At 37.8% G+C, this 72089-nt stretch overlaps 1 protein-coding gene across 1 annotated transcript; it reads left to right on the top strand.

Annotated features, from left to right (window-relative positions):
• Window positions 1–18358: 18358 nt before the first annotated feature.
• Window positions 18359–70684, top strand: STX7 (syntaxin 7; the record flags this gene model as incomplete). Its single annotated transcript, NM_001134118.1, is given in 10 exon segments — window positions 18359–18445; window positions 27788–27930; window positions 52833–52902; window positions 56110–56203; window positions 56885–57022; window positions 57873–57925; window positions 58476–58572; window positions 60045–60117; window positions 64438–64520; window positions 67723–70684. Coding segments are annotated over 9 exon segments (786 nt in total). The 3' UTR covers window positions 67816–70684.
• Window positions 70685–72089: the final 1405 nt, after the last annotated feature.

Genomic DNA, 72089 nt, shown 5'->3' with positions numbered 1-72089 from the left:
CTTCTGTGTGTCAGGTATCTACCAAATATCATTGTAAAGTAATGAAATTGCTCTTCTTATGTCACATGAAAGTCAAATAATTACAATCCTGCACTATGGCCTGAACAAAATTGTTCAAGATGCTGTATTTTACTTTATGACTTATGGAGCAAGTTAGGTATAATGCATTAGTCTGTTCTCATGCTGCTAATAAAGACATACCCAAGACTCGTTAATTTATAAAAGAAAAAAGTTTAATGGACTTACAGTTCCACATGGCTGGGGAGGCCTCAAAATCATGGTGGAAGATGAAGGAAGAGCAAAGGGATGTGTTACATGGCAGCAGGCAAGAGAGACCGTGTGCAGAGGAACTTCTCTTTATAAAACCATCAGATTTCATGACACTTATTGACTGTCATGAGAACAGCACAGGAAAGTCCTGCCCCCCATGATTCGATTACATCCCACCAGGTACCTCCCATGACACATAGGGATTATGGGAGCTACTACAATTCGAGATGAGATTTGGGTAGGGTTACAGCCAAACCATATCATATAGTAAAGGTTCTGAAATTTCTATTATTTGATTCTTTCTAGACCAAAATCTAATTAATATTCTTACAGAGTTCAATTGATATAATGGTTTTTTCAACAATTTTAAAAAAATTTCCACTTCTTGATCAGTATCGGAAGAAATATTAAGTCATGATTGTTTTCTTAATTTTTTTTAAAAAGTGTCTTCAAATACTAATTTTTGAGGAAAGTTTATTCATAATTTAGAAATAACTTACTTAACAATATTATAAATTATGATGATTGAAAATAAGATATTTAAAGTTGTAGGTAAAAATATAAAGGGGATTGTGATATATTACTCATTATTTCTGGGCATTTCTTTATTGCTGAACTATTTTTAAGGTAACAGCTTCAGTCTAGTTTATGGCCCTCTTATTTTCCCATACTCTGCTGCCCCTTAGCGGTCAATCTGAAGAATACTAGGTTGATCAAACGAGGGGACGCCAAAGCTAAACAGGTAAATGCCCCAAACGGAAACATCTGTTTTAAAATTAGCCCCACGCCAAATACTTTAACGTATGGCTACTCTCTACTCTACTCTTTCCCTTCCCTGCAGAACCCAGGAGGTGGAGGTTGCAGTGAGCTGAGATCATGCCACTGCGCTCGAGCCTGGGCAACAGAGCGATTCTCAGTCTCGAAAAAAAAAAAAAAGAAAGAAAAGAAACCTGCTTTCAAAGGTGCTTTTGAGGGTCCTTTCCATCATTTCCTGAACCTCCTAAAAGACACCGTATTCTCGGATTTTTTTCCATGCTTGTGAAGTTTCCAGAAACTGCATCAGCATCAAACAATTAACTGTGGAAATGACTAAATAGTGATAAAGACACAATTGACAAAGAAATTTGGTTATTTCTGTGGTCTGCAATAACTTAACCATAATTATGATTGATAGCATATACTTGGACATATTAGAATTTTAGATATTCCATTCAACTTGGAACACATATTAATAACATTCACTAAAATATAACCTAAAGAGGGTTAAACATTATTTTTTATTTTGACAATGCTTCCCATGTAACTTAACATGTCAAATAATCCTGTTTACCTCTCTTTTGGGATGCTTCAGGGGCTCTCTGCTGCATCCCAAAGTTAGAGGTCAGAAAAGACCATTTTGAAGCTGAAATTTGATTATAGGAAGACTGTCAAATATGTTAAAAGTTTAAAACACTTGCTATTACAAAATAGAATTCCAGGTCACCACGGGTCACTCATTTAGCCAAAATTATTACCTGAAATCTTTAAAAAGGCAAAAACCTGGCCAGGTGCCGTGGCTCGCGCCTGTAATCCCAGCACTTTGGAAGGTCAAGACGGACGGATCACGAGGTCAGGAGATCGATACCATCCTGGCTAACAAGGTGAAACCCTGTCTCTACTAAAAAAAATACAAAAAAATTAGCCGGGCATGGTGGCAGGCACCTGTATAGTCCCAGCTACTCGGGAGGCTGAGGCAGGAGAATGGTGTGAACCCAGGAGGCGGAGTTTGCAGTGAGCCGAGATCGCCCACCGCACTCCAGCCTGGACGCCATCTCAAAAAAAAAAAAAAAAAAAGGGGGCAAAAACCTTTACTCATTGATAGAGGGAAGACTTAGCTTTCCAAACAATCTGTCTCTTTTCTTTTCCTTCTTTTTCCTGTGGTTTATTCAAAAGGCAAACAAAAATCTTTCATTTGTCTTTAATATTCTATGAAAGTCTTATTCAAGAGAGAAAGCCAAATTTCACCCTTGCATTAGTGTACTATTAATGTCAACCCCAATTTTTAATAACATCTTATAGACAAATCTATCCTATTTTAATCAGTTTGACCATAAGGTGAGATTTTCATAAACCTTTAATAACTCTTTACAAACTTTTGTTAAAGAGATCAGTGCTCTTAAGAGAACCTTGCTGTGCTTTTATTCCAATGTTCAGTTTATGGAAAAACCGTATAATACCCCTTTAAATTTAGCCAGTACGTTCACACACAGAATTTCTTTTACAAGATTAATTTTTCACAAACCGTCCACAACATGCTCGAACCTTCAGCTTTATCCTTTCTAACTTAAAACAGTCCATTAGCCCTTTAATCTTGGCAAACAGAAAACGAACAACAAAAAGAAAACACACACATTCCCATGTTTTCTTATAATCTGTTATCAAAAGCACATTTCACCTTCCTCACACAGCTTGCATGTAAAACTGTTTTTTCAGTAGTCTTATTTGCATGTTACAATGTTAACTCTTAGTGCTTTTTATTTTTGGTGAAAAACCTACTAAGTGGATTTTAATTATGTACTAAGTGTGAAGCCTAGGGCCCCAGACAGATAAAGTCTGACTTTTTTTTTTAACATAGCCAGGGGCTTGACTAACTCCACATGTCTCCAGACCTTACCTGGAATCTAATGGCTCCAAAGCAGGTACGTTGAACAATTTTCAAAAGTTAAAGAAGCAGTTTATTACCTTAAAGAATTTAGCAAACCTAATGTCTGACCTGCCTAATTTAGACCAACCATCTTTATTTTACCAATAGTATTTAAAACTCTTTATTTCCCAAAGCTTACTACAGTCACGTAAAGTAAAAGGCATTACAGTTTTTATTTTTCTGAAAAAAATATTGATTTAAGTGCTTATTATTGTTGAGCTAATTAATCAGAGCTCTTTTATTTATAAATGTCACACACACAACACATAAATACACAGAAAAACAGGAGGATCCAGTATTGGTAAGATTTTTCATTTTCCAGTTTTCAAATTTCTTAATTGGATTACTGGCTTCAGAGTGGAGTCCTTGGAAAAACAGGGCTAGGAAGACATCAGTTTCTAGGGCCTAATTAGCAGGCACATCCTGAGGGCAAAAGAGATTCCCAAAATTAAGGGTCTTATTTTTATACCAGATCCTGGATCCTTCCCCCCACCGAAAAAAGAGGGAATCAACTGATCTCCCATGGGAGTCATAAAAAGAGGGAATCAACTGATCTCCCATGGGAGTCATCTCTCAGTGCGGGCAGGGGGATGGGGACATTTCCATACCTTCTAGGTGGACAAGAGCACGCTTCTCTGATCCAAATGTGCAAAGACCCATGTATTCCCCCATAACTGACATTAGCTATCCCCAAAAGTATATTTAGCCTTAATTCTTGGGGTTTCATGAGGAAAACAGGTTTTTCCCAAAACAGGGTCTGTGGCACCTCCTGTTTTTCCCAAGGAGTCCCAGGCTTTCCAAAGGTCCTCTCATGTGTGCATCAAGAGTGGCAAGGAGACAAATGAAGAAAAACAATTCAAATGGCTGAAAAGAAAAAAAAAATGTTTTCCTGAAAAAAACAAGATCCAAGAATAGAAAAAACCATGAGGGCCTCTCAAATATACCTATAGCTTGAATATCTACTTTTAATTAGGCTGACTTTTAACCAAATATCTTATTGCCAGACTCTAGCCAGAACAAACAAAAAATATTTCTGGCTTTTGAACTTACCAAAGGTAACCTCCCATGTGCTCAGAGAAAGGAAAATTCAAGATGGGAAGTCAGAAGTTGTTCATAAAGGGGAAGAGACTCAATAAATGGCAAAAGTCACAGAGATATCGAACAAGAAAGGACTCATCCCCTAAGCCAGGAATTGAGCCCTGGCCATCACTGTGAAAAGATAAAGCCTTAGCCACCAAGCTAAGCATTGGGCAGTTTCCATTGCTCTTCCCAGAAGGAGCTGAAAGCAGTCACTTTTGAGCTTGCAATAGCTTTTAACTGATTAAAATAATTTTTAGAGCTAACTATGATATGAACCCCAAAATTCCTGTTTCCTGGATGGCAGAGACCAAGAGAAACTACCACCATGTGGTTATAGGGTGAAGCTCCCAAGGACATAAAACAAGATAGGAGGGAAATCTCAACTAGTTTTTTTGTTTCAGGCCACTGCAGCAAAGCGTGTACCTGACCAGTTTGCCAGGCTGGCTTGAACAGTGAGTTTATGGGGGTCCTAGGCCCACATTCTATCCTAAGGACCTCTTTTTATGACAGAACAACACTGAAAGAAAAATTCTTAGCACAAAGTAAACCAGATTCACTACAGTTTAAGATTACCCTCATGAATCTTTTTTCTTATTAATTAAAATTTTGCAGAGGAGACAGTGATTTTTACCGTTCCTACAACTGGTTTGCAAAGAGACAGAGAGGCCAGAAGTCTAACTGGTAAGAAATCCTTACCATTTTTGCTGGCATGCCACGTTTCTGGGTTCCCTTTCCCTGAGCCGCCCTAGTGACCCTGCTGGCTGCACCATAGACCTCGAGGCCAAGCTGCAACACAAAGGAAAATCATCTTTTTTGGTTTCATGGACTCACAGGCAGAAGCCTCTCAATTTTGTAAGATACCACCTGAGGGATTGCATGGGGGAATTGAATTAATATTTTCCATTCTGGCCAGAGTAAAATACACGTGGCAAAACATAGACATTAGCCACTCTGCCTAGCACTGAATATCAAACTGGCAAGGTTCAAACTTGCCCCCGGTTGGGCCCTGTCTGTCATCTTTGATCCACTCAGAGTCAGGTGGAATGATTTTCTGACCAGGAGTTTCAACATGTGGTCTCTGGAAATGATGAAAGAGCAGACAGTTGCCCCAAGTAACAAAAAAGATAAAAAGAGAAAGGAGAGAAAGGGAGAAAAGCACGGCCTGCGGCAAGGTGGGGAAGGCAAGGAGCTGAGAGAAGCCAGAGAAAGACCCACCCATTGCAGCGTCGCTGAATCAAAAGTTCAGTCAGCCACTCATCAGTCACAAAGGGATCTTTTCTGCCAGTCCCATGAGCTCTCAAGTTTCCCCCTTTGGGGAGGGAAAAGTTCCCATATCCCATGGTCCTGTCCTTGCCTAATCCGGTCACCCATTGTCATTAACAAAAAGGGCAAGGCAGATTAATCCAGAGAGAATAGCCGTTAACACCCTATAGTGCCAAATCTACTTTTAACAAAGAAGGACTTTACTGAGGGGAGAGCCTCTAACCCCTTACATCTTACCAGGGACTCTGACTTTCCTAAGTTGGGCCTTGAACCCAAACCCATCCAGGTTTCCAGGCAAAATGTACCCCACAACTTACCCAAAGTCAGCCAATTGGTGCTGCAGTCTATATCCTTTGGATTGACATAGTAACTAAGCCGAAAGGTTAGTAGATTTGAGTTTTTAAAAAATCAGTTGCTTAACCTTTTTATTTGGCTTTTGTAAAGTCTTTAAATAAAAAATTGAGATTTTATTAGAAGCTTCTGCATATCAATAGGCATCCATAGATGAGACTAATTTGGGAGCCCACATTTTCAAATGCACTTCAGTGTAGTGTTATTTGGAATGTTCTACTGTAAGTTATCTTTAGTAAGATTTTGCCATTTCTGTAAGACTCTGCTGTTTCCGGGGCCTAATGTGTAAGCTGGAAGGAATTCAGCTCTTCAGAAATTAAAGATTCCATTTTTACCTGAAATATTGGGCTTTCTCAGGTTCCCTTGACCAACTTAGCCACTGATTTCTTTTCCTATCTAAGCACATAAGAAAATGAAACAAACGGGTAGAACACAAAAATCCCTGCAAATTTCCAAAAGCCAAATTTTACACCCCCTGCAATTATGCCATTTACTATCAGTTTCTTTCTGACCAAGTCAGATGTGACAGACCTCTAACTGGATCCAAGCCAGTTAATTACAGGATCCATTCTGATCTTGGACCCAGTCCAGTGTCTGTCGCGACTTCCAAATCCAGCTTGGATCAGAAATTTGCTCAAAGAAACTCAGAGCGTTCAAAACACAAATCTGTGGAGCTTCAGAATCTGAGCGAGAACTTAACCATATTCTCTAGCTGCTCTGAGAGAGCAACAGACACAATGGGTCCAGCGGGTACCTCCCTTGGTCACGCAGTGCTCATGGGGGTCGTTAGAAGCTCTACTTTAGATCCAATTTCTGATGCCATCTGATAAAAGAAAAACTTCAGCCAAATTAAATTTAAAGGAATTTGATTGAGCCAAGAAGATTCGTGAACTGGGCAGCCTCCCAAACCAGAGTAAATTCTGAGACTCCAGTGCAGCCACGTAGAGGAAGAAGATTTATGGACAGAAAAAAGGAAAGTGACATACAGAAAATAGGAGTAAGCACAAAAACAGCTGGATTGGTGACAGCCCCGCATTTGCCTTAACTGAACACGGTTCAAACAGTTAGCTACATTTGGCCAAAACTCAGTGATTGGTACAAGTGTAGGCTATGATCTGTACCTCCACTTGTTTGTAGTTCACGATGTACAGAGAAACCTTTAGGCTGAACTTAAAATACGTAAGGAGGCAGCTTTAGGCTAAACTTGTTGTAACACTTTGCTCTTGCTGCTGTAGGATTACTGTAAAACCTTAGTAGGTAAAGTTTTGCCTTAGGGTCTATTTTTCAAGACACTTGGACTAAGACTTCTGTGAATTGTCTATTATGAGCTTTTGCTAAGTTTTCTAGTGTGGTGTCTTGGTTTGGTTTCTCTAGAAGCAGAAACTTAGGCTCAGAATGGAGAATTTGGAAAGAATTCTCACAGGAGAAGGGCAGTAAAAAAAGTTGGTTCCACAGCATGTTCTGAGAAAGACTGTGGTCTTGGCTGGAGACTTTTGGTTGGATCCCACAGGGAAGCTCTGGAGCACAAGTTGCACCACAGAATTAATTCCAACGTAAGTCCAGGGACTGATGTCAATTTGTCACTGGTTGAGGTTGGGGAGAGTCAGTGCATATTGACTCTCGGTGGGGCAGCTCCCTTGGGCCAAGGGCAATTTTCTAGAGAAGAAGGTAGCTGTGATTGGTGCTTAGCTGATTACTCACAGCAACTATGGATTGGTTACTGAGGTAGTCAAAGGGAACCTGGCTGAAGTGTCAATAACACCTACCACAGGAAGTTTGTCTATCTTATACTTTATAACAGGATGTAAAACATTTGTATTAGAGCTTGCAAGCATTTTCTCTTCATTTGTCATTCTCTTTCACTTTGTTTATGATTTTAATAAGACTTTGTAAATGTTTGTGCCATAAATACAAATCATCTTCTTTAAGGTTCTTGCTTTTCTTGCCCTTTTCACTCAAAGTAGAAAAACAATTATTTGGATAGAAGGAATATGATACAGGTCATAGACCTGGCTCTACACAAAGAACTGAAGAGATTTAGAAATGGAATATGTAAAGGTAAAATAAAATTTTTTTCTCTTAAGTTACTCTAAAAGATGAATGACTATAACAATTTTTTAAAAAAATATTGTGTTATAGTATATGTAAAAGTGATATACAATAGCACAAGGAATGAGAACAAGGATTTGGGAATATACTGTTATAATGTCCTTGCAAATACCTCACTTGAAAGTAGATTTAGGTTAATTTTTTAAAGAGGTAAAAATAATTTTTAGGAGGAATACACATAATAAGTCAATAGAGAAGATAAAATAGAATCATTTAAAAATTCCTAATAAAACCCAGGAAAGAAAGAAAAAGAGGAAAAATAAAAATAGAACAGACAACAGCTAGAGAGATGGTAGATTTTAATTCAAATTGTCAATAACCTTAAATTTAAATGATCTATACATACTAGTTGAAAGACAAAGAATTTAAAACAGAATAAAAAAGCAAGACACAACTCTACTGTCTACAAAATACTCACTTGTAATGTAAAGGCATGGATAGGACAAACATAAAAAGATAAAGATAGATCATATCAAACGTAATCAAATGAAATCTGAAGTAGCTACAATAACTTCAAACAAAATAGATGTCAAGATAAGGATTATTATTAGAGATAAAGAGGGGTACTATATAATAATAAAGGGGTCAATTCATCAGGAAGACATAACAATCCTAAACATGTATACATATAACAACAGAACTTCAAAACACATAGGGAAAATCCTGAAAGATATGAAAGAAAAAGTAGACAAATTTACAGTTCTAGCTGGAGACTTCAACCCTCCTCTCTTAGTAATTGATGAAATAAGTAGGGAGAATATCAGCAAAATCCCCCAAACACTACCAACTAACTTGAACTAATTTACACTTATAAAATATTCCACCCAACAGCAATATTACTCTTTCTTTTGTAGTGTACATGAAATACTGATTGATCATATTCTGGGCCAGCAGACAAAACTTAAAAAATTTTACAGAATAGAAATCATACAAAGTATGTTTTCTGACCATAAAATACACTAAATATTAATAAAATAAAATTATTTTAAACACCTCAAATATTTGGAAAATTAAACAATACATTTCTAAAAATCACCATGGGTCAAAGAGTGTGTCTTAAGGGTTATTTAAAAAATAGTTTGAACTAAATGAAAGTAAAAATTCCAACATATCAAAATGTGTGTGATGCAGCTAAAGCAGTACTTAAATGAAAATATATAGCAGTAAATGCTTATATAAGAAAAGAAGAAAGATCTCAAGTCAGTAAGTTAAGCTTCCAGCTTAAGAAACAAGAGAAAAAAGGAGCAAATTAAACTTAAAGCAAGTAGAAGGAAGGAAATAAATATTAGGACATAAATAAGTAAAATTGAAAACCCAAAAAAAAATAGAAAAAAAATCAATGAAACCAAAAGATTAAAAAAATCAATAGCATTAATAAACCTGTTTCCCCCCTAATTCTGTGCTAAGTAAAATAGTTTGCATCTTAAAAAAAATAAAAATAAAAAAAATAAACCTGTTTCCAGGCTAAGAGATAAAAAGAGAGAAGATGCAAATTACAGTATCAGAAATAGAAGAAAGAATATTACTACTGATCCTGACACATCAAAGAGAGAATGGGGAATGCTACAAACAACCCTGTACTTAGATGAAATGGACAAACCTCTTAAAAGAAACAAACTACCAAAACTCACTCAAGAAGAGATAGATCAACTGAATGGTCCTATATGTAATGAATGTGCTGTATAGTTAAAAGTCTTTAAAAACACAAAGTAAGGCCCATATGGTTTCACTGGTGAATCCTCCTGATATTTAAGGACAAAATAATACCAATCCTACAAAATCTTTTTCAGAAAATAGAAAAGGAGGGGACACATTCCACTTATATGAGATCAGCATTGTCATGATGCTGAAACCAGGCAAAAACATTATAAGAACAAAACAAGCAAAAACTCCAGACAATAGCCCTCAAAAATACAAACACAAGCATTTTCAACAATATATTAGCAAATGAAATCCAGCAGTATATAATGAGAATAATATATCACCACCAAGTGGGATTAATCCTAGGAATGCAAGGCTGGCTCAGTATTTGAAAATCACTTACTTTCTATTCACCATATTAACAGACTAAAAAGTAAAAGTATGTCATCAATAGGTGGAGAAAAAGCATTTGACAAAACAGAATTAATTAATGATTAAAATTCTCAGCAAACTAGAAGTAGGAGAAAACATCCTTAACCTAGGAAAGGAAATCTTAAAAAACCTACAGCAAACTTCATGCTGTTCATCCTGCTTAGTGGTGAGAAACTGAATGCTTTCCTCCTAAGCAGAAACCCAGCACAGATGTCCTCTCTCATTAGTACTATTCAGTGTCATAATGGAACTTCTAATTAGTTTGACAGAGCAAGAAAAAGAAATAAAATGCATACAGAATAAGAAAAAAATAAAACTATATTCACAGATTAGATTTTTTGTGGGGAAAATAGTGACTTTATTTTAAATGCTAATCTGCCATGTAACTTCTGACTAACCCCCAGTCCAGGAATGCTGCCAAAATGTCTTGCTGATGTATTACTTTTTATTTAGAAATACATATTTATTGTAAGTTTTCCTCCAAAACCTCCCTTGATGCTGTTACAGAAATCTTAGGCCCTGATGCTCATAGCCACCTGCACATTCCTTCCAGAGTACACATACTTTTCCCTCAAGATATATGCCCGGGGTCTCAGGGTTTGCAGTGCAGAGAACTATGTGTCTTGTGGCCACCCAAGACCATGCTGCTGTCTGTAAGTTCCCTCTAATAAGTCACCCAATACCAATGAACTAGATTTGTCTGCCTCCTTCTTTGGTTTCTTGGCTTCTTTGGCATTTGGGGGTCATTTTTTATATATACCCTTTCACAGAACAACCATCTATGTAGAAAATTCCAAATAATACACAAGCTCATAAAACTAATACATTCGTTTAGTAAGGTCACAGAATACATGGATGATACACAAAAACCAATAATATTTCCGTATTTCAGCAATGAAGAAATAAAAATAAAAATTTAAAAATACATTATAATAGTACCCAAACAAATGAATAAATTATGTATGACTCACAAAATATGTGCAGAATCTGTATATTGTAAGTTACAAAACACTGATGAAAAACAATATAAGAAAATCTAAATAGATGTGGAGATATACTATGTTTATGAATTGAAAATCTCAATATTAAGATGTTAATTCTTCCCAATGTGTTCTGTAAAGTCAAAACAATCCCAATCAAATTCCAGCATGATTTTGTAGATATTGACTAGCTGCTTCTAAAATTTCTATAGAAAAGCCAAGAAACTGAAATAATCAAACAATTCTGGAGAACAAAAAAGTTAGAGTACTCATATTATCCAATTTCAAAACTTACTCTAGAGCTTCAGTAATCAAGACAGCATGATGTCGGAGAAAATATATGCATAGATTAATACAACAGAATATGAAAAATAGAGAGAGGTTCACAGAAACATAGTCAACTGAGTTTTGGCAAAAATGCAAAGGGAATTCAATGGAGAAAAGATAGACTTTTCAACACAGGTACTGAAATAATTGGACATTCATATGCAAAAAAAAACAAGTGAAATGTAGAATGTACCTGATACATTCTACAAAAATTAACTCAAAATGAATTGTAAACCTATATGTAAAATGTAAAACCATAAACCTTTGAGAATAAAATATAGGAAAAATTTGTATAACTTTGGGTTTCGTGATGAGCTTTTAAATTAATCACTAAAGGCATAATTTATAAAACAAAAATATGGCAACCTGAAATTTATGAAAATTAAAGACTTATTTCTCCATGAAAGACACCATTAAGAGAATGAGCTGGGTGTGGTGGCATGTGCCTATAGTTCTAGCTACTCGGGAGGCTGAGAAGAAAGGATTGCTTGAGCCCAGAAGTTTAAAAAGTTGTATGTCCAATGATCAGGCCTATGTATAGCCCCTGCATTCTAGCCTGGGCAACATAGCCAGATCCCAGGTCTTTTCTGAAAGAAAATTTTAAAAATTTTAAAAGAAGAGAATGAAAAGATAAGCTGCAGAGCTACAGACTAGGAGAAAATGCATGTAAATGATATATTTGATAAAGTACCAGAATACGAAAATAATTCTTAAAACTCAACAGTGGGAAAACAACCCAATAAAAAACAGGCAAAAGATTTGAATTAATATTTCACTAAAGAAGACAGATGGATTTCAAATAAGCATACATAAAATCACAATGACATGCCACTGCACACCGATGAGAATGAAAAAAAAATTTTTTTCAATTCAACAATATCAAAAAGTGACAAAGAAGTAGAGTAACAGAAATCCTCAATCATTGCTGATGGGAATGCAAAACAATACAGCCACCTTGGAAAACAATTTGGAAGTATTTTGTAAAATTAAATGTAGAGCCAGAATTGCCATCTTCCAGTAATTTGCCAAAATGATGAGCACAAAGGGAAAGAGGAGAGGCACCTGATACATGTTCTCTAGGCCTTCTAGAAAACATGGAGTTGTTCCTTTGATCACATACATGTGAATCTACAAGAAAGGTTATACTGTAGTCATCAAGAGGATGGGTGCTGTTCAAGAATGAATGCCCCACAAGTATCACCACGGAAAAACTGGAAGAGTCTACAATGTTACCCAGCATACTGTTGGCACTGTTGTAAACAAACAAGTTAAGGGCATGATTCTTGCCAAGATAATTAATGTGCATATTGTGCATATTAAGTACTCTAAGTGCCGAGACAGCTTCCTCAAACACGTGAAGGAAAATGATCAGAAAAAGAAGGATCTCAAGGAGAAAGTCACCTGAGTTCAATTAAAGCAGCAGCCTGCTCCATCCAGAGAAGCACACTTTGTGAGAACCAATAAGAAGGAGCCTGCTAGAACTTATTTCCTATGAATTCATGCCATAATAGGTGTAAAAAAAATACCTCTAGATTGTAAAAACATTTCTCTTCATTGAGTAGAAGTGTGGTGGCCCCTCCCCCAGAGCAATATTTAAAGCAAAAATAAATGAATAAATATACACTTATACAGCCCAACAAACGTACTTCTAGATATTCACTCAAATGATTGAAAACTTCTATTTTTACCAAAATCTGTATTTAAGTGTTTATAGAAGTTTTATTCATAATTGTCAAAAATTGGAAACAACCAACAGGTGAATAGATAAATAAGCTGTGTTATATCCAAACAATGGAATATTATTCAGCCACAAATAAAACCAAATTATAGATTTATACAACAGTTATAGATTTATACAACAATATAGATGTATCTTAAATGCATTCTGCTAAGTGAAAGAAATCAGACCCAAAAGATTATATATTGTATGACTGAATTTATAGGACATTCTGGAAAAGGCAAAACTCTGGTGATAGAAAACATAAGTGGTTGCCAAGGGTGGGAGGAGGGGGATGGGTTGAATAAAGGTTGTTGTGAAAGGGAATTTTCAGTATGGTAGAACTGTTCTCTATGGTATTGGAGTTATGGATACATTACTCTATGTATCTGTCAAAAATCCACAGAACTATATACCACAAACAATGAGCTTTATACAAATTAAAAAAATCAATCAGTATATTTGTAGATCATAGGACAGAATGCAGATCTATAACAACTGAATTTAACTGCAAAGTAAACATAACCTAATTTCACTGAAGGGGATGGGTAAAGAGCCGACCTTGGTGATTTTTAGAAAGCATTGTTTTGACTCAATATTATAAGGCTAAAGACAAAAAGAATTGTACATAACACTGTACTAAAGATTTTTTTCTCACACAGAGTAGGAGTTAGCAATTCTGAAGCTATTAGGTTGGTGCAAAGATAATTGCGGTTTAACGGCAAAAACCACAATTACCTTTGCACCAACTTAATTTTTTACATTATACAAATAAGAACATAAATGGTAGATAATGGGAGCTAGGTTTCTCACTTCTAGCAAAAGAAGCTAAAAATTAGGACAAGGGAAGGCTAGAATGACCCCTATAATGTTGGATTAGAATTGGGAATGCCTAGATGAACTCATGTTTATATATAGATAAAATCTGATATAGTTACGGATATGTAAAACAATTGGAAAACAATTTGGCAGTTTCTTGTAAAATTAAATATATCGACATATTTTATATAAGGCTTATACTGCATATAATGTATATACTATATACATTTCTCTATGGATCAGTTCCCTGATTCCTTACCCCAACTCACACAAACCCCACCTCTGCCCAGTCCAAGCACTTTTATTTTTACCAAATATATTTTGGGGCATGCAGCCAACATGGGGATGGCATGAAGCCTGGAGTAAATATGCTACATACATGAATTAGTATATATAAATTTATTTCCTAGCTCTGTCCATTGAGGGGAGCGTAGAAGCACTGACACTCTAGTAACAATGAGAAGGCTAGTGCCTTGATCTTAATTTCTTTTCTTTTTTTTGGTAGGGTGGGGGACAGGGTTTCACTCTGTTGCCCACGCTGCAGTGCAGTGGCATGATCTTGGCTCACTGCAGCCTTGACCTCTTGGGCTCAGGCAATCCTCCCACCTCAGCCTCCTGAGTAGCTGGGACTACAGCTACTGTGCACATCACCACACCCAACTAATTTTTGTAGAGATGGGTGTAATAGCTAAGGTTCTCTAGTGGAACAGAATTAATGGAATATATATATATATATATATATATATGAGTTTATTAAGTATTAACTCACATGATCACAAGGTCCCATAGGCTGTCTGCAGGCTAAGGAGCAAGGAGAGCCAGTCCAAGTTCCAAAACTGCAGAACTTGGATGTTCAGGGGCAGGAAGCGTTCAGCACGGGAGAAAGATGTAGGCTGGGAGGCTAGGCTAGTCTAGCCTTTTCACTTTTTTCTGCCTACTTTATATTTGCTGGCAGCTGATTAGATGGTGCCCACCAGATTAAGGGTGGGTCTGTGTTCTCCAGCCCACTGACTCAATTGTTAATCTCTGATGGCCACACCTTCACAGACACACCCAAGATCAATACTTTGCATCCTTCAATCCAATCAAGTTGACACTCAGTATTAACCATCACAACAGGGTTTTGCCCCATTGCCTAGGCTGGCCTTGAACTCCTGGGCTCAAATGATCTGCCTGCCTTCACCTTCCAAAGTGCTGGGTTTACAGGTGTGAGCCATGCTACTGTGCCTGGTGGTCCTGGCCTTTGATTTCTAAATAACGTTTTCCAATAAAAAGAAGTGCTCAATAGTAAAATGACTGATTCTAGAGCTGGAGCAGGGAAAATACAAGCTAATTTAGTTGGTACTGCTATACCAATGCTGATTTCTTAGTTTTGACAAGTGGACCATGGTTATGTAAGATGTCAACATTAAGGAAACATTGGGGGAACCTGGGTGAGGTATATATAGGAGTGCCGTACTATCTTTGCAGCTCTTCTATAAATCTAAAATTATTTCAAAATAAAGAATCGTTTAAAACATGGGGGAGATGAAAAAATGTATTCTAGCTAATGGGAACTACGTGAGTGAAGCACAGAAATAAGAAAACCCCTGGTTTGTGACTGAGGAGCTAGCTGCTGGGAGGGAGGGGAGAGCAGACAGAGATAGAGAAGTTACTTAAGCCAACATATTCCAAGCATAAATTTTGATGCTTGGAAAGGCAGGATCAGACCATGTGGTCCTTATATGTATAGGGACCATATGATGCATCATCTGAACTGAAGCACGTTTGAGAATGAAAGGGCATGCTCAGAAGACAGGTGGCAAGGACAACAAGCATAAACTAGGACTGTCCTAGCAAACTAAATGTATGGTCCTCCTGTGTATATGCAGGGGGCTTGGACTTGATTTTGAGAGCAGTGTTTTCCATTATGCATATTTAAAAGTTTTACAGACAAGTTCCACCATCAAATACACTCATAAAATACTGGGTAAAAGAAATTTATACTTGTTTCTTTCCTGAACCACTTCTCAGTGTCTTTAATTTACAAATATGCTCTGTGAATCTTCAAGAATGTAATATAATATGTTTCCCAAACATTTCTTTGTAGACCAATTCCCTGATTCCTTACTTCAACCCACACAATTCCCCAGCTCTCCCCAATCTAATCATTTTGGTTTTTTTTCTTAAGAAATACAGTTCAGGGAATGCTGCAATCATGGAAGTGGCATGAAGCCTGGAGCAAAGTTCTCAGATTGGAGCTTCAAATATTCAGTGGTGGCTTTGACAATAATAAAGTTGAGAAGACCCGGAGATAGAAGATCCAACAAGGAGGCTATTGCAGTGGATCAGGATGTCAACCGTGAGGGACAGAGAGAAGAGGGCACATATGAACAACACTTAGGAGGTAAAATTAGAAACGAAAATACCAGTCATCAGGAGATAAAGTTAGAAACAATATACCAGTCATCATGCTATAATGGCCCATGTAAGATTTCCATGGGATATCTGTTTATTACCTCCATGTTCAAAAGCTAGGGCAAAATCGATTCTGTGCTTGATATACGACTAGGCACTTGTGTGATCTTAAACAGAAAACAAGTAGACTGTAGAGAGACATGGAAGGTGCTTAAAAATAAGGCACAACTGAACCAACTCTTGTTTATTAAGTATTAATTTAAGCTTCCTTTTAATCTAGCACAGATTTTTTAAACCAGTTGTGGTTTTCCCATTGTATTATAAATAAAAACAAACTTTCATAAGTCAACTTGTCCTTCTCACTTACCAGTAAGTCCCTGTTTGCTCTATTTACCTTTTTGCGTCTTTTACTTCTTTGGCTTTCCCAGAAGATCATATAGTGGTCACGTAAAAAATACTTTTAGTTCAGTAACTATTACATGAACCAGCAATTATCTCCTTCTATTCCCTGGAATTGCTATCCCAGACACTGGAGATACAGCAGTGGACAGTTCTCCATCCTACATGAGAGATGTTACATAGGAGATATTTATGGTATTTATATTAATAAAGACACAACAAGTGTGCAGATAACATTCCCCACTCAAGAACTTCTGGTTTCCTTCAAAATCTCTCCAAGAAGGCCCAAATCTCACAAATACTATTTCTGAAAATCCAAATTACAAGCCTTCAGTCATAGGTAACTTCTGCACATGGAAATGATTTATTTTGGGAGATGTGACATTATCACTCATCAAATTAGGAGACTTTTAAAGCCCTACCAGGTTCAAGACACCTGGCTGAATTTAACTTGGTGGCAGCCAGATTCGCAGATGAAATATTATAAGTGTCAGGAACTCTTAGTAATTCATTCATCCTAATACTTCTAAATTTTGCAAGCTTGTCTAGACTATACTTCTTTTTTTTCCATTTGAATACCAAAGGATGAAATCTTATTCTAAGTTTTCAAAAGACGTGGAAGGAATCCACTTATAACATATTTTAAAACAAGAAATTGGAATGAGCCCAGGATGAGGGCTCAGACAGCTAAGTTTTGGTCCCAGCATAATCAGTAACTATCAGGGCAACTTGAAGAGGCCACTTAATCTCAGGTTCTTCTGTAGTGCATTGTACCTTCCCCCCCAGAGCCCAGGGTTCTATCAATGGTAATATGAATGGGTATTTGGAAAGCGCACTAAACCTCACACGGATGTAAGATCCTTTCATGAGTTCTTTCAATGATTGAAATGTTTCTTTCTAAGTTCACCAGCCACTTCCTAATTCTCAAGTACAATGCACTACTTTCAGTTATTTATTTATTTGAACTTTCAGTGACAGGTGACATCATGGACCGTTCCCTCTTTTTTTCCTTCATTCTCTAGTTTACCTTTTCCTGGTTTATTTCCTATCTTGTGGGTTACTCGTTTTCGGGGTTATTCTTTCTCTGTCCATCTCTCTTAAACAGATAACATTCCACACTTAGTGTTGGTGAGTTCCAATCAGAATTCTATCCTGGGTTTTGTTTTTTTCCACCTAACTGCATCTGGACTTTTGATATCACATATCCAGGTAATCATTTTAGAAAATAGTGTTGCCTTAATATAGGCAAAGACTAAGCCAATCTATCTTCTAATTAATTTGGAGAGGGCTTTCTTTCATTTGTAGCAATTGATGCTTTTCATCTAACAATTACATTATATTTGCATATTTATCATTGGAACAGTCTCTGCTTGTTTTAAACCCTGTGAAAACTACGCCCTGCTTTTCAGGAATGCTTAGAATGACTTGTATGTACTAGGAAAACTTGTTTACTAAGTGAGCACCCAGAGATGACTCTCACTTATTCCTTCATTGTTCCTGCTAGGATTGTGTATTCGCCTTTGCATTTTTTGATAGAGCTGTGAACGCGATCTACTGCAGTTAAAGGTTAGCAAACAAGATAGGCAAGAGCTAATGGGGCGGGGTGAAGACCCGCGTGCAAGAAGGCTGGCTTCACCAGATAAAGAAGACAACTGTCCTCCATTCTGTCCTTTTTTGCACGCAGGCTAAGAGGCGTTCACCATATCTACGTCAGGCTTCAAAGAACAGCTCCCTTGCAATTTTGCTGATACCCCCATTCCTTAGCTTGGAACCGGAGGGGCGGTGAGGGCCGCTGTCACTCAGCCCTGCGGGCCAATAGAAAAGGGGTGAGCCCCGCCTTCTTCCTTGAGTTGTGCTGCGGGCATGCGCACTGGGCGTCCCCACGCCACCGCCCATCAGCTGAGAATTGCCGCTGAAGGCTCCGGGGTCGGTGGGTGACGGCGGTCGGAGGTGTAGGAGGGAGCCGCGGGGGTCAAGGTAAGAGGACCCTGGGGAGGGGGGCTCCCTGGCCGGGCGACAGGGAGGCGCGGTACCCCTACGGCTGCTGCGCCTCCTTGTTTGTGCGCGTGGTCAGGTGGCCGCCGCCCTGCGCTCTGCAGCAGGCACTCGGGAGGCGAGGAAGGGAGGGACTGCCCCGGCTCCCGGAGCGCCTGCGGCTCCTCACGCCCCCAGGCCGGGTGCAAGGGCGCGGCGCGTTCGGCATTCCGGGTGCGCGCGGCTGTAGTCAGGTGGGCCTGGCCAGCCACGCACCCGCCGCGGTCCCCAGGGCAGCGCTCCGGAGGCGCACGGCTGGCGGAGCGCACCCCGGGGAGGGCGCCAGAGCCGGCTGGGGCCCAGCTCAGGAATCCAGACACGACCAAATGACCTCTTCCTCTTTTCAACTCACGGATTGAAAAACACACTAAACTTCCCGAATATAGAGGAACTGAAAAATGTAGGGCTGTAGCAGACGAACCGTGTATATTTGTTTATTCAGAGGCTTGTAGTATTGTTTTTTTAATTTGGCTTGATGACTTTAACATACTTAGACGTTCTTAGTATACACCTTTAATTAATTTACATAAAAACCTTTAAACATACATAAAATATTTCTAGTATTTCCTCCACGTTGTTTTCTAGTTACTTTCTTTAAATTCAGACAAAGAAAAAATGTTGCATTTCTGATCAAATGCTGTGTGTTTTTTCCCACAAATTTCTTACATTTGTTTGGCTCTTATCTGTATACGTTAATTTTTGTTTACCTCAGATCGTTGTATTCTGACTATAATTATATATAATATATAAAACTTGCCTAGAATCTGGAAGAAGAGAAAGTGATTATGAAATGCTGTGCTATTTAATAACGTTGGAGGTGGACATTTCTTTTGCAGGTTCTCTGAGCGCACCTGGGCAGAGGCTGATATCGGTGTTAAACTGTGTTTTGTGATGTGGACAGGCCTTATAAGCCACTTTGAGAAGTTGGCCTCAGACTTGTGACTAGTTAAGAATAATGCTCTTAACTTCACAGTTTCTGTAGAGGTTAATATGATACCATATTAACTCATTAACATCATAATTTTTCCTCAGATACGTTACTTATGTTGCTCTTGATAACAAAATCAATCCTCATTTTGATTATGACCCCAAACTTTAAGTGCTGATGATTGAAAAGTAAATTATAGAAAATATTCACAGTAAGTCTGAGTAAAGTTTGCTGTGATTCCATTTAATTTGCAAGTTTCATGTGTGAAAGTGTGAAAAAAACAATCCTCGATATTGTGAACTAAAACCAAGTAGTACAAAAGTTCAGTGATGGAAGAGCTAAGGCCAAAGAATGCAGTTAATGTAGTTTGTGCAGAGGATACTTATGTAGACAGAGCACCCTCATATTGAGGGTTTGAGCATTTACTATGCACCAGGCATTGTAGATTACACAGGCTGGCAAGGTCATCTCTCTCCTGTTTATATTCCAGAAGTAGCTCCTGTTTGTATTCCAGAGGTGTAGGGATAAATAATAAACAGTGATTAATTCGACTTTCGAGTATTGTGAAGCAGTAAGTTAGATTGACAAAGAGTGGCCAGTGGTGAGTTCTCACTTTCAGATCAGAGTGGTCACAAAGGTTTCTCTAGCATGTGATGAGGCCTTGCTGGGGAGAAGGAGCCAGTCACGTGGAGATCATGGGAAGAGCCTTCTAGAAATAGGAAATGGCACCCAGCAAAGGCCCAAGGCAGCAAGAAGCCTGGGACCTTCGGGATCTGAAAGAAGGCACTGGAATTTTATGTTTTAGAAATGGTAATATTTACCCTCACGCTGGGTGTGTGTTCTTAGGAGGTGGGTACATGCATTCATTCTACAAATGTTTGTTAAGCACTTATGATGTAGCCAGGCACTGAGAATAGTGCAGTCCACAAAACAGACAAAAAAATGCTCACACCCCACCCCTCAGAACTTATTTGGGATAGAGGGTATAGAGAAGTCCAGTTGTTTATGCTGATGTTAATGATTAAGAAAGTGAAATTGACTACTTCTTTGCCCAGGGTAGATTTATAGAGCATGAGATACATGCTAAATGGAAATCTTAAGGATTCTACAGTATATCTGATTTTAACTGGGAGTAGTGTTTGACACTTCAAGATTAAATTTTAACATTCCTTTTGTTCATTCCTTTGTGTTCTTTAGAAGCCGTCTTGAGAAGACTCTCATCTGAGTGTTGCACTTTGATTCTCCCTTCCTGTTTTTCTCTTTATGATGTTTGTATATCTTCATAGAAAGATGATTATTGCAATGTGGAGGTTAGCACTGTGCAATAGATCTTTCTTTGAAGATGGAAGTGGTCTGTGAATGAGCTGTCCAAGCTGCTGGCCACTAGCCACACAAAATTTTTGAACGTTTGAAAGGTGTCTAATGTGACTGAGGAACTGAATTTTTCATTTAACTTGATTTTAATTAATTTTATTTTTTTTAAAAACGAGAGCTACAATGTAATTTAAGTGATACACAATATAAAACGGTGTAAATAGTCACATCAAAAATGAAATGTAGAGTAAAAGTGTAGTTTCTTACTGCAATCAGTTACCCTGTTAGCAGCTTAAAATAACCTGTAATAAGATTTTTTTGCTTTTATTATTTTAATCGACAGATAATGATTTACATATTTGTGGATACATGTGATACATCAGTAGATGTGTACAATGTGTAATGATCAAATCAGGGTAATTAGCATATCCATTACCTCAAACATTTAACATTTCTTTGTGTTAAGAGCATTCACAATTCATTCTTCTAGCTATTTGAAAATATGCAATAAATTGTAATTAATTATATTCACCTTTTAGGGGTATAGAACACTAGACTTCATTCCTCCTACCTAGCTGTATTTTGGTGTTAGTTAACCAACCTTTGGCTGTCCCCCTCCCGCCATCCTTCTCTGCTTCTAGTAACCACTATAATTTTAACAGCCCATTTAGTTAGTGGCTAGTCTATTAGTGCAGGTCTAGGTAATGAATTATATAATTATTATTCTGAGCAATTAAATAGGAATTCTGAGTGGGCTTTCAAAAGTATTCAACAAGAGTACTTTAGTGCGTAGCAGCTCTGGGCTAGGTAATGGAGACTGATGTGGAAAGCAGACATCTGAATAACTCAGCATCCATTTAGCCTATATGCAGAGATCATAAGCTTTTAATCAATTTGTAGTTACCTATCCTATCTGTCTATGCTAGTATTTGTATATATATTTTTTAAAGACAACCATTTGGTTCCTTTCTTTTGTGTGTCTCATGATCAAAAGAGCCAACTGTTGTTGCCTTTTAGATACCACTTATTAGCAGAATAATAGAGAAAAGGAGTAAGCTGTTCCTCTGTGTTACCTTGATCAACTCATATAGTTATCCCAAGCATGTTCCTTCATCTTAGGAGTGGGAATAGCAAAACTTCATATGGGGCTTGCAGAAAAGTGGTAAATTTGGTTTTTCTTTTGTCTTATTTTATTTTATTTTGAGACGAGTCTCGCTCTGTCACCGGGCTGGAGTGCAGTGGCGTGATCTTGGCTCACTGCAACCTCTGCCTCCTGGGTTCAAGCGATTCTCCTGCCTCAGCCTCCTGAGTAGCTGGCACTACAGGTGCATGCCACCACACCCGGTTAATTTTTTTAGTAGAGATGAGATTTCACCATGTTGGCCAGGATGGTCTCAATCTCTTGACCTTGTCATCTGCCCGCCTTGGCCTTCCAAAGTTCTGGGATTACAGGCGTGAGCCACCGCGCCCAGCCCAAATTTGGTTTTTCTAAGTGAGTGAGTTCACCTGCCCTCAATTTTGTTATACAAGGAAGCAGTATGGCTTAGTGTTTAAAAAATGTCGGCTCTGTGGTTATTTTCAAATTTTTGCTCCTTTGCTTAAGCAAATTATTTATTCTCATTATGCCTCAGTTTCTTCATGTAAAAAAATCACATTAGCAATTATACCCACATCATAGGCTTATAAGAATTAACTGAGAAAATAAATTTAAAAGTCATAAGCACAATGCTTAGGAAATGTAAGTCCTGAATGAGTGTTGGCCATTGTTAACTTTGTTTTATTTTACACATCTTACTTTATCTTTTGCAAATTGCTTTTCATTCTTCACACACGTGATTCCTGGCTAGATACAGTGGCTCAAACCTGTAATCCCAGCACTTTGGGAGGCTGAGACTGGAGGATCGCATGAGCCCAGGAGTTCAAGACCAGTCTGGGCAACAAAGTGAGACACCCATCTCTATAAAAAAATCAAAAAATTAGTGGGATGTGGTGGCAGGTGCCTGTGGACCCAGCTACTCGGGATGCTGAGATGAGAGGATTGCTTGAGCCTAGAAGTCAGGGCTGCAGTGAGTCGTAATCACACCACTGCACTCCAGCCTGGGTGCTCCTGTCTCAACAACAACAACAACGCCAAACAAAGAAAAAGTAAAACAAAACTCCTGATTCCAGTCAATCTAAGTAGCACCTCTTTGGGTGAATGAAGCCACTTGCCAATTGTCTCACCAGCAGGAACTTTCTCACATTTAGTAGCTTAAGGAAAGGGATGAAGAAAATTGATTGTGTTTGTGACTAAGTGATTGATTTTCCAGAGAGGAAAAAAGGTGGCCTTGAAAGAAAACAGTGAGAAGACTTGGCCTACACTGGTGTGAGTTTTAAGGGTAAAGAAAATGCTATAGAATACTGTCCTTGACTTGATAGAACTCTTTATGGAAGAGAGAGTAGGCCTCAGGTGTGCTTGCATGGTTTTGAGACAGGTGATGAGTTTCTCTTGGTCTTGTGCTGATGCTGGTCCTGCAGCTGCAAGAACAGATCATAGCTTTCCTCTGTGTAGGGTGGAAAAGCATTTGTTCTCTGGATGTGCATTATCTCATTTTGATCCTGGCAATGGGCCCAAATGCTAAGTGTCTTGCCCAAAGTAGAGATTTCCAGTTGCTACTTCCATGGTGTGCTGCACAGGCAATGGCTGAGTTCTTGTAGCTTCACAGACATGTAGACACGAGAGAAAGCCAAGGGTATGAGCTGGAGACATGGATGTGCAACTCATTCAGGTATAGGTTAAAATGGAACCATGTGTATGGAGGAACATCCCCAGAGAGTACATGAGTAACAGACTGAACATTTTTTCATTCAAAGTGTTTGTTTTGGCTTGTAAGCCAGTTTTTCCAGAGATCTACTTGATAGAGGGAAAGGAGAAAGGAAGATGTCATTGAACCAAGAGAAAATTGTCTTTATATATACCTTGGAATATTATTTGGCAATAACAAGGAATGAAGTACTGATATATGATACAGCACAGATGGACTTTGGAAGCATACTAAGAGAAAGAAGCTAGTCTCAAAGAACACATTGTATGATTCCATTCCTATGAAATGTCCAGAATAGGCAAAGCTATAAAGATACAAAGTAGATTAGTAGTTGCCTTTGGCCAGTGAGGTTGGGGAGAAATGGAGAGTGATTGCTAATGATTACAAACTTTCCTTTTAGAGTAATAGAAATGTTCTAAAAGTGATGATGGTACAATGTTGTGAATATATTAAAAACCATTGGATTGTGTACTTCAAGTAGATGTATTGTATTGCCATATCTCAATAAATTATATCTCAATAAAGCCATTTTATTTATATAAATTTAAGGGGTGCACATGCAGTTTTGTTACATGGTTATATTGCATAGCGTGAAGTCTGGGCTTTTAGTGTAATCATCACCTGAATAATGTACATTGTACCCATTAAGTAATTTCTCATCCCGCACCCTCCCATCCTTAAGTCTCCAATGTCTTATTATTCCACCCTCTGTCCGTGTGTACAAATTATTTAGCTTCCACTTACAAGTGAGAACATGCAGCATTTGACTTTTTTCTGAGTCATTTCACTTAAGATAATGGCCTCCAGTTCCATCTGTGTTGCTGTGAAATATATAACTTCAGTCTTTTTTAAGGTTGAATAGTATTCCATTGCATTTATATACACTACATTTTCTTTATCCATTCAGGAATGTTAATGGACACATGATGGGCACTTAGGTTAATTCCAAATCTTTGCTCTTGTGAATATTGCTACAATAGACATACGAGTGCAGATATCTTTTTGGTGTAATTTTTTTTTTCTTTTGGGTAGATACCCAGTAACGAGGTTACTGGATCAAATATTAATTCTATTTTTAGTTCTTTGATGACTTGCCATGCTGTTTTCTGTAGAGGTTGTACTACTTTACACTCTCACCAACAGTGTGTGTGTTCCTTTTTCTCTGCATTCTTGCCAACATCTGTACTTGTTTGACTTTTTTTCTTTTTTTTTTCTGTTCAAGATGTGTTTGTGGATGACTTTTTAATAGCCGTTCTGACTGTTTTGAGATGATGTCTCATTGTGGTTTTAATTTGTATTTATCTGATGCTTATTGATGTTAAACATTTTCCATATGCTTCTTGGCCATTTGTATGTCTTCTTTTGAAAAATGTCTATTCATGTGCTTTGCCCCCTTTTTAATGGGGTTATTTGTGGGGTTTTTTGTTGAGTTGTTTGAGTTTCTTGTAAATTCTGGATATTAATCTCGTTGGATGTGTAGTTTGCAGATATTTTTCTCCCATTCTGCAGGTTGTGTGTTCATTCTGTTTATTATTTCTTTTGCTGTGCAAAAGCTTTTTAGTTTAATTAAATCTCATTTGTCTATTTTTTGTTCTGTTGCCTGTGCTTTTGAAATCTTAGTCATAAATTCTTTGCCTAAACCAATGTCCAGAAGAGTTTTGCCTATATTTTCTTTTAGTATTTTAATCGTTTTAGGTATTACTTTTAAGTCTTTAATCCATCTTGAGTTGATTTTTTTTTATATATGGTGACAGATAAGGGTCCAGTTTCACTCTTCCGCATGTGGCGATCCAATTTTCCCAGCACCATGGATCGAAAAGGGCGTCCTTTCCTCAGTGTATGTTTTTGTCAACTTTGTCAAAAAGATCAATTGACTGTAGATATGTGACTTTACTTCTGACTTCTCTATTCCATTCCATTGTTCTATGTGTCTGTTTTTATATGAATATCATGCTGTTTTAGTTACTATACCCTTTTAGTATAATTTGAGGTCAGGCAATGGGATGCCTCCAGCTTTGTTCTTTTTGCTTAAAATTGCTTTGGCTATTCAAAACCTGTTTTTTTTTTTGTTTTTTTTTTAAGTGACTTGGAGATGCATTTAAAATTGCATGGTTTCAAGGATGTTCCAGATGGTGTTGGTGTCATTGAATCCCCATGTCTACTCTTGTTCTGTCTGGGCCCAAGTCCAAGGCTACCTGGAAGGAAGTTTATTCCTGTCTCCCCACTGTAGTGGTCCAGCTGTCTGACTTTAGGTGTGAATTTACCCTTTAATGAAATTGCTTTTGGATCTATCTCTAGGATTTGATGAGACCCAAAGAGCCCAGAATAGATCAGCTGTACCTGAGAGGGAAATTGGAGAATATCTAAAAGCAGCCAGGACTTTCAGGGTGGCCAGGCACATTCAAAGTGCACCAGAGTTCCAGGCATAGAACCAGTACTGTTCTAACGGTCTCAACAGTTCAGCTGTTGTACTTCCTGCCAACACCGTCCCTTAGAGCAAAGACACGTATTTCACTGTGGCTTTTTCTCTACCAGAAATCTTCTGTGGCATTAGTTCTATGTGGTAGCAAGCATGGATGGCCTTGGCATCAGAACCCTGGGACTGAATCCCACCTCCACCTGTGGGTGGGTTGGGTTACCATTACTTAATCATAATAAGCCCGCTATTTGCTCATCATTAAAACAAGAATAGTGCCACTTAATTGAAGGAGGAGGTTGTGAAAATTAAACTAGTCTGTGTGAAATAATTTTCGTGTCGCAGATGTGCGAGAAATGTTAGGCCATTCCTCTCTTTCCCTTTCTGTTGTTTTCCCCTTGTCCCAGCTGTGAATCATCTGATCCAGGGTTGGCCAGGAACCTTCCCTTCCTTTAGTAAATACCATACTGTGTGTGGCCTTTCCACGTGCTCTGGGTCTCTCCACCCCAGCCTTCGTGTCCTTGCCTTTGTTGTTCTGCATACTGGTCATAACCAAGCATCCAGATCTTAATGTTTCTATTTCATAAAGTCTTTCTAGACAAGGGTGATGGTCATTTTTTCTTTTTGTAGCCCTTCTCATTTTAGCCTAGCATGTGATCTTTTATGGATTTGTGGGGTTTTTTTGTTGGTTTGCATTGTTAACTTTATCCTTCCTCCTAAATGACAAACTTGATTTGAGCAGATACTGTGTCAGTGTGTTTTGTTTTGTTTGCATCTCCCAGGTGCTTAGTTTAATGCTGGGCATGTAGCAGGCTCTTAGTAGAGAGCTAGCTTACAAATTGACCACCAACAACTTCGCAGTATTGCAGTGCATATTCATGGAAAAGATGGGATGGCGGTAGTTGAAATTCTTTGCTGTGCGCAGTTCTGTACGCAGGGACATTCCTTTTCAACCTTCTTTCCAAACCCTGATTGGAGTGGTGCGGATTGAAGAGGTAGAGAATGTCATCTCACCTGCCTCCTGTGGCAGTATCTCAGTGTCTCTTCTATTCTGAGATGCTGGCTGCTGAAAGGGGAGAGTCATTCGTTCTCCTTCCTCTGTCAGGAAGATTTGATAAACATTTTATATGACATTTGCTTCTCAGTAGTTGGCTCTGCTATTTCAAATTTAACCTTTTCCATTAAAATTAGAGCCCTGTTAATCATACATTCCTGAGCAGGTCCTGTGTGTGTGTTAAATTATATATTAAGGTTGGTGCAAAAGTAATCGCCATTTTTACCATTACTTTTAATGGCAAAAACCATGATTAAAAGTAATGGTAAAAACTGCGATTACTTTTGCACAACCTAATACAATGAAATTTCTGGGGATAGCCTGAAGTCTGTGTTCCATTTAACAAATATTTAAATGCCTGTTTGTGCTAAGAGTTGTTTTAAATATTGGGGAAAGATAAATAGCATGTGGGCCCTGCCTTATAATTGTTTGGAGTTTAGTTAAGGAAAAAATATGTAAACAACTAAAATTATATACAGAAAAGGGATTTAATAATTTTTCTTGAAGAGATCAAAGACGTTTTCAAAGGGAATATGCAATTTGAACCTTATTTTAATTGTTTGATGTGTTTAACATGACACTGTCCTTTGAAATCCAGTTGTTGTTTTTTTAACAGACATGAGAGTTTTGCTATTTGATGTGTCACTTTGCCAGATTTCAACTCTATTAGATTAATCAAGTTTATCCTTGTAACTTCACAGATTGTTAATTTGGAAAATGTAAGCCAGTAACTTAAAAAATATAACTGTGTGACTTTTATATTATTTAGGTGACTGCTTAGAAAACTGCACAGCAGCTGATGAAATTAGCGAATAAGCACATCAGCCATGTCTTACACTCCAGGAGTTGGTGGTGACCCCGCCCAGTTGGCCCAGAGGATCTCTTCTAACATCCAGAAGATCACACAGTGTTGTGAGTTGAGTTTTAAATGGACTTCACTGTTTGTATCCACTCTTAACTGAACTTGGTGGAGGTTCATAAAAGGACAACTCTACTGATTGAGAGAGGGAGGAGCATTCCTCTAACAACAGGTTTTAAAGGGCTCGAACTCTTTAGAATGAATGCAAGAGAATTATATTTGAGATAACACTTACTGCATTTTTCTATAGGAAGTCAGGGCCAGGCACATAATACATTATTTCATTAAATAAAATAAAGATTTAAAAGGATAATGGATTCTTATATCTGCTTTAATGCTATCTGGTTCTAGATGAGATGATGAGACCTGATGAGTCAGTCTCATAGGTTTGGAACCAGGTAGCACTACCAAGGGCTTAAGGAACATAAAGTTTATTAAAAATAAAATCTGACTGGATATGGGTTAGGTTAATCTTATGATGGGCAAGTATGTGGTACCTTATTAAGGAGCAAGAGGAACTAAGGAGGGGACATTTTAATCTATTGAGGAAAGTATTATAGAAAATCAGACCTGCATTCCCCACAAATTATTCTTTTTTTTTTTTTTTTTTTGAGACGGAGTCTCTCTCTGTTGCCCAGGCTGGAGTGCAGTGGCGCGACCTCGGCTTACTGCAAGCTCTGCCCCCCGGGTTCATGCCATTCTCCTGCCTCAGCCTCCCTAGTAGCTAGGACTACAGGCGCCCGCCACCATGCCCAGCTAATTTTTTGTATTTTTAGTAGAGACGGGGTTTCACCATGTTAGCCAGGATGGTCTCCATCTCCTGACTTTCTGATCCACCCGCCTCAGCCTCCCAAAGTACTGGGATTACAGGCGTGAGCCACCACGCCTGGCCAAATTATTCTTTGCTATACTTGTCAGAGATAGAATACGAGTAGACGGATGCAGTGTGGCACTTCATTCAGAACTATTCATCATCAGGATATGTATTAAAAAAAATCATTATAGCAGATTTGAGTGGATAGGTTTTTAACCTATCCACTCAAATCTGTATTTTTTTTTTACTTTTTTTTTGTTTGTGAATTTTTTTTGTTTGTAAATGTGTATTTTTTTTTTACTTTTTTTTTGTTTGTAAATTATGGTTAATCAGATACCTTGGGTGATTCTAGTCATCTTGCTCTCAGTGTTTGGCCCTCAGGGCATTACCTGAACTCTTTCATCTTTCAGAGTATGTTAGTACAGTTTTATTCTTCAGCCTAGTTCCTTACAAGGCTATTCTTTTTAACAGAGTGTTAACACATTGCGGAAATAATGTTTTCAGTTGACCATACTGTGTTTCTTTATCTAATCATTAACTCCTCAACAGCTGTTCCTCTACCTGAATTATTTAAATGAGATGCCAGTGTGTTTTAGGAGCAAAGAGAATAAAACTAGACTCTAAAAAGGTACTGCTGTGCACAGTGGTATAAAATAACCCTTATTCTGATTTGGGGTGATTTCTGGGTTTTTTTACCTATTCCTGGAAGAACAAGGAAGTGCACAGTGCCAGGCACCACGTTGTCCACAGCAGGGAATGTAGGAATGGTACATTGAGAACTGCTGCAGTTTGTCACAGGCCACCGGCACTGGCTCTGCTTTGCTCCTCTGGCATCAGATCTGTTCTGATGGTGGCCACAGAAGAGCCTCTTTTCTTTTTTTAATGGCTCCCTTGCTGCTGGTTAGAAATAGCACTGGTCTGCCCCAAGTGTATCTGGCTACTTGTGCAAAAATTAAGGAAGTTTATAATTCTAATTACATATGTGGAAAATCAGGACCTTTATGCAAGAAAGGAGGCCAAGAGGCCTTTCTCCAAAGAAGAAGATAAGCATCCTGTGTTGGGAAAGCTAAACAGTGTTAGGAATTGAGGATGAGGAATGACTGTCCTGTACCGAGATTGTAGAAGTAGCAAGCAGTAGGTAGTATGAAAGATACATGGATTGAAGATTGTGTGTGAACATGAACTGGAAGGAGAAAAGAGTTGACTTAAATCAGGCCATGTTCCCTAAGAAAGAGATCCAGTGGATGAGAAGTGACAGATTGGGCCAGAGTTGAATATTTATGGCATGGTTGGTAGCTAAGTGTGCAAGTACATCCAGGGCAGTCTTGGAGCATGTGAAGGGCTGGCTATGATACTCCACAGTCTATGTGAAGAGCTGTTAAGAAGACTGGGACTGTTGGTGGGGCGTGGTGGCTCACACCTGTAATCCCAGCAATTTGGGAGGCCGAGGCAGGCAGATCACGGGAGGTCAGGAGTTCGAGACCAGCCTGACCAACATGGAGAAACCCTGTCTCTACTAAAAATACAAAATTAGCTGGGCCTGGTGTGGCATATGCCTGTAATCCCAGCTACTGGGGAGGCTGAGGCAGGAGAATCGCTTGAACCTGGGAGGCGGAGGTTACAGTGATCACGCCATTGCACTCCAGCAGCCTGGGCAACAAGAGTGAAACTCCGTTTCAAAAAAAAAAAGACTGGGACTGTTCATGCATGTGAAGGTACAGTCACCATCTGCAGATGTTTGAATCACTGTCATATGTGAAACAGAAGCCATATGTCCTGCCTGAACACAGGGGCCTCCACAAATGTACAGAAGCTACAGGTAGTCGGATTTCACCTTGAGAAGGAGGAATGGCTTTTGAATAATCCAAGTTGTTAAGGTAGAATTGCCTCCCTCAGGAGGAATGAGATTCCTTATCAGTGACCAGAAAAAGGATGGTCAGATATTTCTCAGATTTATTAATAAGAATTTTAAACATAGGAATAATGGTTCAGACTAAGAGGGTTTTAATTTTGATATTCTGTTGTGATTCATTCAACAAATAATTTTTGGGGCACATAGTACTTGCTAGATACTGTTCCAAACTGTAGGAATGTAGCAGTAAACAATCCATAAGGTCCTGCTCTCACTGTAGTTTACAGTGTAGTAAGGAGAAATAATGAGCAACTTAATTTTCTGTAAAGAAAATGTAGTGAAAGTGAGGTGAGAGCAAGTGACTGGCGAAGCTGCCTTTACTTTGGATGGTCTTTGAATGAGGATGAGGAGGGACTGGTAGTGAGAAGATTCAGAGAAAGGGCATTTCAGACAGAAGGAATAACTAGTATTAAAAATTCAAAAGCAGACCTGGGCTTGAAATACTCAGAAAATAGGGAAAAGGGAAAAAGCCAGTGTGGCTGAAGCATAGCATCTGGGGCAAGAGTGCCAGGAGATGAAACCAGAGGGGCCTGGCGGGTCAGCTGGGGCCTTGCAGGTCGTTCAGGGAGTTTAGATTTCATTTTAAGAGGCAGTGGAAATCACTGGAGGCGTTTAAGCAGAGGAGAGACATAATCAGATCTACATTGTGAAAAAATTACTTTGGCTGCTGCTTAGAAAATAGACATTGGGGGAATAGTAGGGAGGTATGCTGGTCATCACAGAGGTCTGGGGAGAGAGATGCTGGCTTGCACCAGGGTGGTGGCAGTGGAGATGGAGAGAAGCAATGAGTGTGTTTTGGAGGTAGAGCCAGCGGGACTTGCTGATGCGTGTGGGTAGGGATGGTAGAGGAAGGAAGGAGTTAAAGACGACTTCATAGTTTTTGCCTTGAGCAACCGACTAGGTGGTGGCAAGTGTGTACTGAAATGGGAGGGACTACAGTTCAGGACAAGTAGGAGAGAGTTTTGTTTTGACTAAGTATATTTCGAGATATCATTTAGATATCTAAGTGGAGATATCAAACATCTACTTTAGATACAGGAATTTGGAAGTCAGAGTGTCCTCAGAGTATAAATGGTATTTAAAACCATAGGTGTAAAGTAATCACATAAGAGTGAGTAAAGAGAAGAGGCCTGGAACATTAAAAAATGTGGAAATCAGGAAGGTAGCATGAAGAATCTAAGGAGTGACCTGTGAGGCAAGATAAAAATCAAGGTGTGGTAGATTTCTAGAAATTAAACAAAGAATGTTTCAAGAATGAGTGAGGCATTATCTCTCTCTAATGCTGCTGAGAGACTAAGATAAAAGCAGATAATCGGATTTGGTAAACTGGTGACTTTGAAAAGAACGTTCTCATAGCCATATTGCAAGTGTAGATGGAGGAAGGGAAGGAGAACCACCCACTCTTTCCATTTTAAAGAGACTTTCCAGATTTTCTCCTCACCTCTGCTTATGTCATTGATCAGGTGGCTACACCTAGCTGCCAGAGAGGCTGAAAACATCTTAGCAGGATTTCAGTGTGCTCACTAAAATTGGGGATTATCCTATTTGAGAAAGAAGGGTGAGAGAATCAATATTTAGTAGGCAACTAGCAGACTCTGTCATGAAAGTAGAAAGAGGATCAAAGAAAGGGTTCCATTTTTCACTGCAACAGAGAAATTCTGGTAAGTGTATAATTGCAAAGGAAATGTTCTGAAAGTGAGAGGGCATGGGAATGGACCACTAGCAAGTGGTTCACATTTCATCCACCGTATAGAGGAGAGGCTATGTGTGGTACAGATGGAAACGTGGTGGGCAAACATGGGAGATTTCCTGTTTGAGTGGGTCTGTTCTTAAATGAAATGGGAAGCAAGGTCATCAGATAGAGAATAGGTGGGAAAGAAGGGGGTTTAGCAAATGTGTTGCATATACATTTAAGATTTGGGGTCATGAATTTAGTGAAACCAGTCATCACTGTACTTTTTCTAATTCTGAGATTCAGTGTCTAAATGAAGGGGAGTTTAGATTAGATAAAGTATTGTTAAAAATCTAACTACTGTCAAGTATGTGTACTGATAAGGGCTATGCAGAAATCACGTGGAAGTGAAAGGCAGAAGTGTGAAATTTCAGTTCACTTTTTTCCGCATTTGGTAATGCTAATAATACTGGGTGCGATTGAATAAAATGATACTTTGCACCACATTTAGGTTCTCTTCACACTACATTTGCAACTTTTGAAATTGTGTCAGTACAATTATCTGATTTTACAAAAGAAACCTAAAGAGAAGATGCTGTAAGTAAGATAACCTGTAATTAGAATATGAGCATCTGTTAAACTAAAGCTAAAGTCTTCTTGAGTGTTGCAGTGGGAAAGTTTATTTTCACATTAGTTTTGATGAAATAAATAAATGCTCATAAAATATTAAGTTGTATGGTTTAGTTTATACCCCAAAAAAAGAAAATGGCAGTCAAAAATATTTTTAAACCATTTTTTGGTTTAAGATCATCTGCAGTCTTTTGAATTTGTTTCACTAGTAAAGCATTTAAACCATATTATAATGATATAATTTATATTAAGCATAAAATATTTAAATATTGTAAATTCTTACGTGTAAAATACATTAGAAATTTAATTATATTAAAATAATAAAACTGTTAAATAGTTATAACAAACTATGACTTTATTACAGGTTCTATAGACAGTTTTAAATGATTAAGAAAATATTTGTATCCTATGAGAGAAAGTGTTGACTCCATAACAGTCAGCAAGGCCCTCGTGCCACCCACGCTCCATCTTTTGCCCATGGCACAGACAGTATTCTCTGTTGCTGGCCTAGCATGCCATCCAGTCTTTTTCAACCCAAGGCTCCAGGCAACCATTCCCAGTAGACTGGAGTTGGCAGGCAAACAAAACCGTTTGTTATCACAGGTCTAGAAGATCATCATGCCTCTTAGAAAGGCTTAGATTTAGTTTTCAAACTTTGGATTGAGATGTTCAAAAGTGACATTTTTATTAGCAACATCTATGCCTATTTACCTTCTATCATTTCTCCATATTTTGTCAGACATACTCCTAGCTGTGATGTATAGTAAAAGGATAAGCAAGCCTTTGTGGGTTTATAAGGTACCTATCATATAGGTAAACCAGAGTAGGCATTTTCGCAGGGACCATTCATCCTTGCCCAAACACAAACAACAGAAAAATGTCTTGAGAACACACAGAGAAACTCATGCTTTTAAAAGCAGCAGAATCAATATATCAAAATACATCACATAAGTAAACACGGGCTTGTTTTTTCAGACTTTTTAAAAATGGAAGTATAATGTTTACATTGAGTACTAGACAAATTATTTGTGTATAGCTGAATGAATTCTCTATCGTATTACCACAAATGTCAAGAAATAGAACACTACTTAGCCTCCTAAAACCCTTCTTGTGCTTACACCCCTCCATGCCCTTCAGAGATAACCAGTGTCCTGACTATGTTAACATCATTGATTAATTTTCGTTTTTTTAATCTAATAGAATCAATAATCAAATAGAATTATTTTATGTTGGGCTTCTTTCATTATGTTTGTGGGATTCATCCATGTAGCTGCAGGTCATTTGTTTTCGTTACTGTATAGTATTCCACATTTAAACATACCACAATTTATTTATTCTTTCTACCGTTTGTAGTGTTTCCAGTTTTTGATTTTGTTTATATTTTTTGCTAGGATGAACAGTGCTTCCCAGAACATTCTTATATGTTCTTTTGGTGCATGTATGTGAAGGAATTGGGTTACTGGCTCATAGGATATGTGTATGTTCAGCTTTTGTGGATAACAGCTAAACAGTGTCCTAAAGTGGTTGTACCAGATATGAGTACAGCCAGTGTATCAGAGTTTGTGCTGCTCAAAGTCCTTGCCAACATTTGATGTTTACAGCTTTTTATTCATTTTAGTCATAGGTTTCTCATGATTTACTTTTGCAATTCTCTGATTAGAATCAGAGTTTTTAAGAGTGTAGCTGAGCTAAAGAAATCAATGAGATAATAGGAAACATTTCTAATCAAGCAAGCTGTATGTGATTGCATGTACATTTCCTGAAATCAGATCCAAATAGCAGTGTGACCTTGAGTAAGCTCTCGAACCTTCCAGGACATGGTTTTCTCATGTGTATTTTCTGTGGACTAGGTTATGGTCTCTTCAAACTTTATCAGGCAATAATTCTAACCAAAGTTTTTTAAGAGTCCCGAAACTCTTCTAACAGGTACAAGATTATCATGTGTTGTTAAGAGGCCAATTGCCATATCTGAATCCATAATGCATGCTCATAAAATCCCATAATAGAAGAAGCCATCACACTCAAGACTAGCTAGAGTTCCACCAAGGCTTATGTATTATTTTTAAGTGTTAGGAGATGGGAAAGTTGGGGCACAGAGGTTTGTATCCTGTCAGAATTAACAAAATTTTGTATTGAAGGAAATTGGTGAATAGAAATGAGAATAGCTATGAAACACAGTCCTTGAGATAAAAATTTCCCTAACCCCTAAATAACATAGTAAGCCTTTCCACTGGTGCTGATGTGAATTCTTGCATTTGATTATTATTTTTTAAATAATAACCTGAAAGAGGAAGATGTAGTGTGGCTAAAGTTGGAAAGTGAATAAAACAGATATATTGGAAACATAAAATCTACTATCAGAATTTATGAGTATAGAAGTTTCTGCTAAAATATGCATCATGTATCACATGGGCTTGTGTGTGTGTGTTTTTCCCAGAAAATTTGGAAACACAGAACCTTCTAGGGGCACATAAAGTATGAATGTAAGCTTTTACATGCTAAGAGAAGGTGACTGAAAAATATTTTTGTTGAATCTTCACTTGTTTCATTTTTAATCATCTCTCCTACAGATTAAAGGTATTAGTTCAGCACAGACTTTAGTTTAAAATCGAAACAGATGCTTTTGGTTTCTCTGTGTTGTAATTAGCTTCCTATGCTGCGAGTGTACTTTTCAACATTGTTTATTAAAAATTGGTGCATGGCTCCTGTGCCCATAAGGTTCTTATGACTTTGAGATGAAATTAAAAGTCTATATAAAAGTGTGAGCCCTTTTGTTACTTTTGAGAATGATCACAGTTCTTTTAATTAGTTAGGGTCTGGTGAAGGGGATGCTTGTTTTTGCATTTTAACACATGACTGCACAAAAGGGAAGCTAATATTATCAGCTTTTTTTTTTTTTTTTTTTTTTTTTGGTGCCAGGGCAAATATTTTTTTAAGAAAGGAGCTCCAGTCCTGAGAAATTAATGAATTTATTGGAACCGTATATTTACTCAGGAATTAAGAATGTTTCCTTTTTTTCTGGGGTCGTCTGTTGGTGGGATGGGAAGGCAGTTTATTAGAGGAAAAAGAGTTGAAAAATTGCCCTTTCCCCCCTCTTAAAATGCTGTTTGAGATATTTATGCCTAAGATTGCACATCTGAAAATGTGGTTGGGTGGTTTCTTCCCCCCCCTTAGAGGAGAAAAACTTCAGTAGTTTTTATTTCATTGTGATTTTCTTCTTGCCTAAGGTGCTGACATAAAACAGAGATAGATGTGAAGGTTACTATCTTATCCAAGGAAATTTTAACAGAGTGTGACAACTTTTCTTCTCTTCAGTGACTTTTCCTTTATGACTAAACATGGTGTTTATGGCCGGATATGAGTGAATTCTTTGTTTTATGAACTAAATCTTTAAGATGTGGCTCCAGGATGCTTCAGGGAGCTTTATCCCTCACTCTCCTATCTGTGAACCATACACATGCTTCTGCCCTGGCATGAACTTTCTTACCCTTGGTTCCAACCCCAAACCATAGCAGTGGGTGTCTTCACTCCCTGTATTCAATCTAAGTGTAAATCTTAGTGGTTCTACCCGTCAGATCTGTCTATGTCTCTCCATCTCTGCCATTACCACGTATGCCCAAGCTGCTGCTATTTCTTTGGATGACTGCAGTCTCCAAATTGTTCTCCTCACTTCCATTCCCGCCTATTTCAGTCTTCTCCAAATAGTTGCCAAGGTAAACTTGTAAAACTATAAATCAGATCATGTCATCCTATAGCTTGAAAGGCAACAGTTACTTCTGTGGTTTTTATAATCAGATATAAATCCCCACCATGCCCCACAATATCCCCAAGATCTGATCCCTGCCCCTGCTTATCAACTACCACTCTCTCCCATGGTGCTGCTCTGCTGCTCCACATTCCACCAGGTAGATCTTCTTTCTGCTTGGTGAACAGTCAGCTCATCCTCACCTCAGGGCCTTTGCACTTGCTCCTCTTCTGCTTCAGACATCTTCCCAGATCTACATGTAACTGGTTCCTTTCTGGCATTCAGGTCTTAGGGCCCAAAGCTCACTTCTTTAGCAGTGTCTTCCCTGCCTTATCATTTTGCTTCCTCCAGTCATTCTTTTTCTCATTAACCTGTTGTGTTTTTGTAATGCTTTTTATCAGTAAATTAAAGTACTGTTATTGTTTACTTATTTTTTGACTTTCCTACTAAAATCTTGGTCCCCAGAGATAAAGGGCTCGATATGTCTTGGCTACAGAAGTATTTACACATAATTTTATTCGTTCATTTTTTAATGAAATTGAGATCACACTATACAGGTTTTTTGGTGCTTACTTTTTTTTCTCTTGTTATTGGTTGCTTTTTTATGTGGTTATGCCATTAAATGATTTTAATTAATCCTCCATTAACAGACATTTTATCCTAAGTGTATATGTTTAAAAACCTGAGAACTTAGCCATTTGTGGTGCCTCCACAAATGAATCCTCTGAGTTCTCTGTAGATAAAATAAAGTGTCATGGTGACCATGTGATAAAAATCCTCATGTGTATGTTTTGATACTACATTTATTTAAGAATTTCTATAATAATTACTAGTTTTTTTCCAACATAATCTATGCTCAGTAATTGTATGACAGGGTAGTTTCTCTTTGATTACACATATTCATGGGTAATTGTGTAGTGGCTACTCAACTGCCCTGTGAGGCTTTCCCTCTGTACATTTCGGTTGATTTGGTGCTGAAGTAGGAATCGAACAGTATAAGTTAGGCTTGGCATTTAGTTTTGGTTTCCTGTAGTGATTTTGGCAATTATTGTCCTCATCTCTTTGATCCCTTTTTGTTGTTTTCACCAGTTACTGAACAATGTTTTTATTGAACAGTGTATTAGTCCATTCTCACGTTGCTAATAAAGACATACCTGAGACTGGGTAGCTTATAAAGAAAAAGAGGTTTAACGGAGTCACATTTCCACATGGCTGGGGAGGCCTCACAATCATGGCAGAAGACGAAGGAAGAGCATAGGGACTTCTTACATGGCCGCGGGCAGGAGAGGGCTTGTACAGGGGTGCTCCCCTTTATAAATCCGTCAGATCTCATGAGACTTATTCACTATTATGAGAACAGCACAGGAATGACCGCCCTCATGATCCAATTACCTCCCACTGGGTCCCTCTCACAACATGTGGGAATTGTGGGAGCCACAATTCAAGATGAGGTTTGGGTGGGGACACAACCAAACCATATCAAACAGTGATTGCCCTTTATATTTAATCCAAACTGGGTTTTTTCTTAAAGCAATTATTAAATTGGTTTGCCTATTAGTTGCTTAGGAAAAAACTAAAAGTCATACAAGATATTATTCTGCAAGTCTTGGTACATTTATTTTTCCTACTCTTCTTTCTCATTATAGTATCATTATCATGATCATTATTTGAAGTTATGTTTTAATGATATTGAGTATGGCCACCTACTTCTTGAAGATAGTTTGCCTTTTATTCCATATGAAGTCAAAGAAAATGCCCACAGACATCACCAAGATCCCATCCTCGTCTGTGGACTGTTCTTCTTGGGAGTGTGGAAGCCTTCAACAAATATCCAGCCAAGGCCTGCTTATTTGTGAATACCCAGTACACTGCCTTGCTGCTGGGCACGGGAGGAGAGTGGGGCAGGGTGGCCCAAGTACATCCAGTGATTTTAGTTGTATGGTATTCCCTATATACCCTGCTTTGTTCAATAATCTCTTTCTGGAAGATATGTAAGCTAGTATTTTTAAACTATTTTTAATTAACTGTTTAGTCTGTGCCTTGTATTAGGTATCTTTTATTCCTTTTTTCGTGCATTGTTTTTGATCTTCCAGTCACCCTGGTCAGGTGAGAAAATTTAGGTTTGGAGTGGTTGTCACTTGCTCAAGTTTGTACAGCTGTTAAGTGGCAAGGCTGGTATTTGAGCCCAGGAGAGTCTGGTTCATATAACACGGTGCATTTGGATCATGCTGTAGATTGTACCAGGGTGTTACTTGTGCATTTATGTTCATTCCCTGCGTGAGTATTTATTAAACACCTGTGATGTGCTAGGGACTGTCTGGATGCTAAAGCTATGTCAGCGAATAAATAAAAATACCTGCCTTTATGGAGTGAACCTTTAATGAGAGAAGACAGACATAAATAAGTAAATTATGTCATATGTTAGAAGGAGATGTTAAGTGTTACGAAAAGAAACAATGACAAAAACATACCGGCAAGGATCCAGTGTGCTGGAGAGGGGTTTGCGTTTCATAAATAGGGTGCATGGGGAGTCAGGATGGACCATACTGAGGAGTTCCTCGATGAGCACATATTTGAAGGAAGGAAGGGAATGTGTCCCACAGTATCTAGGGAAAGAGTATTTTAGATGGGAAAATAGCATGTCCATGGGCCCTCAGATGTAAGCACCCCTGGCCATTAGAGGAATGGAGAGGAGGGAGGAGAGAGAGTTGGGACCAGGTCAGGTAGGGCCTTGCAGGCTGGTGTAAGGACTTTTATTCTGGGTGGAGCAAGGGTTATGAGGAGAGGAGTGCAGTGCTGGTGCAGAGGCAGTGCAATGTTGGACTCAGAGTTTTAGATTTTGTCAAGTTGTTAAGAAGGGAGAGAGGGGCTTAAGATATATGCAGGAGTCTGGATATGATGACTGACTCCAGAGTTTAAGTTGGGTAGGGAGTGGGTGACGACATTGGAGGTGAGGAAACGTGGCAGAGTGGCAGGATCAATGGATGACAGGTTGGAGTTGGGGCCAGGGGAGTGAGTTGGACATGCAGGAGGTGTTTTGTAGTAGATTGCCTAAAACCAAGATTATGGAAAAGTGACAGTTCCTGGTAATGAGAAGGTGTTTGATGGGCTCTTGGAGTGTGTGGCTGAGGGAGGGTAGAGGACAGAATCATTTCAATAGGAGACGTGTGCAAAGAATGGAGGCCAGCAGGATGGTGGAAGGATCGTCAGCCTGTGTATTGAAATCACAAAAAAATTAAGACAGGAGTCATGTTGGACAGAATGGCAGCGAGCCAGAAACGACAACCAATGAAGAGTGAGGGGCGGCCCAAGGAACCAAAAATGATTAAACTTGCAGTGGGTGGTGATCATGGGGCCTGATGTGTTCTGCGTGTCTGTCTGTTGTTGTGCTGCTTGTCATGGGGCCTTTATTTTTGAATTTGTCCTTCTTTTCTGAGTTCCTCCAGTCTCTAGTTTGTCAGTGCATGCATGTTATCTGGCCATCTCTTAAGAGTTCTTTTGTGATCTTCCTTTAAACTGTGATTGCTTCATTGAGGTTTTTTTTTTTTTCTTTTTTTTTTTTTTTAATCCTGTGGGTATTTTGGGGTATAATTTTTACCATATTCACTTTGTGGCAACATGTTTTCCTGCTGTGAGTTCTTTTAGGGAGTTTTACTGTTCTTTTCCACATTTTAAAATTGTCTTTTGTGTGGTTACTCTACCCATTTTTTTTGTTTGTTTTTCAATGGCATGAGTTTGATTTTCCTGGCAGGAGATTCCTGTGGAGGGAGAGGGAAGTGCCCATTTCTCTGCTCAAGGGCTCCATTCTCTCTGCTGTGCTGTGCTGTGCTGTGCTGCCCTGAGGGACTGTTTCTTTCCTCCTCTGCCTCTCAGCCCCTAGCCTGGTGTAGGAGGGCTTCCCGCTCCATCCCTGATGTCATCCCAGTCACTTCATCGGCCCCAAGATGCACAGACACCTCTTTCCAAGGTGTTCCCCTCCTGGTTTTTGAGAACGGTCAGCAGCCCACGGCCTCCTGAATCTGTTCTGCGTCTCCTTTTCCCACCTTCTCCAGCAGAGTCCCCGGTGCTTCTCAGCCCTGCTTCTGCCCATTCCCACTCCAGGTGGGATCAGCTCTTCAGATGATTTGCTGGTGACTGTGGAGCTCTGCAACCCCGGTTATTCTCCGCCCCACCCATACGGCTTCCTGCTTAGGACCTGCTATTTTCTGTTGCTTTTAGCCATATGTACACGTTTTTGAGAATTTGTCCATATTTACACATTTTGTGTTAATTTCTCTGAAAATGTAATTTTTTGGGTTTTCTCCCTGCTCTCCCATTCTATAATATGCCTTGAGGAGGGAAGAAGGAGGAATATTCAGAAACATGCTTCTACCATGTTTTTATAGGAAGCAGAAATCGATTTTCAGTGTTTTAGAGACAGCTGCCGGCATGTGTTTGCAGTTAGAACTGATCAGAAATGACTGAAGTAAAAGGTTTGGGAATCACTGCCTGTAAACTAGAGGGGAACTCCCGACAACAGTTCAGCTGCTTTTGGAGCAGTAGGAGAATTATTGGGCCCTCGAGTGGATGACAGGAAGGAAGCTCATCACGATGGGCAAAAGATGTGTCAGCGGGGTTGGGGAACTGCAAGGTGCAGGGCCTCACCACTGCCCAGTCCTTACCTGTTTGCTTCTTACACAAATCACATTGTCATGGAACCGTTGTTGCTTCTGATTCCAGACTACCTCAGAGCAGGTACACTGAGCAGATCCATGTGAAAAATGTTAGGGTGAATAAATTTGCTAAAAGACCCAGCTTGTAATGTTCCAGCCATCTAGAAGTCAAAATTATTGTTTACATACAATTTTAGATGACTTGTTTTTGTACTTTATTTTTAAGAACTGGGCCCTCAGATTTAACCCTTTATTAATCTACAATAGCTTTAAAATGCCCCCAAATTTCCACTGATTTGACCTTTATGCCTTTCTACCTTTAAAGTATCTGGGAAGAAAACCAGTGACAAAGTGAAAATTAAGTGTGTTGTAAATTTGAGATTGCTTTGTGGAAGCGGGCTATGCCTTCAGATATTCTGTGCTGGGAAGGGGAGCACAGGAAGCCAGTGTAGTTGGGCCCTGCGGGTGGATGCTCTCCATTAAGCTTCCAGCCTTGAGACTCGTCCTTTAGAAGATCCTTCTCCATCTCCCTTCCCACCCCTTCTCGTCTCTGCAGTTTGAATCAGTGCTTTTGCTCACAAAGAAGACAAATGTTCTCTTCAGGTCATAAGACAGAGCATGAGATATGCTAATGCTAGAGGGGAAAAGCCAAAATTATTTTAGTAGCCATCCTTCAGATTCTCCAGGAAGTTTTTCCACTTGTGATATGCTTTTTAGAATTTTAATACACTTTTCTTGGTTTTTTTTGATAAATAGATAGACATGGGTATTTCTAATGATACATTTTTCTCTGCACATTGTACCCTATAACGAACCTGGATCCTAACTCTAATTGTACAAGACTTATTAGTAATAACATCTTGTACTTTTATTCTTACAAAGATCTATGCCATTTCTAAAATGTTTACATATATATCATCTTTTTTTTTTTTTTTTTTTTTTTAAGACAGAGTCTCACTCTGTCGCCCAGGCTGGAGTGCAGTGGCACAATCTTGGCTCACTGCAGCCTCTTCCTCTGGGTTCAAGCTGTTCTTGTGCTTCAGCCTCTCGAGTAGCTTGGACTACAGGGGTGTGCCACCATGCTTGGCTAATTTTTGTATCTTTAGAAGAGATGGGTTTTTGCCATGTTGGCCAGGCTGGTCTCGAACTCCTGGCCTCAAGTGATCTGCTTACCTTGGCCTCCCAAAGTGCTGGGATTACAGGCATGAGCCACTGCGCCTGGCCTGTATCACCTTGTTTAATACTCCAGACCACCCTCTAACAAAGATAGAGGGTTTGATAGACGAGGAAAGATTGGAGTCTAAAACAGTTTGTTTCTTTTAATATTTAGATTTTTTTTCTAGTCCTGTTTTAAATAAGTCACTTATATGCAGCTGCTAGATACATGTCATTGTCACATAGTAGCTGACGCCTTCCTCCCAATTACGGGCTATAACTATCTTATGTCAATTGATATTTATCATCTCTACAATTCTTATAATTATATCATAGATTATTAAGTATTAGCACTCAAGTATTGTTCACATTAGATAGTCAAGAAATGTAAATAAGAAGCTGAACACTTAAAAAAAACTGACAGAACTCCCCCATAAGACAGTTTTAAAATACATGGAGCAAACACTGACAAAACTGCAAGGAAAATAGACAAAGCCACAATTATGGCTTTCGGCACCCCTCTCTGAATAATTGATAGAACAAGTAGATACAAAATCAGGATACAGAAGATTCAAAGTACTAATCACCTTGATGGTGACAGCCACTTATAGAACAGTCTATTCAACAACAGCAGAACACACATTTTTCTCAAGTGCACCCAGAACATTTATTAAGATAGACTGTATTCCTGGCATTAAGCAAGAGTTTCAACAAACTTTAAAAGATTCAAGTAATACAAGATACATTCCTTGACTACAGTGAAATTAAATTAGAACTAAGTAACAGAAAGATCCCTGGAAAATCCCCAAATGTTTGAAAACTAAACACATTTCAAATAAGCTATGGATCAAAGAGAAAGCCAAAAAGAGGAGTTGGAAAATATTCTGAACTGAACGTAAATGAAAGCATCACATATCAGAATTTGTTGGATGGTATTAACTCAGTACTTAAGGGAGCACTAAACACCTGTATTAGAAAAGAAGACAGGTCTCAAATCATGACCTCAGTTTTCACCCTAAGAAATTTAGAAAAAACAACCGAAATTGCAAAGTCAGCAGAACAAAGGAAATACAAATCATAGTGGAAATCGAAGGGAGAAAAAAAATCAATGAAACCAAAAGCTGTTTCTTTGAGATCAATAGAACTGATAAACCTCTAACCAGACTGAACATGAAAAAAATAGAAGAAACAAATTACTAATATCAGGAATGAGAGAGATGATATATTACAAATTCTACATATTTTATATGTAAAAATATGTACATATTTACATATATTATGTACATTACAGAATCTATCATATATTTAAAGGGTTTTTTTCCTTTGAAATGGTTTTTATTTATTTCACTTTAAGTTCTGGGATACATGTGCAGAACGTGCAGGGTTGTTACATAGGTGTATACATGTGCCATGGTGGTTTGCTGCACCTACTAACCCGTCATCTAGGTTTTAAGTCCCACATGCATTAGGTATTTGTCCTAATGCTCTCCTTCCCCACCCCCCATCCCCCGACACATGTTCCCCTCCCTGTGTTCATGTGTTCTCATTGTTCAACTCCCACTTATGAGTGAGAACATGCAGTGTTTGCTTTTCTGTTCCTCTGTTAGTTTGCTGAAAGTGATGGTTTCCAGCTTCATCCATATCCCTGCAAAGGACATGAACTCGTTTTTTTTTATGGCTGCAATTAAGAGAGTATTATAAACAACTTTATGACAATAAAGTTGACATCTTAGATGAAATGGATAAATTCCTTGATAGACACAAATTATCAAAGTTGACTCAAAAAGAAGTCAGTAACCTGCCTAGCTCTATATCAAGAAATTGAAATTACAACTTAAAACCTCCTCACAAAGAACCAGACTCAAATATCTTCACTAGTGTAATCTATCAAATATTTAACTAATTGTACACAAACTGTTCCAAAAAATTGAAGAATTTGTTTTAGCAGGTCAGCATAATCCTTATATTGAAACCAGATAAAGACAGTAAAAGAAGAGAACACTAGGCTGGGTGCAGTGGTTCATGCCTGTAATCCCAGCACTTTGGGAGGCTGAGGCTGGCGAATCACCTGATGTTGGGAGTTCAAGACAAGCCTGGCCAATATGGTGAAACTCTGTCTCTACTAAAAGTACAAAAAATTAGCTGGGCATGGTGGCGGGCACCTGTAATCCCAGCTACTTGGGAGACTAAGGCAGGAGAATCGCTTGAACTGGCAGCGGGAGGTTGCAGTGAGCTGAGGTCACGCCACTGCACTCCAGGCTGGGCGTGCCAGAGCAAGACTCTGTCTCCAAAAAAAAAAAAAAAAAAAAAAACCCCAGAATAAAACACTACACATCCATTTCATCTCATGACATAAATGCAAAAAATTTAAACAAAATTTAACTAATCAAATCACCAATATTTTAAAAGGATATAACAAGTGGAGTATGTCCCAGGAATTCAGGGTTGGTTTAATACTGAAAGAGCAATAAATATTGTTCATTATATTAACAAACTTAAAAAGAAAACCTATATTATCATCTCAATAGATGCAGAAAAAGCATTTGACAAATTCTACTTCCATTCCCAGCAAAAATTCTCAGTAAACTAGGAGTAGAAGTGAGCTTTTTAACCTGACAAAAGATCATCTATGAAAACTTACAGAGTGTCACACTTAATGGTGAAAGACAGAATGCTTTCCTTTATAAGATCGGGAACAAGACAGGGATGTCTGCCCTCACCATTTCTATTCAGAATTGTACTAGAGGATCCATCTAGTGCAGATGGATAATATAAACAAATAAAAGGTCTTCACATTAGGAAAAAAAGAATTAAAACCACTTGTATTCACAGACATAAATGTCTATGTAGAAAATCTGATGGAATCTACAATTTTAAAAAAAGCCTACTAGAATAAAAAAGTCAATTTAGTAAGTATATGATCAATGTACAAAAATAAATTGTATTTCTCTACACTGGCAATGAGCAATCAAAATAAAAATTTGAAATGTAAAAAGCTGGCATTTACAATAACATCAAACATTATGAAATACTTAGAAGGCAATATAAGTGAAACACTTGAACACTGAACAGTACAAAATATTGCTGAAATTAAAGAAAGCCTATACAATTGGGAAGATATACCTTGATCATGGATCAGAAGACAGTATTGTTATTTGAACAGACACTTCAACAAAGAAGATATACAGATGACAAATAGCACATAAAAAGATGTTCAACATCATTAGTTATTAGGAAAATACAAATTAAAAGCACAGATACCACTATTAACCTATTTGGCAAAATTTAAAAGACTGAGCATACCAAGTGCTGGAGAAGATGTAGAGGAACAGAAGCTTTCATACACTGCTGTTGGAAGTGTAAAATGGCACCACTTTGTAAAATAGTTTGACTGTTTTAAGAAAGCTAAATTTAACACCTATCATACTATCCAGCCATTCTACTTCTATTTATCCACACACAAAAATTAAATATATGCGCATATAAAGACTTGTAGACAGATACTCATAGGAGCTTTATTTGTAATGGACAAAAATGGGAAACAACACAAATGTCCATCAATAAATAGTGTTGTATCATACAGTGGAATACTCAGCAATAAAAGGAATGCACTATTGATATACACAGCATGGATGAATCATAAAATAATTAGGCTAACTTAAGCCAGACACCATCCTTTTTCAAAAAAGAGTAAATACTCTGTGATTACATTTGTATAAAACTTTAGAAAATGCAAAATACATAAAGCAACAGAAAGCATATTAGTGATTGCTTGGTGATGGAGGGAGGAAGGAACAGAGATACGCAGGACGGGGGAAATTTTAAACTACAACAAGGAAACTTTTAAGGGTGAAGAATCTAATAACTGTCTTAAGTGTGATGATGGTTTTACAGATGTGCACATATGTCCAAACTTGTAAAACTGTAGTTTATATATATGCACTTTGTCAGTTGTACCTCAATAAAGTGGCATTTTAATAAAAAAAGTTAAGAAGAATACTCATTATTCATTTCTGACCTTCAAGAGAACAACAGACTCTGTTGAGCGCTTACTATATCCAGTACACGGTGCCTACCTATATTGTTCTCGCTTAAAGTTTATGACAGCTGAGAAATAGGTGCTTTCTCACTGTTGAAGCAATTATAGCTTGGAGACATCAGGTAAATTGCCCAGGGTCAGCAGCCAGGAAGAAGTGAGATAAGGTTTCCAAATCAGGCTGTCTGGCTCCAACTCTGCTTGCTGGTCAGCCTTCAATTGTACTTCCTCAGTGTGATGTGGCTGAGTCTGTGTTGGAATCTCAAAATCACCTGTCCAGGGATTTTACTAACCATTATTATTTTTTCTATGTTTGGCTGTTACAAGTTGGTTATTTTACGTTGAAAACATGTTTTCTGCTAAAAGAGAAGATAGCTATTCTTAGTTATTTGGAGACAGTTCTTTGAAGGTACTCTGTGTGTGTGTTAGGTTGATTTGCCATGCCGCCGCAGCCTGGCCGGTCTCATTTGCCAGACAGCATCCATTCGCTGGTGAACTCTGACAGGTGGTAGCATTATGTATTAATAGCCCCTGATACCAAATTCAGCCTACAATTTTAGGACAAACTATTCTTTACTGTAAAGCTTTTTTTCTTAAATAATCCACTAGATGGCAGCAGACCCATGTGGAACAGAATGGGTCTTCACTGCTGTAGAAGAGGAGCCAGAAATGGGACACTGTTTTGTTTTTGATGACCCAGTAGTGCATCTTTTTCAGATGTGTAGGAAATGGTATTCTTTTTCTGTTATGAAAAATGTAAAATACTCTTTGAAGTCACGTCTGTGGAAGTGAGTAGTGGTACAGATAGTTCAAAATTGTAGACAATGCAAAAATAATTTTTTCTTTGTATTCTCGTAGAGACACATGTTGATTTAATCCTACTTGTATGCATTAGATGAACTTTTCTTCAAGAAACTGTTTATGCTTACATAATTCTTTTTATGGTTGGAAAAACTGCGGCTTGTTTCATGAGTTTTTTTCTTTAATTGGACCTATGCCAATCAAAATAGAAGATGACTGTCCTATAAATTCATAGCACCTAAGGCTAGATAATGAAGTGAAATCCTACAGACTGGACTTGGGAGAAAGTAAGAGGATTATTTATTTTTCCAGATTACCATACTGCTTGTCATCTGACTAGAAACCTCTTTATCTCCCTTTCTCTAAGCTTATTTTTCTCAAGCATTTTTGAACATGGTCAATTGGGGTGTGGCAGAAGATCCTGTGGACCACATATCCTACTATCCATACCTTGTAGAAGAGGAAGAACTTAGGAGACAGCCAAAAACCAGAGAGTAATAAAATGATGGAGTGCTAACAATATTTTTGCAGCAAATATGCTATAAAAATGCTCATCCAAAACAATGAAAAAGTGTTTTGTTTCTAAATTAGTATAAGAGCAGCAGATGAAAATGAGGTACTCAAGTCAGCACCTATGATGGGTGAATAGCATATTCTGAGAATCAAAGAAATTCAACTCAGTGTACATGCATGTTCAATGGAAATTTTGTAACAGTGTTAAATATTTTACTAGATAGACTTAATGCAGTGACTGCAGTAGGCCCTCCTTTTCCATGGGTTCTGCATGGATTCAACCAACCATGGAACAAAAATATTCAGAAAAATTTTAAAAATAAAACACAGTACACTATAACAATTTACATAGCATTTATTTTATATTAGGTATAGTAAGTAGTGTAGCGATGATTTCCAGGAGGATGTGCATAGGTTATATGCAAATACTATGCCATTTTATATTAGAAACTTGAGCATCTGCAGATGTTGTTACCTGTGGGAGGTGGATGGAGGGAGGCATGGAACCAATCCTCTAGCGATAGTGAAGGATGACAGTACATTCAAATAACATGCCAAGTTGAGTTTTTAGATACAAGGTTTTAGTAATTTTTAATAACTGAGGACAAGGACTGGCCAACTTTCCCTGTAAAGGGCAGATTCTTTTAGACTTTCTTTCATTTTCTTTTTTTTTTTTTCTTTTTTTTGTTAACCCTTTAAAACTGTAGCAACAGTTCTTCGCTTGGAAGTCTGTGCAAACCCAGGTTTCAGGCTCTACGGGCCATAATTTGTTGACCCTGGTGTAGGAGGGTAATGCTAGTAGTATATGAAATGAAGTCTCTGGAATCTTGGCAGTTCATAAAACCCGGAGAAAGAGCAGGCATTTCTTCCTTGATCACTTTCAGCTGGGAAGAAGGATCCTTGTGATCCACTGCCAGACCTAAACTTACTTTGAGCACTGCTGGAAACATCTAACATCTCAATTCAACTCCTTCAAATTACTTCTTCAATCTAGACACACTTATTTTTTCTTTGTTTGCTTTGTCAACTGTCACACACCTGGATTATGAAATAGTGTGTTTTAACATCTTTTACTTTCAGTCCTTTTAGCACATTGAAAAAAGTTTTTTGAAGACCTACATTCTACATTTTTTGAAATCTACATTCTAACCCTAACTCTTCTACTAAATAGCTATAGTTTTTGGAACAAGTTAGTTATTCTGTCTGGTTCTCAACTTCTGTGTTTATAAAATAGGATTGAACTAATACCATATAATATTTCTTCCAAATTTGATTTAGTAGTTTCAGATTTATGTTCCTGTAAGCCCTTTATCACCTGATCAGATGATGCCTTTAATTGATCCTCAAGTGTAGACCTGCTCAATTTAAAGGAATACAACCAAATTAATGTTGATGTTCAAAAGCACTCCCACTGTGCCTGGTACGTAGTAGATGCCCAGTAAATGTTTGTCGAGTGAATCAAAGAATGAATAATAAATGGGCATAACTACCTTTCTTAACTCTCCATTTATTTATGCTGTATGTTTTAGAAATATGTATTATTTCTTACATAAGTTTTGATCTTTCCAGTATTCTTTTTATGGTTCACTCATAAAACTATTCATTGAGGGTCAACAATATGATAAATTCTGGAAATACCAAAATGAATAAAACTTAGGCCTTGCCTTCAAGAAGTTTGCCTTCTAGTTAGGGTGACTAATAGGTATTCTGATCATTTCAGTGTATGTCTGAGTATGATATTAGAGGTTTGAATCTCCAAACTGAAATGTCCTATTTCTTACCCTTCAAACCATTACAAATGCCACCTTCATACAGCTTTTTGGATTGTCCTCCAATAGAACACACATACTATAGGTCATTGTTTGAAACATTGTTATAGCATTTGTTGCTGCTGCTCCCTCTTTGAGTTTATATGGTGTTTGTACTTTTTTTTTTTTTGTCCTTTTCTAGATTGTATGCTGCATAAGTGTAGGGGGCCTTGTCTTCCATTTCTATTCATGAGAAGCTCTCATTAGTTAAATGCATTCTCTTAGGCAATAACATAATGGTTGTTTTCTGAGAGGCTTCATTTTATGAGACATTGTATTATCTTAAAAAATTGTTTCAGAGTGACAAGGAGGTTGTTAGCCAGAGCCTTTGATTTTTAAGAAATTTCAGTATCTATAAAACCTAAATCTACAAAACCAAAAGCACAGAATAAATGTAGCTTTTGATTATAACTAGATTGTTAGTGATAGCGACTAATACTTTTATTATTAATCATCTGTATTATAATGAAGGTAAGCAATGTTCAAAGAATCTTAAAACAGTTTTGTTGCTTTAGCAACCAGTTTTTTTCCCCCTCCAAAGATTGGCTCTGTGGTGCTACTTCTCAGTGGTCATAATATTATAACCAGAAAGATCCCAATGTAATAGTAGTTTTGGGTATTAGGTGGCCCAAAATAAATTTCACTATAATTTGTCCCTTTTGATTTCTACAGTGAACACACTACCTTTTTTTATACCTAAGCTTAAAAACAAAAGCTCCTGCGTGACGCACTGCTGCTATCCCTCATACAACAAGAACTCCTTTCACATTTCCACAGAAGGGATAAAACTGAGGTCTATTCAGTTCCTGTAGCCAATGCCAAATTTAGGGGGTGATTTCCTGTGTGCTCCTCCTCTTTCAGCAAAACTGAACAGCAGTATTCCTTAGCCTGTGGAACAGTGTCTCAGAGTAACCACAAATGGTACATTCTATATATAACAGTGGAGGAAATAGGGAAGGAGACGAACAGTTAATATATCTAAATATATACATTGCAGAGCAAGAAAAAGAATATTGGCAGGTGCTAAGTTACCACTCTACAGCTGATCACAGGCTGCAGTTTGTATTACTGTTTTCCTGTTATAATAACCATCCTACTTTCCTCTTGCCTTCTTTCAGCACCTCAGCTGTTTGGGATAACCCAGATTTTCAGCCCTGGGTCCTTGTTGCTCCTGCTCACAGGCTATGTGGTACTCACTTTTATGATTGAAGATGCCAGTATTATCAGGCCCCCTCCAGTTCATCTCCCTTTTACTTGTGTATGAGCATACCCCAACTTCCGCTTAATAATTACCTCAATCAACATACTGCCTTGGCCCTAAATGACCAGTTGTAGTCTTGAAAACGTGATTGTTTTCTTAACTTGGATATTGTCTCTAAGTCACCTTGAGAGATGGAAAAAATTGTACAAATGGATAATTAGGTGTAATTGTGAAATACTGCACTTTACTTCGACCTGTTACTTCCCAAATCCAAGTTTCTTTCTGGCTGTAGGTGAAACAGCACCCTGGAGTGGTGGTTCTTTGAGACCATAAAGATCCTATAGGACAGCACTTCAGTTTCCCAAGATGCTTGTCTCCCAGGTGGTGCCAGGATTGAGTCTCAGTAGGCGGTAAACATTCTAGAAGTCCAGCAGCTTCTAGATAACAGAATACATGGCAGAGCAGTGAATCCCATTGTCCTTGGAACACCGTTAATTTTTTTTCTCTGTACTTTCTTGATCAGAAGCATCGGTGTGTGGAACACCTTGACTGTGACTAATAGGTGGATTAGGAGTCTGGTAGAAGCATGGGGTGGGGGGAGTGGGGACGGGCCGCAGGGGGCACAGTGGGTGCTTAGAGGATGCATAACAGAACCCAGAGTAATACCATTGAAGTGAATATAAAATTCTGCCTCCTCCAAGACAGAAGGAGCAGCTAGTTGGGTCAACCCTCAACAATAGCACATCACTAGTTTGCTTTTTATTTTTAAATTAGCACGTTATTGAAAGTGTTCGTAAAGATAATTAGCCGTAGAAAATAAAATGGGTAAAATCATCTCTGTAGAGCGTATGGATGTGCATCTGGGAAGTCCAAAGGATGAATGAAAAAATTAATACAAAAAATCAAACAAAAATAATTTAATAGAGTATAACATGAGATTGCTATTGCTGCAAATTGGTGTATGGCAGTACCCATGATCATGTCAGTCTGAGTAACGGGAAATCCATATTGTTGAGTCTATATGTGGCTTTTGTTCTGACAACCTTTGCTGGTTTATTATTTCACTGAACAAGTGCTTCAGGAGTTGGGGTGAGAGATAGGCTGACTGACATACATAGAGCAAAATGTAGAAAGGCTGTACCAACAAGATACAATTCATGGTGAACAGCTAGAGTCACTTGGTTACCTTGTACCATTCATTGTCTACCCTATCCAGGGCTCAGTAGCAAGGCCAGAACGAGTCTTTAAATGCCCAGGCAAGTTATCTCGTAGATTGTCCCACAGTCTAGGCTGGTCTAATTTCTTTTTGTGATTAGATTCATGTTAAATATTTTGGCAAGAAAAATCCGTAGATCATATTGTGACTTTCTCACTGCAGCATGCCACAAGGTTCATAATGTCAGTTTTTTCCATTCTCACTGCTAAATTTGGTCATTTGTTTTCAGACAACAGATTTATGTATGATAAAGTTATATCTTTTAAAATTAATGTCATCTGTGTGGTGGTAATTTAAGTTGTGTGAATGTCCTGTGATTTTAGCATTTTTTGATGATCTTGCTGAAATCAGTTATTACATGGATAATTGAAAAATGATTTTTTCTAATTCTATTCCTCTCTCATTTATTAACAATAACTTATTTATATTATATTCTAATGAAATATGTAATTGTTACTTATTTTCCTCACAATTTTTATGCTAGTAGTGTTAAAGTCTGTGTGCCCTTGTATTTACTTAATATCCTGATGGGATGAGGAAGAAGATGGTATTTTTGGGTCATAAGTGCATTTTCACAAGTTAACATTCCCACACAATTTCCTCTTGAAAATTTTTGTTACTGATTAGATTTAAGTAAACCATTTAGTTATTCTTTTTTCCAGTTAATATTTTCTATTTTCATCTTTGTTTTTCTGTCTCTTTTCAACTGCCCAATTGCTTGTACATATTAATTTTTAACTCTTTGTTTCTGTTACCTTAACTTTTGTGACAATTAATACATGAATTTTCTATTATAATAGCTGCGGAAATACAAAGAACTCTGAATCAACTTGGAACACCTCAAGATTCACCTGAATTGAGGCAACAGCTGTAAGTATCTAGTTAAATAAATAAAAGAGAAAGAAAGAACTCTATTGCTATTATTCTGTTGCTTTTACAGTATGTAGTATTATGTTTATTGGAGGAAAAAATAGAAAAACAATGGAGTTTTTCTGCTACCTTATCCATACATTTGTACCAAGCTTTTGTGTAGATTTTTCCCGGTCTGGAGTAGGCAGGTGTTTTTATATTAAAGATCTGGAAGGCTGAGGTGGGCGGATCACAAGTTCAGGAGTTCGAGACCAGCCTGGCCAATATGGTGAAACCCCGTCTCTACTGAAAATACAAAAATTAGCCAGGCGTGGTGGCGGGCTTCTGTAGTCCCAGCTACTCAGGAGGCTGAGGCAGGTGAATCTCTTGAACCCGGGAGGCGGAGGTTGCAGTGAGCCGAGATCACACCACCACACTTCAGCCTGGGCGACTGAGCAAGACTCTGTCTTAAAAAAAAAAAAAAAAAAATTCCTTGATAGGCTTACCCTATCAAAGCATAATTTCTTTAGTTGCATTTCTTACAGTTTTTAGGTAGGTTGTTTTTGACAGCTGTTGAAAAATTATACTGTAGTATCTCAATTTATGTGATTTACTTTCCATAGCTAAAAACCCCTGCAGTCACCAGAGTTTTATTTGGTTTAGATCCAATACATAACCAGCTACGTGAGCTGTCTCCCCACAAGTTTATACCTACATCCTTGAATTTCAGAGAGCATTAGCTTCCGTTTAAAAAAAAGTTATAATGAATTATATAGTACATATTCCAGTAAATTAATATGCTGTTAGACCAGCAGTCATAGCAATAATATTTTGTCTGTGGTATGTTATGGATTTTACAGAGTATTTTTACATATTTTATCATTTAAACCTTACAGAATTGGAGTAAGAGAAATAGACCAAAAGAACTGTTTCCATTTTGTTCATGTCTCTTATGGGTTTAATGAGTTGCTCAGTGTCATTTAGAACTTAACTCTTAAATTTTATTTCAGTACTGTTACAGCTATAAATTTCAAGTCACATATATCTAGTAAGCAGTACTTCTAAACAACATTAACTCTAGAGGGAAAACTGCAAAGAGGACGATATTAAAAGATAGGTAATAGGAATTCATATTTTTAGGAAGTACAATTTGAAGGACTTACAATTATCTCTAATTTATATTTTATTTTTCCACAGTGGGTAAGTGTCAGAATGGTAAAAATGCTCCAAATCTAAATAATAAACCACAATTCATTAAACTAAAGTAAAATGGAATAGAAGTACATAATTCATAATAGTTCTAATATTTTGATAGAGTTAATAGTGAAGATTCTGAATATATATCTGTAGTCACTAAGGATTTTTTTTTTTTTTTTTTTTTGAGACAGGATCTCATGCTGTCACCCAGGCTGGAGTGCAGTGACATGATCACAGTTCACTGCAGCCTGGACCTCCTAGGCTCAATCGATTCTCCCACCTCAGCCTCCTGTGTAGCTGGGAATACAGGCACATCCACCATGCTTGGCTAATTTTTGTATTTTTTGTAGAGATGGTGTTTTGCCATGTTGCCTGGACTGGTCTTCAATTCTGGGTTCAGACAATTCACCCACCTCAACCTCCCAGAGTGCTGTGATTACAGGCATGAGCCACCATGTCCGGCCTCAGGTCTTCTTTTTAAAACTTTGACTATATTATGATTTCCAAAGATTTACAAAAATGCATTAAAGTTAGGGTATTTGGTAAATAGAGATAGAAATAGATTTTAATTACCCTTTGTCAGTCAAATACAGATCCCTATTCTTAAGCATATTCTTATACAATATCTCATTATTTTAAAGGACCGTAAGTGTGATCAGACCTATTTAAAATGAGATGAAATATATAAGACGTACTGATGTTGTAATTTGTAAAACATCACAATTAATATGAGCTTTTTTTGGTGTCATGTTTTTAAATTGGAAATCTTTTCAATTTATAAGCTAGCTAGATAAAATACGGATATGTAGTCAGCACTCTGTATCCATAGATTATATATCCCCAGATTCAACCAACTGCAGGTCAAAAATATTCAAGAAAAAAAATACAATAATAAAAAAACAAAACAACTATAAAATATAGCAACTATTTACATAGCATTTACATTATTGTATTGGGTATTATAAGTAATCTAGAGATGATTTAGAGATATGGGAGGATATGCATAGATTATATGCAAATGCTATACCTTTTTATATCAGGGACTTGAGCATCAACGGATTTTGGTATCCACAGGGGTCCTGGAACCAATCCCCTGCAGATACTGAGGGATGACTATAATTTACTTCTTTTATTTATTGTGTTCTTTCCCTTTACAAGGAAATGCTATTATTTTTTCCAGCATAAACTTAAATAATAGTAAATTTGTACCAATATTGCCTCTTTCCTTTTTATTTTTATTTTTATTTTTTGAGACAAGAGTTTTCCTCTGTTGCTCAGGCTGGAGTGCAGTGGTGCAATCTCAGCTCATTACATCCTCCACCTCCCATGTTCAAGTGATTCTCCTGCCTCAGCCTCCCAAGTAGCTGGGATCACAGGCATGCACCACCACACCTACCTAATTTTTGTTATTTTTGGTAGAGATGGGGTTTCGCCATGTTGGCCAGGCAGGTCTCACATTCCTGGCCTCAAGTGATCCGCCTGCCTCGGCCTCTCAAAGTGTTGGGATGACAGGTGTGAGCCAGCGTGCCTGCACACCCCCCCCCCCCACTTTTTTTAAGTATCTAGAGCATATACATGTTCACATAGAGAAATAAGAGAGGCCAGATATAACTAGATCTGGGAACTGGGCAAAGTCTAAGGTAACAAATCTTTTCTTACTCACCCGACCTTCCAGGTGTGAGATGCAGATAAAGGGCTTCCACATCCCCAGTATCTCAAACATAAAGGATCAGACATCTAACAGTCTCTCCTTCAGCTTCCCTCTGATTCGAGTCATCTGTGTTTCTAAATGGCCGTTGAATTGATTTCTCTAAGCTCACCTACCCTGTGTGAGTGAATAACCTGACATGTAATATTTGCTCAATATTTATCAAAGAATAGGATATGAAATTTTTTTTGATAAAGTTGAGAGCCAGTTTATGAAAAGGCAATTTTTGTACAACTGTTTGTCAGTGTTGATTCAAAAGGCAGAGTTGTAGCTTAAAGAAGTATATTAGTCCTTTGGCTGTAATGCGTGTTTTCTCACTTTAGGCAACAGAAGCAGCAGTATACTAACCAGCTTGCCAAAGAAACAGATAAGTACATTAAAGAGTTTGGATCTCTGCCCACCACCCCCAGTGAACAGGTATCAAGCTTTAAGACACATTGTTGATGTATTGAATGTGAAAAAAACCCAATGCATTGTAGGATCTTTGAACTGTTACGCTAGAAAGGAAATTATGCTAGAAAGGAAATCAAAAATAATTCTGTTTGAGATTAGTTCACAGAACACAAAACTATATTTAATTGCTCAGGTAGTATCCTGTGGTTCAATAAAGCAAAAATTATTTCCATGCATTTGCCCTGACCCATAATTAAGTAAGTTCTCAGAAAATGCTTCCTGAGTAATTATTTCCTGGCCTTCCGGGGCTGACTGCGTGGAACATGCAGGCTCATTCAAGATGTGAGGTGTCCTGGGGGCACATATTTATTTCCCTGCTTATTTAATGGAAGTTATTACTTTGCTAAAAGTATAAGGCTTTATTTGCCTGAAAAAGAATTACTTTAAAATAGCCTCAAAATAATGAGCTAGTTTTTAGCAGCATGAAAACCTGAGGTGAGAAATCCAGCATAATGGGTCTTTTGCCTCAAGTTAAATATGCACAGTATTTGACATACTATCAGAATGTTGTTGAGAGTTAATCTGTAAGGTCCTGTAATTGGGGAGTAAGTGAAAACTTCAGGGTTAAATAAAGAGCCAACTACCGCAAATTCAGTTGAACTTCACAGCTAGATTCTAGTTGGCGTTTTCTTCTCTTTCCTCTAGCGTCAAAGGAAAATACAGAAGGATCGCTTAGTGGGAGAGTTCACAACATCACTGACAAACTTCCAGAAGGTCCAGAGGCAGGCTGCTGAGCGAGAGAAAGAGTTTGTTGCTCGAGTAAGAGCCAGTTCCAGAGTGTCTGTAAGTATTTTAAAACACGTTCTAGAAATGAACATGGTTACTTGCTAAGGGTCCCATAAAAGTCTATAGTAGCATAATTTTTTAAGTCATAAAGATCTGTGAATATCTTGGAAATCAGCTCTTGAATATTTACTTTTATGCTTTTCTGCTCCATTTTTAGAAAAGGATGATAATTTTGTATTACTGTGGTTATTTTTTGTGTCATAGTACAGAAGATTACAGAGTATATAAAAATATAGAGACATATTTTGTCAAAAAAGATTAGGGATCAAATCCTGAGTAGTATTCTCACATCGTCTTGGTACTGAGGCTTTCTGCTTGTGTTCACGCTAGTATAGAAAGCACTTTCCTCCTGGATTACACTAAGATGACGGAGATGAATGGCGCAAGTATGTTGTATGAATATTGAAAATGAACATGAGCCTGGAGAAAATAAAGGAAGCTTTACAATAGAATTTTGAATTAATCTAATTTTAAATTCCCTTACAAACTATCACGAGTTATTTTCTTATTCATTAACATATGGATTCCAAGTCTACATTAAGCTTTAACTAAATAATATTTATTTGACCCTTGAGAATATTTAGTGAATTCCTTTCTTGTCTACTTAGAATATAAAATTACTTATAATTATATTATTACTTGAAGCAGTTGACCTGAAAAATTAGAACAAGAACTTCTTTCTCTCTCTCTACACACACACACACACACACACACACACACACACACAGAGACACGTACATAAATCAGTTTAGATTATTATAAGGGAAAATATGAGTGTTGTTTATTTTTTCTCATTTTTGCTTTTTTTTTGCCCCTTCTCATTCCATCCTGTTACTAAATTATTCAGGGCAGTTTTCCTGAGGACAGCTCAAAAGAAAGGAATCTTGTATCCTGGGAAAGGTAAGAAGTACAAAACATTTTAGAAATCAAAAGGTAATTTTTCAAAGTTTATACATTAAGGTCCCTGGAACAGAATTAAAGCTTTCAATATATTATATCATAAATATCCTAAGTTGTTTGTATGTTGAAAACAGAGTAAATTTGAAAAAATTTTTAAGTAATTATAAAGTATTTATTATAAAATATATAAAATTTTCCAAATATAAAATATATAAAATTTTCCAAATTAAGTCCAAATTTATGGACTTAATTATTAATATAGACATTCCCTTATATGAGGTTTAAATCAGCTAAGAAGAAATACCCAGTTGACAAATATAGCTTCCAATAATTAAGTAATAACTCTAAACTCACGTTAGATAAAATGATATAAGTGAAATGAAAAATGAATAAAATTTTATTAATATATCTGTTATATTCTTAGAATTCTTTTGAGTAGTTCTGTGACTTTGGAGAATAAAATATCCTATTTAATGAATATATCTTGAATAGGTCCCATTGTTTTGAATACCAGTCTTTGTTTTTTTCCGCATTCATTTTTTTCTGTCAGCCAAACTCAACCTCAAGTGCAGGTGCAGGATGAAGAAATTACAGAGGATGACCTCCGCCTTATTCATGAGAGAGAATCTTCTATCAGGCAACTTGAAGTAAGGCTTACATTGTAGACTTGGGCTGCTGCTCTGTTCTTAGTGAGTTTGTTCTCAAGATGGTTAGGTAATGCTGGGAGAAGGCACGAGACAGAAAAATTTTGTTTTCTTTTTGAGACAGTCTCCCTCTCTGTCGCCCAGGCTGGAGTGCAGTGGTGCGATCTCGGCTCACTGCAACCTCCGCCTCCCACATTCAAGCGATTCTTGTGCCTCAGCTTGCCGAGTAGCTGGGATTACAGGCACGTGCCACCCCACCTGGCTAATTTTTTGTACTTTTAGCAGAGACAGGGTTTCACCACATTGGCCAGGCTGTTCTCAAACTTTTGGTCTCAAGTGATCTGCCTGTCTTGGCCTCCTAAAGTACTAGGATTATAGGTGTGAGCCACCATGTCTGGCCCAGAGAAAGAAAATTAATGTATCAGTTTGGTAGCATTTGTAATGTATGAGTTAGAATAATTCGTTTTTTAAAAAAATAATATTGTCCTTACTGTTTGTGCTAGGATGAGGGAACACAATCCCTCCTACTGCAGCTTTTTAAAAATTATGACTATTCTATTAAGCCATCTATGGACCACCTTAGTATTGAGAAAATACCAGTGTAGAGATAAATGTCTGTCCGAGAGTCTGGATGTCTTCCCGGGGCACATGATACACATCATACCTGCATGAGTAAGACCTTTTATAAGGCCTTCAAAGAATTTTATTTCTCTTTACTATGTTTATGACATCAAAGAGATCTAAAGGATTTATTAAGTCATAGTTCTTATGGAACCTACTTAGTTCCTAGAAAGAAGGCTAATAATAGCTAACAATGGCTGTAATTTATTGAAGACCTTCCATGTGCCAGGCACTGGGGGATGAATTCTTTATGTTAATTATCTCATTTAGTCCTTATAAAAACTTTATGAAGTAGTTAATTGTGTGATTGAAGAAAAGTAATTTTATATTTTCTTTAATCACTAAGTTTATAACTTCTTTATTCAGTAGTGACATTTCACTAATCCATTGCATGTTCAAATTATTAATGTGAGACTTTAAATTTACACCTAATGTTTTATTATTTTAAGCTGTCAAATTGATGTGTAAACTTTTATTAGAAATACGTGCTAAGAATATTTTGTACCCTTGTAAGTAGATACTGCTTGTGATACCAAAACTATCAGATTGTATAAAATGAACTCAGCAATCCATGGCTCTTCTCTATTATAGATCCTTCATTTCCATCCTGCCTCACTCAGTTGGTATTTTTAATGCCACAAACTTATTTTAGAGAACTGGTGACTATTGTTCAAATTCTTCTCAATTATTGTCAAATATTTTCCTGATATTTCCAAAGTTTATGTATTATATTTATGTATTATAGATGCATGCTCACCCATGTGTGAGTAGTGGTTTGGGTTTTTAAAATTTTTCCTGTTTTGTGGAATGGGGACTGAATTTCTGATTATAATAATATATGCCTTTTCTCTTAGGCTGATATTATGGATATTAATGAAATATTTAAAGATTTGGGAATGATGATTCATGAACAAGGAGATGTAATAGGTAAGACCTGCTAACTTAGATTTTAGAGGTAAGAGCAAGCTACATGCACTTTACCTGCTGTAACTTTCTCACAGAAGAGTAACCACTTTCTGTCCCTTTTTTGGTTTCCCTGGAACCAAAAGCATGGTCTATAAAACACAGTAAGCATCACCCTTGGCATTATCTAAAACAGATCTCATTTTTGACTCGTGCTGGTAGAAATAACCAGCTTCATTTATTTCAGAAGCCCAAATTTAATCAGGGCCTATTGCTGCCAAGACCATGGAAGGCACCATGAAACATTATTCCAGCTTATTTCCAGGGCCTCTGGTTTTAGTCTTACTCCAATTTAATTGTCATCATGCTAAGCACTTTTGGGGAAACTTGTGGTATATGTAACTGTGCATGACATCTTGTCTTTTAGGTATTAGGGAATAGGTAGCCATTTGTCTGATCATTCATTTTAATAGCTTTTTGGTAGATGAATTTAGTAGTGTTACATAGAAGTTAGGAATTCTTTTTAGAAGTGATTTTCTTTTTTAAAGTTGCTAAGAATCCCTTAAGTATTGAATGTAATAGCATTTCAATTAGGGTGTAGTTGTTAGCATTCATCAGGATCCTGACCATCTTGAAGTCTGGAGCTATGTATTGGTATGTCTAAAGATGCTTTTAGTATATTTTCTGAATTTGGTCCAACTGAAATATTTGCACCTTTACTTCAATGTAACTATTTTTTATCCATTCTTACCCTCCCCTGTATCCCCAGTAGATCACAGGGTAAAATTTCAAAAACCAATTTATTCATCATCCAAAATATGTTGAGTGGCTACCATGTCCACACACAAATCTAGTCATTGGAGATTCAGCTGAAATTAAATAACAGATAAAATACCCTATCACAATTGATCTTATAATGGGAGGAAGGACAATTTTTTAAAAAGGCGAGAAAAGCAAGTAAATGGTGATAAGTGCTATGGAGAAAATAAGGCCAGGGTAGAGAGATGGGACTGCTAGGGGTGGAAATTGTTGCTTCTTGACACAGGGTAGTTAGGTATGCCCTTACTGATAGGTAACATTTTAGTGAAGCCTTGGTAGATTTAAGGGAGCAAGTAAGAGAAAGTGTTCCAGGCAGAGAGAACAGCGAGTACAAAGGCCTTGAGGCAGAAGCATACCTGACATTTTTAATGAGCAAGAAGGAGACGGAGATCATGTCCAAGGGCAGGGGATGACATCATGTAGGAAGATTTCAGTTTTTACAGATGAATGAGAAGCCAAGGAGGATTTGAGTAGAGGAGTGCTATAACCCTGCTTTGGTTTCAAAGACTCACTTGGCTGCTGGAAAAAGACCAAAAGCAAGGAGGTCACCTAAAAGGCTATTGCAGTCATCCAGATGCTCAATCTTGTTGGCTTGTATTAGGATGGAACTAGAGGGATGGTGAGAAGTTCATGGATTTCAGACATTTTTTAAGTGGAGAGCCGAAAAGATTTACTGACTGGCTGGGTATGAGTGTGAAAGAAAGAGTTAATTTAAGGGTGATGCTAAGGTTTTAGCTTGGCCCACTAGGATGGTGAAGTTACTGTTTTCAGAGATGGGGAAATCTGTAAGTGGAGCAGGCTTAGATGGGTATAAATCAATCATTTTTGAATATGTTAAGTTTGAGGTGCCCCTTTACACCAAGTGAAGGTTTTGTAGACATTACTAAAGTGAACATGGAGTTCAGGGGAGAAGTCTGGGCGGGAAATCTAAATTTAGGAGTGATCTGTGTATACATAGTATTTAACCCCACAAGATTGGATGAGATAATCCAGGGATTAAGTCTGGATAGAGAATAGAAGGGGTCTGAGGACTTAGCCCTGGATCCTCTAAATGTTTAGAACAGTGTCTTCAAACTACATGTATTCATTTATGTATTGTTTAGGGTTGCTTTTGCACAGTGAAGGCATAGTTGAATACTTGTAACAGAGATCATACAACCCACAAAGCTTATTCATTTTCTGGCTCTTTGCAGAAAAAGCTTCTTAACCTCTGATTTAGAGCCCAGACAGTTGAAGAAGAACAAATAAAAAAGACTAAAGAATAGCCAGTGATATGGAGGAAATCCAAATGAATGTATCATCCTAGAAGGGAAGTGAAAAAAAGTGCTTCAAGAACAATGGATGGTCACTTGTTTCAAATGCTGCTGTTAGGTCAAGTAAAATGAGGATTAAGATTTGACCACTGGATTTAACAATGTGTAGGGCATAGGTGACCTCAATAAGAGCTGTGTTGGTGAAATAGTGTAGGTGAAAGCATGATAAAAGTGGGCTCAAGAGAGAATGGGAGGAGAACAGTGGTGGATACCAAGTATAGATGACTCTTTCAAGGAGTAAAGAGGGAAAGTGAAACAGAGAATGCGGTCATAGCTGCAAAAATGGATGTGGAATAAATGAGAGGTTTTTGATTTGCTTGTTTTTAAGATGGCAGCTATGGGATTGATGGAGGTGATCTACCAGGGAAAGAAATACTGATGATAAGTAAGAGAGAGAGGAAGTTTGCTGGACTGAGGGTTTTGAGTTAAATGATAGGAAATGTGATAAAGTGCACAAATGGAAAAATTGGCTCTTGCTCGGGGTATGATAGTTCTTCCTGGCAACAAGAAAGTTGTCAGGACACAGATATTGCATGTAGATAGGGTCATGAAAACGTGTGGAAATGTCTTCTGATGGTTCCTGTTGCTTCAAAAAGCTGGAAATCAAGGTCATGGGCTGAGAATGATAATGCCGGAGGAGGCCTGAGAAGCTTGAGGAGAGAAGAGGATGTATGATGTAGTCTTTCAGAAGTCAGAGAAATGAAGTAGACCTGCTTGGCAGTCATGACTTTAAAGTGAAACACGGTTAATCCTTTTTACATCCATAATCAGCTGCATGGGTACTGGTTGGGGTTTTGTCATATGACTAAAGTGGAGGGGCAAGGGGGCTAAGGATGAGAGTAAGCTGAGGCTAAGTGATTGTCCAAGGACTCTAAGGCTAGGGTAAGGAGGGAAGTGAGGACATGCCATATGTGAGGGACAGTGAAAAAGTGGTAGGATCAATGAAAGTTGAAAATTGTTGGAGCCAGGGAATTAGAAGGAGTGAGCTCTAGAGAGAGAAGGTGGTGATCAGAGAGTGAGACCCTTGAAATTGAGATTACAGAACAACTGCAGTTATTGGAATGTCAGGGTTTGGGATGTGACCATGGAAGTGGGTGGGTGAGGAAAGGTGTTCGTCTTTGGAGAAAGTATGGTCAGTGAACTGTGAGGCCAGGGTGTTAGAAGGGTCAGCAGTTGGATCTTGAAGTCACCAGTATGTATAAGAGAAGTATTGGAGAGAGCATCAGTGAGTCTGAGGCTAAAATATTCAAGGAGTGAGAAGAAAAGGCCATGCGATTGATAGATGTCTGCAACAAAGAGAGTTGGCTGAGTTTGATAGCATGAGCCTTAAAGCTGAGAGTTGGTAGGGAGGAAGAGACAAGGGCAAGGGTCTCATGCTTCAAAATGACACCCGTTCCACCTCCAGGCCCCTGGAGGGTGGGAAGAAAAACTGCCACCAATTGAGAAGGCTTCATGGGCCCTTGGTGAGGGCTAGATTTTAGCACAGAAGTATGTTGATGACCACAGAGTAAATGGCCTTCAGCACTCTGTATTTACCTTAAATAAACATTGTCACATGCTTGCTACTGAGTCGGCCATTACAGAACACAAACTAAGTAGAGCGTAGGTATTATGCTCCAGTAACTTAAAGTACATTCCATTTGCAAAGACATAGAGGGAAAAGAAATTGAGAAACATTAATGACTAACATAATGATTAAGGGATCAAGTTTTAGCATTTGGGTTTTTCTGTTTGTTTCCCTCTGAGGACATAATATTCTTTGAAAAGTCAAGGTACCAGTTTTTATTATGATGAACAAAATCTTCAGCAGTAGAAAGAAGAGAGTTGATCTCTTGTGCATTGGTCTTGACATAGATAGACCAAACTATGGAGTTTGACACTGAGACATCTCTTGTGCTGACACTGATTTGATAATGTCAGGGTGACAGTACTTTTCAGGGGTTGCCAGGTAGAGCTGGAGTTGCTCTGTAATGAAGATGATCAAGGTTCTGTTCTACAAATGCTCTTATATTGTTTGGATCACCTGAAAAATAGTATAGATGTATACTATGATTCTTATAGCCAGCTTAAAAAAATTCAACTTTACGATATACTACTATTAACCTTTGAATAATGACCATATTTAATCTTACCTTGAATGAAATTTAGTGATTTGTTACTGGAGCATCAATACATGTTTAACACATTTGTGTGTGTGTGTTTTATTTTACAGATAGCATAGAAGCCAATGTGGAAAATGCAGAGGTGCATGTTCAGCAAGCAAATCAGCAGCTGTCAAGGGCAGCAGATTATCAGGTAATTTAACTGTGATCAATTTTCTTATAACTTATCCTTTTCGTGTGTGTGTGTGTTTGCGTTGAGGAAGCAGGGAGAGATTAGGTTTAAAATGGCTGAAGATGTTAAAATTTAAAATCCCATGGAAGAGAAGTCTGTTTAAATAATACCAGTCAGTTTATAACTGTTTTTAGCCTGTGTTCTTCTCGGGGTTGAACCAGAATTGTTGGCCTACAGAGAGAGAAAGTTTAGTGTTTGGGCGGCAGAGACAATTCTAGGCTTTTCTGATGGCCGGGGATCTCTGATGTCATTGTGACATTTCTACCCAGAAACCTTTTTTGTGATAGGCCCCTCCTTCCCATTTCTTGCTGCTCCCTTTTACTTTTTATTTCTTTTTGTCAGTGACACTCTGGACTAAAGAGGCAAATTTCCTTGTCCTAGAGAGATTGCTTCAGGTCTTGTGGAAATCATATTAGCTTGGAGTGTCACTGTTCATTATATATTCTGTCCACATTCAGCAGACCCTTCACCAGGAATGAATTTATTTCTTGAGTCGGGTTAATATAGGGAGTCCACATGCATGTGTCAAATATAAATTATGTGTCAAGTACTATACAAATATTAGAACTATCAACTATTAATACATCATACAATATGCAGACCTTTGATGTTCAAATTGGGTAAGGCCAGGCTCTTTGGAAACCCCTAAATGCCGTGTAGCATTTGATTTCCTTTTTTAAACTCCATTCCTTTGTTGCTGTCATTCATAATTATCATTTTCTTGACCTTATTAACCTTTTTTTTGACACAGAGTCTGGCTCTGATGCCCAGGCTGGAGTGCAGTGGTGTCATCTTGCCTCACTGCAACCTCTGCCTCCTGGGCTGAAGACATTCTCTTGCCTCAGCCTCCCGAATAATGTGTACGGCCACGCCTGGCTAATTTTTGTATTTTTTGTAGAGATAGAGTTTTGCTGTGTTGCCCAGGCTGGTCTGGAACTCCTGGGCTCAAGCGATCGACCCATCTCAGTCTCCCAAAGTGCTGAGATGACAGATGGGAGCCACCATGCCCAGCCGCTGTTAACTTCTTATAAAATATCTAAGATATTGTCACCTTCTCAGACATTTTCAATTGCTTTTTGTTTTTCTCACTAACCTTAGAAGCTGCCTTTCATTTCACAGTCCATCTTTTACTGGACAAATTACTGCATATTCAGTGATAAGTAAATAATAATGAAGCTATGGAGACTGCTGAGTTATAACCAATTGTATTCACTGAAAGTCACTCCTGTTTATTATCTTTGTCCATGTCATTCAGATATACAGCTCAGTGGAATTAATATCACTATATCACTGTGTCATGGACTTTAGGTATCCCTCATGAATAATTGAAAACACACACACACACACACACACACACACACACACCTGCACACACACACACACACACACACACACACCTGCACACACACACACACACACACACACACACACACACACCTGCAAATGCCAGAAGTCTTCTGGAGCTGTTAGCATATAACTGCTGAAACTTAACTGTATCCATCAGTGACTAGGTTCACATGGTATTTTATTTTGCTTTTGGATTTGGGGGAAATGTGGATATACTGCCAAGTTTTACTCTTCCTCTTCCTTGTGGAAGGCCAAGCCTACAGGAAAACGCACGTGTCCCAAGCTACACCCCAGGACTAGAAGCTGCCCCCAGGCTTAATTCCCCCAGCTCCCGAAGGGGGACGAGATGGCCGCGCAGCACAAGTGCTGAGAAGAGAGGCAGTTTTCCAATAGTTCTATTTGGAAGCCTTGATATGTTTGGGTGAACCCTAAGAATAAGGAAAGTGATAAATTTGCTTATCACCACATTGTGCCAGGGTCTCATTACCCCACACTAGGGGGAGTACCCCAGGCAACAAATACACCATTGTGGGATACCCGTGATGCCTCACAGGTACATTACACTTGTGTTTGTGATAACCAACTGGAGTCTGGGAAAAATATTTATGCATGGTATTGAAATTTTAAAGAAATTGTGTTTGATACGTAAGGAGTATTCACTGGAAAAATTAGATGAATATGTGGAATATTCAAACTATTTATGGTTTTCAGGGTAATTTCAGACTCAAATGTATCTTTTTATAAATATTTTGGTACTTTACTTGACACAAAGTAAATTTACAAATTTTTCTACTTTGTAAGAAAAAGGATTCCTGCATGTTGATGTGAGATACAAACGCCATTAAAGAAATACAGAAATCTACAACTGAACCAGGAATGAAGAACGAACCAAATTCTTAACCATTCGGTTTTCAATGACAGCATTATGATTTTGTTTGCTCTGTGGTTTTGTTTGTTGAGATTTTGAATGTAGTTTCCCATTAATATTAAAGAATGAGAATGATTTTGGAAACTCATTCCAAAATCATTGTATTTTGGAAACAAGAAATATGTGTGAGGGGCCGGGCGTGGTGGCTCATGCCTGTAATCCCAGCACTGTGGGAGCCTGAGGTGGGCAGATCATGAGGTCAGGAGATTGAGACCATCCTGGCCAACATGGTGAAACTCCATCTCTACTAAAAATACAAAAAAAAATTATCTGGGTGTGGTGGCACGCGCCTGTAATCCCAGCTACTTGGGAGGCTGAGGCAGGAGAATCTCTTGAACCTGGTAGGTAGAGATTGCAGTAAGCCGAGATTGTGCCACTGCACTCCAGCCTGGGCGACAGAGCAAGACTCCATCTCAAAAAAAAAAAAAAGAAATATATGTGAAGAAAAGTTGCCAATTTGTACTTACTGATATCTTCAGAGAACTCATTTTTAAGAAAAACTTTAATAAAAGGTAAAGAATGTTTAAGCTTGTAAGCTGTTCTTTGTTTTTATTCATAGGTAACCTCAGTCTCTTGTTTAAGTCAGTAACTTATTTCGTGGTGTCTTCTTTCTTAAGCTCAGCCACACCCTTAGAAAAATTACCAATGAAAGTTGAAAAATTGCTCCCTTAATTGTAGCATTAGTTCAAGAATTTTTTTTGAAAAAATAGTGCCATATGTATTAAAGAGATTTATGAGGAACAAAAAAAACAGTCAAAAATTTGAGGGCGATATACTACTACTGATTTTACTCTAGAAATGAACCAGATTATTTTTAGTTGCTGTAGAGGTACTCCACTAAATCTGTAAACATGTTTTTTTGTTTTGTTTTGTTTTTTGCATCTGCAGCGCAAATCCAGAAAAACCCTGTGCATCATCATTCTTATCCTTGTCATTGGAGTTGTGATTATCGGTCTCATCATATGGGGATTGAACCGCTAAAGTTATAAAGGAGCACAGTGTTGCACTACATTGTCTAAATTATGTAGGAAGATTCCTGTAATCATGTTTTTTTAATTATTATTTTAAAGCTATTGTATAAAGGATGGTTCCCATACTTTGTTATTTTTATTGGGGGGGGTTGGGGTGGTTCCTTTGGATTAAATCTGATATTTTCTAATACTGAAAGATTTTCTAAATATCACTGCTGACATAACTCCCATGGTCTTCAATTTAATTGTTGTTAAGTTTTTGCCCACATTGCATATGCCTTTCATTTATAATTTATTTACCCTGCTTGACTTAGTTTTGGGAATTTGTAAATTTAAAGGTGTATTCTGTCTGCATCTCCTGTCACTGTGACACACCTAGACGTGTGTTACTTGAATTAAAATTCTCAAATTTAATTTTGATTTGCTTCAGCAGGGAAAATATTCTCAATAATGTAAAATAATTAAGGTCTATTCATGGGTTGTATTTTTCTGGTTCATAACAGCACAAAGTGTCTTTCATTTTTTTGTTGGTTTTCTTTTAAGATCTTTTTTACTCTGAAGTCGGTGAATACTTTTCTAGTTTATTTGATACTCCTTCTGTGTATATATTAAGCTTTTGCTGTAGATTGCCTAGTAAAATTACTAAGGATAGGTTGTTTTACATATGGTCTATTTAAGTCTGATGTTTACTGGGGAAAGTGTAGTTACTAAAAATGTTTAACCTAATTTGGAAGAAGAGTATGAACAACCAATACCAATACCTATTGTGTTTGGATTCTAAAGATTCCAGTTTGTTATTCCACTAAACTAGTTATCTTAACCATATCATCTGGTTTTGTGGGCCATTATTTACCTTCCCTTATGTCTTGTAGAATAATGGTTACTATTTTTAGGTCAAAATTACTTTTGGAAAGTAACTTTCCCATAATTAACTGTTTTTGAGCACCTGACTCTTAAAATTTAGTGTTTACCTTGCGTGCCATTTTGTGTCATCCTTCATTAGAAAAGCAATTGGAGGTTTGCCAGTTATCTCACTTCCCTTTTTAAATCAATGTTGTTTTAATGCACTAATCTGAATTCTGTAAAGAGGATTATCTTAGTTTATACTTTGTATTTTATAATGTTCTTGTATAGCAGTTCGGTACTGAAGGCAGTGTTTAACTTCGCAAGCTCTGAGACTTCAAATGGGAACAAATAGTAAGTAGTTAAGTAAACCACATCTTTGCAACCAAAATAAAGATGAGTTAAAAGGTATCTGGTTAGGCCTATTTCATGAGGACTGTGCTCTGGTGGGACCACAGGTCACCTGATACTTAGTGCTGTGTGCTGCCTGAAACCTCAGCATGGAGACATCACCACATGCACTGTGGCCATTCAGCATCTTTCTGGAGCACCAGTTCACTCCAGGTTTTTATTTTAGGGTGTCATCGATTTTACCTACTTTGTCACACTGGTAGAAGTTGCTTTGCATGTCAGAAAAACTCCATTTTTTTTCCACAAAAGGGATTACAGAAAACTCTTTTGTGAGTGAGTGATTGGAACTTAGAGACTCCTGTTGCCAGAATCAGACTGCCCTAGAGCAGAATGGACAATGCAGGGAGGAGAATTCACACAAACAGCACCTGTTTTGAGGCCCGTGCCAGCCCACCAGGCCTGCTCAAATGTGGTCTTTACTTCAAGTGCACAGAGGCACGTGAGGTTTCTGGTGATAAACCAGCATCTTACTGCTGTTTTAAAGTCCCATCCCCATGGCTTTCACAATCAGTTCAGTTTCTTTGCTGTACTTGATAAAATGTTTATTCTCATACAGGTCAAGTACATTTACTTCTATTCACTTCACAGTGAGTACCCAATAACAACAAAAGCGCTTAAAAATTTGGGGAGCATGATTTTAGTACCTTTATTTGAAGTGTAATCATTTTAAATTATTATTATTTTAACTGGGGAAGTTATCAGTGGTTTAAACAGGAACTTTAGTCGTTTCAATTCGTTTAAGAAACATATTAAGTTTGAGGGAAAAATTTCCCATGAAATATTTGGAACGTAAGAGTAGTATTGATTAGAAAAAATTAAATAAGAAACATAGTATGGTAGCCAAATTTTTTTTAAAATCTTGAATTTTTTCTGTAGGTCAGTTTTAGAATTGCTGTGAAAAGTGAAGGTTGCCCTGTGGAGAATAAAATTAGAGTTGTTTTCATAACTGACAGCATGGTGAATCCATTTGAGTCAAAGTGAAGAATTTCCTCATCAAGTGACTATGCATTTGTTTTTGTGTGCTCAAAAGAAATACTCAAACACAGATTGATATTAACCAGCCAGGTAAACTGAACGACAATGTGGCATTAAGTATTTGGCTGTTGTATTGGTCGTTAAATACTATGGTTTTGCAATATGATTGATGGTAAAAGAGTGATGTCATATTGATACTAGAGTAGCTTGTTTTTTTAGTAGGCGTGGGACGATCTCTTTTACAAGTGCAAGTCAGTCTAGGACAGCCGTGGATGCAGTGTCTGGAGTTGGACCCTCTGAGCCCGCTGGCTGCCCCAGTAGCATCTGCATCGGTGACCAAGGACACTGCACTTTGAAGAGGTCACCACTGGGTTGTTTAGTGTCTTCACTGCTTTTGTTAAAAATTGTAAAATTTTGTACTCAAAAAGTTGTGTTTTTGAATATCAATTGTTTAGACACACCTACAATGATAAATAAGTGCCTTTAAAGGCCCCTCTTTCCATGAAATACATCTGTGGTTTAGCAAGGAAAGTACAAAATAGTTTATGTAGCTGGTATAATTTTTATTTGTGTCTTCATGTAGAAAAAATGAATGTCATAATAAAATATAAAACTTAACATAAAGAAAATAAAGTCATTGTTCACCTTAATAGCTAAGGTCCACAAGCGTAACTTATTCAGCATTTATTTTTTTTGAAAGTCAAAATTGAATTTATTTCTTTCACATGGCTGGTTTGCTGCAATATGAAGTTTCAGAATGGGCTGAAGTAAGTTGATTGAGGGATTTGAGTTGAATGACATTTTCAAGTTCATTTAAATATGATAAAAATTCATTGGTGGTAAATAACATCTGTCTTTCCTGGAAATAAAAAGTTGTGTATTTTCATGATTCAGTTAAAACAAAAAATTTTCAGTCCTCCATAACATTTGAACAGTTTGACTTGTCAGCAAAGAAATACACTTACCAAATTTTAAACCAATGGGAGCCTGAAAGTGTTACAATGTACTGCTTCTTTGACACAATTCTCTGTTTAACAACTACCCTAACATAATTTATAAATCAATTAAGATAAAACCATTTTTTCTGAGCATTTAGGAATTTGTGTCCTCAAAATACTGTGACATGAGAGATAGGAAAGAAATTACCTGGTTGCCAGACATGCACGATTATCTTTCCTCATTTCAGCTGCATTTTCCAAAGTAGTGGATTGGATAAAGCAGCAGCTCAAAGTCAGTGGATTGGATAAAGCAGCAGCTCATTCACTGAGGTCACAAGATAGGTAGGAAACTTTTCTTTAATGTGAATTTTGCATATTTTAACAATTCAGTTAGAAAAACAGAAACCACTTGATGGATTATAAGTGTAAAGTGTTTTAACGTAGGGAATTAGACATCAAAAGGGTGGGTGAGGAAGGTGTCTGCAGCCCGAAAGTGGGTGGATCTCAGGAGCTGGCCCAGGCACTGCTGTGACTCTTGAGAACATCCAGAAGGCTGTGCTGTCGGCGTGCAGCACTGACAGTGTGTCTCAGGGACTGACCCCAGCTGTCAGCTGTTAATAGCTCCAAAGCCAGTGCCTTGCAAGAGATTTTGAAACTGCTGTGAAACTCATGTCCTCTGCCTGCCTACACTTCTGTCTTCAGTGGCCTCTGAGGAAAGATGGTCTCTCCTTTTCTCATGGAAATGCCGGTCACGGGTCAACTCTCAACTTAGAACCAGAGACAGAAGGAGTTTGTGGGAAGTGTGGTTTCTGGTCTACCTGCACTGCAGAGGACATTCTAGGAAGAGAAGTGAGTTGACAGTCTAGCATAATTGTGAAACAAACACTGAGATGTACAGTTCAAACCACGTGAAGTGGAAGCCTCAGAATTTTCTTCACTTTCATTAAAGATTCTTTGATGGAAAAATTTAGAAGCATTGGCTCTAGATGGTAAGCGAGTCATTTTTTTCCAACCGAAATAAAAAATACATATACTAAGCTTCTGGGGCCCCAGGACTTAACACAGTTTCCTTCCTTCCTTCCCTTCTTCCTTCCCTCCCATAGTAGTTGCTTAATAA

Source organism: Pongo abelii, chromosome 5 (genome assembly GCF_028885655.2).
Source record: "Pongo abelii isolate AG06213 chromosome 5, NHGRI_mPonAbe1-v2.0_pri, whole genome shotgun sequence".
NCBI classification, from domain to species: Eukaryota; Metazoa; Chordata; class Mammalia; order Primates; family Hominidae; genus Pongo; species Pongo abelii.
This window is presented reverse-complemented; position numbering and strand designations above follow the sequence as displayed.